General features: G+C 42.8%; 4 protein-coding genes across 10 annotated transcripts in view; 3 read left to right on the forward strand and 1 right to left on the reverse strand.

Annotated features, from left to right (window-relative positions):
- Positions 1-5002: 5002 nt before the first annotated feature.
- On the reverse strand, positions 5003-15026 carry eme1 (essential meiotic structure-specific endonuclease 1). 5 transcript variants are annotated; one of them, XM_030754379.1, is made up of 10 exons: positions 14892-15001; positions 13507-14246; positions 13213-13340; positions 12878-12967; positions 9855-9976; positions 9056-9188; positions 8659-8774; positions 8369-8558; positions 6778-6989; positions 5003-5110 (listed from the first exon to the last, which is right to left on the reverse strand). In XM_030754379.1, exons 2-9 carry the CDS (start codon positions 14222-14224, stop codon positions 6813-6815), a joined length of 1674 nt encoding a protein of 557 aa, XP_030610239.1. In that variant the 5' UTR covers positions 14225-14246; positions 14892-15001; the 3' UTR covers positions 5003-5110; positions 6778-6812. The 5 variants fall into 5 exon arrangements, 4 of the variants coding, with proteins under 4 accessions (XP_030610239.1, XP_030610242.1, XP_030610241.1 ...); XM_030754382.1 differs by lacking the exon at positions 5003-5110 and having other exon boundaries at positions 6684-6989; positions 14892-15026; XM_030754381.1 differs by lacking the exon at positions 5003-5110 and having other exon boundaries at positions 6684-6989; positions 9056-9181; positions 9855-9959.
- Positions 15027-15385: 359 nt separating this feature from the next.
- mrpl27 (mitochondrial ribosomal protein L27) lies at positions 15386-17767 on the forward strand. Of its 2 annotated transcripts, none has more exons than XM_030754384.1 (4): positions 15386-15462; positions 16024-16152; positions 16964-17031; positions 17173-17766. In XM_030754384.1, exons 1-4 carry the CDS (start codon positions 15423-15425, stop codon positions 17377-17379), a joined length of 444 nt encoding a protein of 147 aa, XP_030610244.1. In that variant the 5' UTR covers positions 15386-15422; the 3' UTR covers positions 17380-17766. The 2 variants fall into 2 exon arrangements, with proteins under 2 accessions (XP_030610244.1, XP_030610243.1); XM_030754383.1 differs by having other exon boundaries at positions 15391-15465; positions 17173-17767.
- A 6967-nt stretch (positions 17768-24734) lies between these two features.
- LOC115798341 (ras-related protein Rab-37-like) lies at positions 24735-38054 on the forward strand. Its single transcript, XM_030755162.1, has 9 exons — positions 24735-24940; positions 32016-32126; positions 33211-33252; positions 33405-33471; positions 33580-33632; positions 33719-33784; positions 34322-34378; positions 34460-34536; positions 35479-38054. Exons 1-9 carry the CDS (start codon positions 24785-24787, stop codon positions 35582-35584), a joined length of 735 nt encoding a protein of 244 aa, XP_030611022.1. The 5' UTR covers positions 24735-24784; the 3' UTR covers positions 35585-38054.
- A 3805-nt stretch (positions 38055-41859) lies between these two features.
- nherf1a (NHERF family PDZ scaffold protein 1a) overlaps positions 41860-58178 on the forward strand; it is a 22082-nt gene continuing 5763 nt past the window's right edge. Inside the window, exons 1-5 of one of the 2 annotated variants that reach the window (XM_030755127.1) lie at positions 41860-42124; positions 42164-42528; positions 54698-54868; positions 56980-57133; positions 57262-57305. In XM_030755127.1, the coding sequence (XP_030610987.1) occupies positions 42067-42124; positions 42164-42528; positions 54698-54868; positions 56980-57133; positions 57262-57305 (792 nt within the window). In that variant the 5' untranslated portion in view covers positions 41860-42066. Of the gene's footprint in view, positions 42529-54697; positions 54869-56979; positions 57134-57261; positions 57306-58178 lie in introns of both variants that reach the window. The other variant, XM_030755126.1, reaches the window with a different exon arrangement.

Consider the following 58178-nt stretch of genomic DNA (forward strand, 5'->3'; position numbering starts at 1 on the left):
ATACTGATGTTTTTCTATCCCCCCATCTGACTAGTCTAAGCCAGATGGGTTTGTATGTAGCACAAGTCTGCCCCCTGGTGACTACAAACTATTATGTCTGCCTGTGGTTCCACAACTATGAGCACAGTGCAGTTAATTATTAGTCAGAGCAAATTCTAAGTATATGAAATTAAAGTTTTATCTTATTACTGACTGTGTTTTTAAATAACACACAGAACATTAGATTGGACAGCCTAATTTAAAACAACATGGTGTATAAATACATGGAGAGTGAAAATACATGAGTGAAGGACACACTCAGTGTATCATGGGAACCCCCCAGCAGCCTAGGCCTATAGCAGCATAACTAAGGGATGGAAAGTTTTAAGCCTAATCTTAAAAATAGAGAAGGTGTCTGTCTCCTGAATCCAAGCTGGGAGCTGGTTCCACAGAAGAGGGGCCTGAAAGCTGAAGGCTCTGCCTCCCATTCTACTCTTAGGACAGCCTGATAATAATGATAGTCCACCCTAGAAGTAATAAATGCCTGAATTAGCTTTTCAGCATCACTCTGAGAAAGGATGTTTCTAATTTTAGAAATATTGTGCAAATGCAAAAAAGCGGTCCTACACATTTGTTTAATATGTGCATTGAAGGACATATCCTGGTCAAAAATGACTCCAAGATTTCTCACAGTGTTACTGGAGGCCAAAGTAATGCCATCCAGAGTAAGTATCTGGTTAGACACCATGTTTCTAAGATTTGTGGGGCCGAGAACAAGAATTTCAGTTTTATCTGAATTTAGAAGCAGGAAATTAGAGGTCATCCAGGCCTTAATATCTTTAAGACATTCCTGCAGTTTAACTCATTGATGTGTGTCATCTGGCTTCATGGATAGATAAAGCTGAGTATCATCTGCATAACAATGAAAATTGATGCAGTGCTTTCTAATAATACTGCCTAAGGGAAGCATGTATAATGTAAATAAAATTGGTCCTAGCACAGAACCCTGTGGAACTCCATAACTGACCTTAGTGTGTGAAGAAGACTCCCCATTTACATGAACAAATTGGAGTCTATTAGATAAATGAAGAATAAAGAGGAGAGGGGGCAGGGCTTTCTCTATTGCTGCTCTATTACCCCTTCAATGTCCAATTTTAAAGTTTGTCTTAACCCCCCCCCCCCCCCCCCCCCCCCCCCCCCTTGGCTTTCGACCCCAGCAAGACCTAATATTAAATTATGTTTTTAAGCTTGAAAGAGTTCCTTTTTGTACGTGTAAATGTACAGCACTTTGTGTCAGATGTGGTTGTTTTAAAGTGCTTTTATAAATAAAGCTGGTATGGTATGGTATGGTATGATATGGTATGGTATGGTATGGTTCAAACCACTGCAGTGCAGTACCTTTAATACCTATAGTATGCTCTAATCTCTGTAATAAAATGTTATGATCAACAGTATCAAAGCTGCACTGAGGTCCAACAGGACAAGAACAGAGATGAGTCCACTGTCAGAGGCTCTAAGAAGATCATTGGTAACCTTCACTAATGCTGTTTCTGTACTGTGATGAATTCTGAAACCTGACTGAAACTCTTCAAATAAACCGTTCCTCTGCAGATGATCAGTTAGCTGTTTTACAACTACTCTTTCAAGGATTTTTGTATGGGCAGCAAACTTTTTATAGAACTCATTCATTTGAATACTGCTAAGTCTTATAATTATAGGAGTAGCTGCTTTGATTGATGGTTGTACCAATCCAGGCAGCTGTAGCAGATAGCTGTATGCTAGGCCTCTGGCTAAATCAAGCCAATAAAACTGGTATTCAACCGTGTTTGTACTGTTGGTGCATTTGGAATTATCTGACAAATAATATAATTTCTTTGGAGGTTTCTGTAGAAAGATTCCCAGAGACAGTATTTGCTCACTGTGCCTTTCATGTATTTTTTTATTTTACATTTTATTGGTTTAATTATTCCTTTTTTACCTTGCGCAACCCTGCAGCGTTCTTTATGCATAGCTATCTAAGATATGAATAAGCTACACCTGACTCTCTATGCTGCATATTTCAGTATGAGTCAGTCTGAAACCTACCCCCCCATCCTCTAAGTTGTTACACCTCTCAGTGTCTCTCTCTGCACGCAGGACCTGGAGTGAGGAATGTTGCTCATCTCTTAAGCCCATTTAACAGCTCGTTACCCATCCATCTCTTCCTCCCTCTGTTCCAGACTGTCATCACTTCTTGGTCAGGTTCCATTCTTGCTAATGTGGCAGAAACGAGCCGTGTGCACGGCAAAGAGAAGTGGATCAGATTTGTTGCGGTTTTTTACCACTGCACACTATGACAACATAAACAAGACTGAACACAGGTAAAAGATGCAGGAGAGAGCAGTGACACAGAAAGCATAAGTGCTTCATTTGGACAAGAGTTACAACACACAAGGCATGAGGGATGTGACTTCACGTAATGACTAATTAAACCGGATTAGAAGGGAGCCACGCAGACTTCATTTAGCATCATTACCCTGACAGCCATTTTGACAAGCAAGGAAAACAAAAAGGGTGGAATTTGTTTTGTCTTATAGAAGAAAATCAAATCAAACATTCCTGATTCAAAGAATGTCTAGAAAACCCTGCAAAGGTGCCTCCACCTGATCTCCCAGTCTGAGGCACATTTCTCATCCTACTGAAATAACTCACGTCACAGCTTTATTATACTGACACCAGGGACAGAGAGACAGTGGCTGTCCAGACACACTAAATACAGTGTGGATTATATTTAAGAAAATGAATAGAACAGGCTGCAGTAATGCTCGTCTCTGTACGTGAAACTGATGATGTGTGGTCTCTTTAAAAAAAGAAATTAATTTCTATATCAATAATTTATATTTCTTTCCTGCTTTCATAGGCCGTATAAAACATGGATGTACTGCAGTTTCCAGATTGGAAAAATGAAGCCAATGCAGACGTGCCTTAAACCCAGATGGTCATCGCTTCGGCTCCTGCAGAAGTCTGTGGTAAGTGAAATGGTACTTTTCTCTGTTTGAGCACTCAAAGAGCCTCATCCACACACACACACACACAAAAGCATATTTTCTATCCCTTTGACATTCACACACTCAGGATACTTCAACATTCATACATTAATCCAACGTGCTGACATGGTCCCATTAATAGCTGCATTTTCACTTTTATTTGTCACAGATTCTATAGAGAGAAGTCACTCTGTGTGCACACTGCAGGGAAAAATGTTGGCACTGTGCTCAGAGCTTTGAGCCATCCAAAGTGCCACTTACACACTGGCTCTGATAACAGCCCCTTCACTGCAAATAAATAAAGACTCCTAGAAGCAACTGTGACAATCACAACAGGCATAAGACATGTCTTTTCCAGTGTTAGATTTAGCATAGTTTGCAGTAAATTGCATGCCACAAACATTAGTAAATGATGTTCGTATGACTCATTTCAATGTTTGGTTCCTGAAAGGGAAACTCCAGCAGAGTTCATTCAGCAGCTTTAAGTACAGGAAGGCTTTGAGCTGAGTTCCTCCCTCTCTAAAATTCAAACCTATGGATCATTTTCACAGGTTGCTTGAAACCACATGCTCATTGGCTAAAAAGCTGTCAATCCCAAGCCATTAGCCAATGAGTGAGCTGTTTCACATCATGTCAGTTTTTTGCACCCAGGCCTTCAGACACCAAGGGGTGGCATCCATCTTTAACCATGTTTACCTGGGTAAACACCTGCTATCCAATTCAGCACTCACCTGGTGTAAAGGTAATGTGTTAGAATAAATTTGAGACAAACATTTGAAACAAACGTCTGTGTGTAGAGAAGCGCTGTTAGCGCCCCGTACTATAAGCAGCACTAAGATGCCTTTGACGACACTTTTGTAACTGTATATTAAAAAAGTGTATATAGTTTATATTTTGGATATTTAGACATGTGATTTGATTAGAATTAGGTACCGTATTTTTCGGACTATACGTCGCTCCGGAGTATAGGTCGCACCAGCCAAAAAATGCATAATAAAGAAGAAAAAACATATATAGGTCGCACTGGACTATAAGTCGCACTTTTTGGGGGGGGGGGGGGGGTTGATAGAATCCGAGACCCAGAGCACAAATTCCATCTTGAACGGCAATTTAAAATAATAATGGATTAAAGAACAGGACGAACACGGTTACACCTACGTTATGCTAACGTAGCACATTCAGCTACATGACGCACAACGAACACGTGTTCGGTATTGTAACGTTGTAAACACACTTCCAAAGTCGGCGATATTCACAACAAAGGTCGTCTTTATTAACAGAAAAACGGCTGCTGTAGGCCACAGGCACACCAACCACAACTACAACAGCGGAACAGCAACACACACACAGGCAAGCTCTCGGTCTTTTTCTCTCTCCATGCTGCCTTCACGAACCTCCCGAACAGTCCGAAATCCCACAACATCAACACGCTCTCTAACTAAGAGAATCGCTACAGTATGTTAACGTAACATTAAGTTATTCAGATAACCATAGCATAAAGAACATACTAACAAGTTAACCAAACCATCAATCCATTGAATTCTTCATCCTCGGTGTCACTTCTAAACAATTCCGTACACTCCGTAGACGAAGCGCCGCTTCCTCTTCTGTGTCGCGTTAGTCAGACATGTCGTCAGCTGCAGTTCCAATTATTCCAGCCTTTCTGAATCCCAACAGGATGGTTTGTCACTGAAGCCCATGTTTTCTTGATCCATCCAATGACTTCCAGGAAAGTTGGGTGGTGCATTCTCCCAGTTGCCGTTAAGCTGTGCTCTCCATCCATCATCCACTGCGCCCACAGGTTACGCAAGACTGCCTTAAAGCTGCAGTTCACGGAGATGTCAAGTGGCTGGAGTATTTTGGTTCATGTGTTATAAATGTCACATATACGTCGCTCCGGAGTATAGGTCGCACCCCCAGCCAAACTATGAAAAAAAGTGCGACTTATACTCCGGAAAATACGGTAACTTGTTTAGCTGGCAAATTGTCCTAAAAGTTATATTGTTGCTAGCAGATCCTCCAGAGCTCATTTTTCTATTTTCACCTTTGAATTTCAATTGCAAACGAAGTCACTCGGCTGATCGTGGATCAGTCTGTCATCACACCTGAAATGACATGAACTAAGTTTAAGCTAATCGGTTTTCCCACAGCTCCAAAAATAAAAGTTCAAAATAACTGTTAAAGTAGACACATGAGAGATTATGAGAATTAAAACCAGGTGGAAAATGTGACTTCTTTGTAAGTATTCTTTTATCCGTCCTCTTCCCCTGTTCAGGGTCACTGGAGCCTATCCCAGCTGTCACAGGGTGAGAGGCAGGGTACACCTGTACAGGTCACCAGCCTGTCATAGGGCTAACACAGAGAGACAGACAAACATTCACACCTATGGGCAATTTAAAATCCCCGATTTAACCCCACTAACTGCATGTCTTTGGACTGCAGGAGGAAACCCACACAGGGAGAACATGCAGTTTATTATTATTATTTTGAGTGTGCTGTCATCCTGCAGGCAGCCCATTGCAGTTTTTGCTCCTTTTTTTTTTTTTTTTTTTTTTTAATTTCCAACTTTTCCCATTTTCCCATCTTTTACATTTCAAATATGTTGCTTGAGTTTTCGCCTTGTTTCTCGTAGTGGGAATACTTTTTTCTTTGGGACGACGGACCGCAGCACAACAACTTCATGCTGCTGCTGTTTACTCAGCTGATTGCCCTGATCAGCTGATTGCCAGCTGGAAATCTGGAGGAAAATCACACCAAGAATGCCGAGGTGGACCGAAGAAGAGGAAAGGAGCGCTGAGGTGAGTTTTCTGAGTTATGCGCCATGAACCTGTCCTCATACAGTCACTGTGGATATAATGCTGACAGCACGGCCCAAAGTCAGAGGGAGTACCAGGAGTGTTTTGAAGTCTCAAAACTCATGTATCAAATATGCTCCAGCTGGTGTTAAAGGGTTAATAACTGCTGATGCAGTCCTGCTCACATCTGCATCAAAGAGCATATTTGGTGCCCAGATATTGAACTGTGTGCTGTTGGACTGCAGCCATATTATTTACCTCAGGAGTTATACAGATGCTGTTTATGTCCCCCCTCCTGTTGACCCCACTGATGCAGAATCAAATCAAATCAAATACTTATTTCCTCGATGTAGACCCTGTCCTGCAGGACACGATTATCTACCTGCTCAAACACGTCTGCGCTCACCTGGACAAATAAGCGAGCACCATCGGGCCGGCTTTACTGGGTGATGAAGTGAGCGATGCAGGCGGATGCCTCTTTAGTGACCTGGATAGTTGACTACCTGACCACAGACCACAGCAGGTGCACCTGCAGCGCTGTTGCGAGCAGAACCATCAGCAGCTCAGCGTGGCAAAGACTGAGACTATCAGTGACCCCCAGTGTGGACACAAACGTGTTCACGATAAACAAAAACAGAAGGATCTGCTGGATGATACGTGTTTGGTGGCCAGTGCCGTCCTCGCTGCCGCGGTGTGCTGGGGCAGCTGATCGACTGAATAAATATATTTATTTATTTTAATTTAACGCTGCACTTTGGCTTTACTTATTTTTTTTAATAAAAACACGGGAGCCCCACAGATGGTAATCCTCTGGGGATTACTGCTGAAAGCAGTACTGTATGACTTCATGTGCATCCTACAGAGAAAATACAGTCTTCAAATCTGTTAGCTGAATAAAACTTTAATACATGAATAGAAATTGTTAAAAAAAAAAAAATCAGAATTTTAAAGAGATATTAAATTCAAAGAACGACAACCTGCCAGCAACAAGGTCAGAATCAGAGGTCAGAGGTCAAAGGCTGGAGTCCACGGTCTGCTCCGGATCACAGGAGCTCATTGTGAGGAAGATGCGTTTGGAAAGTTCTGGGCCGACTCTGCGGGAGGTTGAGGTGACGCCTTCTCCTCTGCGGATCAGCAGGTCAGACAGCAGAGAGAGCTTCTCCTGTTCGGTCCTGCACAGACTGTAAGCCTGCAGACACACAAGGAAAGATGAAATATTAAATCAGTTCAAATGTTTGTGACGTGTCGACCTGATATCTGCACATCCAAGATCTCTTAGAGGCTGCACTTTAAGTAATAAACTTTCCAGATCTCCAGAAGATGATGATGAGGTCTACAAAAGCAAAACAATTACAAACTCAATGAAAACGCACAAACGCACACAAATTCATGCCAGCTAAAGCAAATAGAGGTGATCATGTATCAGCACGAGCTCTGAACGTTTTAACTTGCTTCATGCTGTGAAGCCTGAGATGCTGCCATAAACTCTCCTGATGCCACCAACACTTAGAACTGGATAACAAGCATACGGTCGGTGTTTGTACACCTTTGCAGGTCCCAGTACAGCTGCTGCACTGGTCCCTGTGTGTGCCACTGGTGACGTAATCAGATTAGATTAAACTTTATTAATCCCTTTGGGAGGGTTGTGTCAGGGAAACATTTATGCCCGCCATAATGGTGCAGGTACCCGCTGCAGCACTCTCCTGAGCTGAGTGCCACGCTTCAGAAGGTTCAACACTTTTCCAGGTTTTCTCCATTTATGGATAACTGGAGTCCCAAAGCCTTAGGAATGGCTCTGTAACCCTTTCAGACTGATGGATGTCAGCGACTTTGTGATGATGGGTTTGTTTCTGCTTCACTTTGTCACACGGCTTCTGTGTAAGTGATGGATTCATTGAGCAGGTCTGCTGTGGGGGACAAACTGAACTCAGCTTTCCAGAAAATAGTTCACGATTCAACAAAGAGCAGATTTTTTTTTTCCTTAATAAGTTAAATCATCATTTAAAAACTGCTTTTTGGATTTTCTCGGGTTATCTTTGTCTAATATTAAAATGTGTTTGATGACCTGAAATATGAGCAACAAATATGCAAAAATGAAGAAATCATGATGAGGAAAAATACTCTCTCACAGAAATGGTGATAAGAAGAAAAATCTGCACAAAATCATCGTTTAGACACAGCGATGAGCTCTTTGAGACAACGACTGATCACAGTAAAGACGTTCAGGACAATGAAAAAGGTCAAAGACCAGTTAAAGGACGTTACCTCCAGATAATGATTTCTGTGTTAATATACAGATTGTATATAAACCTCCACGTGTGACCTGTGCAGGTCCACTGAAGCTGCTCACAGCAGATCCTTTAACAGCATCTGTGAGGATCTGAGTTACAGCCCCGTGTTGGTGTTTTTCACATCAGAGGAGTCTGACTGAAATGTCCTCGTTATAAAGAGGAGAAAGACTAAGGAGGAGAGTTGAAATGTTCTTTGCCATCGAGGCGTCAGTAAGCTGATGTGAGGACGGTGAATTCTGCCTGCTCAGAGTCATCAGTGTGTCGGCCGTGTTTGTACCTGCTCGAGCAGCTGTGGGGAGGGATAAGCTGCCAGGATGGCAGCAGCCATGTCTGGGCTCACTCTGTTGAACTGCTGAATCTGTCTCTTCCACACTTGCAGCAGGCCCTTCCCAGCTCTATCCACCCGCTGGCCCCCTGCCCACTCACTCTCCAGGTGGAAGGAAAAGCCCGTCTTCTCCCGCTCTCTCCTGCAAACACACGGGGGAACCTGGGAAATGAATGTTTGATCTGGCAGAGGCCGTTTTCAGCTGAGCCGTGAAGAGAGGAAAAACAAATGGAGTTGCTCACTTGAAAGGAGCCTCTGCCACCGCTTTGGTTGTCATGGCGATGTGGTTCGAGAAGTCCCTCCAGGTACTGAAGAAGCGGACCGAGACACCGGCGTGAAGCTGGAGATGCACCAGTGCCTGAAAGGATGTCAGAAACAAACAGATGAATCACTTTATCCATAAGCAACATAGTAACCACGATTTGACTGAAAACACGCCACGGGCTTCAGTATAAATCAGAGTATCACTTTATTACAGTTTATTACATTAAAGAATAGCTCAGTCAGTACCTTAGTAAGAAAAATACCTTTAAGGCAAAAGCTGACTCAGATTAATGAGGCACGAACTGCAACAAATGCAGAGGTTGTTTGGTTTTTGTATTCTTCTCTAACCAGTTATAAATGACCAAACTGACCGACCTCCTCTACTTCGACTCGGGACACCTCCGGGAGCACAGCAGCTCCGCCGTTCTTCTCCCTCTTCTTGGCTTTACCTCCACCCGTCTTTGTGACGGCCTCTCGAAAATTCTTCTGATGTTGAGACTTCTGCGATCTTGGGACAAAAACTTTGGTCATGTTTGATGCACAGGACATTCGGTGGTGCGTTTCCTCTCTTCACACCTACTCACAGCATTATTTTGCCAGACTCCACAGTGATAGTTGACACGTGCTCACACGGTATCTGAGGGGCATTCCTTTTGGTTTTTAACATTTTACTGAGCACTTTTACACCAGGAGCCGTAGTTTCACCACCAAATCAGCCAGTCTGCAGCTGCTTCTAGCAGGACGTCTAAAAAGCACTGAATTAAGCCTGATTGATTTACCACTACCACCACTGCAACTGCAAAAATATCCAAAATACATGTTATGTGTGCAGACTTCACACCAAAAAGCAAATTATTTAATTTACTGTAATTAGTGTGGATGTAAGCAGAAACAGCACAGTTACCACAACACAAAGCCAACGATGGGGAGGTGCAGGAAGGCTTCCCCATGTTGCAGCTGTGAACTGTTTAGCAGTACCTGCAGATGGTTTAAGCCTTGGGATTTCTTCCAAAGAGAAAAAAATCCAGAAACACGTTAAATTTAAAAGTCACGATGGGGCGTACGTTCTGCTTTCATGCATGTGACCACTTCCATTGATGGAGGTGCTCAGTACAAGGTTAGCATGAGCTGTAGAGCAACAATAATCAAACTATCCTTTCCTTCATATTCCTACCTGAAGTATTTCTCCAGCTCCATCACTGCCAGGCTGAGGGTCCGGCCACGGTGGCGCCTTTGCTGCTCCTGGACCCAGGATGTCAGCGTGGGTCCACAGTCTGACCTGCCACGCCTCTGTTCCTGGATCAGGTGGGGGGGGGGTACAGATTAGGAAAAAAGAACTGTACAGATATGAATTATACTTTATAAATAAATGATGTAAATGCAGCGTTTGCATTTACATCTTACATGTAAATGAAATACAAATGAGGACAAAATTATAATTTAAAGTTGCCAAAATTTTCTGCAGTGCTTTTTTAACACAGTGAGGGATTTTCTTTGGAAAGCTTAAATTATTTCTATCTGCACACAATCACAGATTTATTATCAGCCCCCTGAAAAAACGACCTTTTTATTGAGCCACCGCACTAACTGCTGTGCAGTTATGGGGGTGTATTACGCTGTGGGGATGCTTCAATGTGTTGGGAACCGCTAATCTCAACAAGGTGGAAGGAATCATGACGTAAGAAGGAAACAAAGATTTTGAAAGATAACAGTCAGCTGCAAAACTGGTTCTGGGACACAACGTCATTCCTGACAAAGGAAATTCCAGATTTCCAAAGATTAGTGCCCCCTCTCCAGCCTAGAAAATATAAATATCTGGACTGGACACACTGGGAGAGGAGGTGGAATAATCCAGACTAGAGATGTTAGAAGCTGAACCTCTGATCAGCCCCTTTTTTTTGTGTGTGTGTGTGTTTTTGGCCACAGCGGCTTTTGCTAGCAGTGGAGAGAGACAGGAAATGGGGGAAAGATACAGGGGACGACACGCGGGCAAATTGGCAACAGGCCGGGACGCGAACCAGCGCCGCCTGCACCGCACCGCGGCATTTGTATGTGGTCACCGGCTTCACCACTAAGCCACCCAGGCGCCCTGATCAGCCACTTTAGAACATCTGTATGGAACAAAGAACATCAGGACTGAAGGCTCCTCTCTGCTGAGAATCATGTGTACCCACAGCCATCAAGCCTTCACTTCTCAGACCTGTGAATTTCCCTCTGAGATCAATAAAGTTATTCTTAAATCATATATTGTAATTTTGAATATGAGACATAAATTAGATCTATATATAATGTATGTATATATTAATATATATTCAAAGCCTGACACGTCTCTGTGCGGTGGAGCTCCAGCTATTTAAAACACATCAACATCTTTCATCTCAGCCCAGCACACAGCATCTCTGTGATTAGAATAAATGAGCACACCACCAAAAATATGAATCACTGCTGAGAACGGGTCCCACAAAGACAGACGTTTGAGAAATTTAGTAAACTTTTTACATATTTACATTTTCAGGGGGAACCAGTCCATTCATACAGCTTTAACATCATTTCCTGGTTCATGTAATATAACAATAATAATATTTGCTGGCAAGGTCATCTTACAACACAAATGAAGATGTTTTAGCTGATCAAACAGATGGTTCTGAGCTGTGATTTGAGTCAGAGTCTAGCAGACGAAGGTAATAAGTTCCAAAGACGCGGTGCTGAGCCTGTGAGGAGGTGTAACGATGATGGAGGCGACCAAGGCATGAACCAGGACTCGTGCGCTGTGGTGAGAACAAAAAGGCTGCAGTCTAGAAATGTTATGTAAGTGGAAGAAGGCTGAATGTGAAACAATACTGATGTGGGCGCTAAACGACAGTACTGTCCAAGATGACTCCAAGACTTCTGATAGTGGGGGACGTGTGGACCTGACAACCATCTATTAAGACAACAGAAGGGTGTATTTTAGAAAGTGGGTCCTTTGAGCTAAAGGATAACTTCACTTTTACTGCCAATGAGTTTGAGCTGACTGTCATCCAAGTGGTGCTGCCCTGCAGGTGAGGACAGGAGGGGGCAGAGAGGTTCTAGGATGTAGAGTTGTGTGTCGTTGGCATAAACGTGAACATGTATACCAAAATGGCAGAAGATAATATTTCTGAGAGGAGGGTTGTACAAAACACAGCATGCATCGGTATTTGGGCTGGTGTGAGCTCACACTGCACAAACAGCAGCGGTGCAGGTGTCACTGGGTTTGTGAGGCTTTAATCTTCAAATGTAAAAGCCCAACAGGGACAAGGCTCAGAAATCAGCAGCAGCTACAAACTATACAGTGGCTTGCAAAAGTATTCATAGCCCTTAAACTTTTCCATATTTTGTCACATTACAACCACAAACATCAAATTCAGTGGAATTTAATGTGAAAGACCAACACAAAGTGGAATACAATTGTGAAGTGGAAAGAAAATTATACATGATTCAAAACATTTTTTACAAATAAAAAAACTGAAAAGTGTGGTGTGCAAAAGTATTGAGCCCCCTTTTCTCAGAGTGCAACCAATTGCATGCAGAAGTTGCCTGGGGCTATGAATACTTTTGCAAGCCACTGTATGTGCAGCACATCAGTTTCATGCTCTGTATTGAACTGTGTCAAACTGCACTGACCCTTTTAAATAAATAATAGAGTTTCCCTCGTCCTTGTTGTTGTTGTATTGTTAGCACTATTTCCTCACAGCCAGAGATTTTATGGTTTGAACCATCTGCTCAGCTGGAGCTTCTACATTTCCTCCCTGTGCTGGTTCAGCCACACCTCGTCCCACAAACCTAAACTGGATCATCAATTTAAAAAAGAAAATGGATAAAAGGATGTTTTTGTACCTGAATGACCATAATTCACATTCATACATAACTCCTTTCCTATTACCTGATGTCATTGTCTGGCTCTTGCCTTATCTTTTTCTTCCTGTTATTCCTAAAGTCGCTCACCCCACCCACGTCCCCGTGTTGGCAGTATGACGTCTCTATGCACACAAAAGGCGGTGAAGGATTTTGCTATGCTAACATACCTGCTACCATATGCTAACAGAATTTCATTGTTCCGCATGACTTTTCTCCTGGGTCGTTTGTGCCCCACCTGTCATGACCCTGTGCCCCACCAGAGGGGCGTGCACCACAGTTTGAGAAACACTGAGTTTAACATCAGCACCCACAACAAACCTGAATGTAGCTGTGGATCAAAGTGATGAAGTCCTCCACCGTCATCTGCATCACGACGTAGGCCTCTGGTACAGACGCTCCTTCATCTGGCTTAAGTGTGTGTGTGTGTGTGTGTGTGTGTGTGTGTGTGTGTGTGTGTGTGTGTGTGTGTGTGTGTGTGAGAGTGATGGGGGGACAGAAAAGTGTGTTATTGCTAAATAAGCATTCATAAAACCTCTTCTCATTCATTTATGGCAATTACAGCAAGGGATCATAACAAATTTGACAATTTCACATTCATGCTTCACTTTTTATAAAACTACACAATGGGGAAAATATTGCATGTGTCTTATCACCTGCACACAGGGAGCTCTCCTCATCCAGCTCACACTGCGTGGGAGGGGTTGTTTCTCGATCGCACAGCTACAACCCAGAGCCTGCACCGAGGCCAGCAGAGTGCCGCCTCCTTCCAGCTGTAAGAGAGCTGCACACACACAAACACACTCCACACTATTACAGCCGCAATTAGCACATTTAACGACCTCAGTAGTTCTGCACATGAAAGACTGGCTGGATGTGCAGTTTAAAATAAAATTTGTGATGAATCTGTTATGCACATTGTCAAGACTAATTTAATGTTTCCTTCTTACCTGGATCCACCACCACCACCATGTGCTTGATACACTCCTCTGGCCTCAGGGCCTTAGCAGCCTCTGCCAGAGCTTTCCTCTCTGTTTTCTGTCTCTCCCGTTCCTCCCTGAGCACATCCTTATCCCGCTGCTGTCTCTCCCTGGCCTGCCTCCTCCTCAGAGCCTCCTCCCCGGAGGCCTGGATCTCCTCAACCACCCGCTTGCCAGGTCTCCTCTTGGCAGGAGAGGTGTCTATGCTCCTTGCTCTCTTCAGAGGCAGCTCTTCGAGGTCCTGTTCACGGCCCATTTTTCTCACCTGATATGAGCCAAGCAGGCACTCTGACTCTAAAAAGCCATTCTGGCACGAGAGCTGTGAGCTGGCCAGACCGGATGGCAGAAAGTGCTCAGCACCGTTCCCATTAGTGGCCACAGAGGAGGCGCTGATCACATTGTCTCGCTTTTGCTTGATTCTCTGTGCCAAAGGGACATAAGGCTCATCATCATCATCAGAACTGCTGCTAATTATCGTTACATCAGCTGTTCCCGTGCACACACCACGGCTACCCCTCCCTGGGGAGGAGACGGCTGCTGCTGATGCATCAGAATCATCGAGGTCGACCAAGTGTGGTTTCTCAGCTTGTCTCTGGGAGGCCTGGCTTAAATGACGAGCTGGCTGGAGGAAGTCGAACACAGGCAGCTCCTCATCGGGGTCACTGCTGCAGTCGCTGTAGCTGCCCATGCTCACATGTCCAGGGAGGCTGCTGCGCATGTTGTGTGGCACAAGAATAACAGCATCGTCACTCAACAAGCATTTTCACACACCAGATTCACACTGGTGTCTCACAGCCTTATGTTTCTTAACTAATTCATACGTTACTATGTGACCTTGCAGATTAAAGATAAAGGTCTTCTCGGAAATTCGGCATGAACACAGTGCACCCAGCAGGCCTTATTTCAGTGACATTATGATTTGAATAAAAAGGTGCGCAGCGCTTGTTACCGCCCACCGTTGTGTTTTCTGGCGTTAGAAGATAAGCAGGACCAATTACAGGACTCGCTCGGTGTAACGTTATTGGCTTCTCCGACTTAATTGAATATATAACTTCCAGCTACGCGGTGTCTAACCGAACAGGACCTGGCGATAAAGAAATTACTTTTTAAATTGAGTTTGGCACCGCATTAATGTTCTCTTAGAGAGGATCACAAAGGACAACCCGAGCACATTTTACCCGACTGCAGACCTCTGAAGCTGCAGGTTAGCAGATTAGCCTGATGGTGCGTTACTTACTGCGCTTCGCACACTTCTTTGAAATCTTAGGCCGTAGAGTTAATAAAGAAACAGTATAAATAAGAAAAAAATATACTTGCTCTGACTTCAAACCACAGGGTGAAAATTGTTTATTTACCTGAAGACGAGGCTGAACTCTGCGCGAGACACTGTTTGATTTGCCCGGGTAATGGTGCGTTCACGGGCTCTCGGAGGCCAAGGATTTTCCCCGCTTCTACTGGCGCTGACGCAGGCTGGTTCTGGATGGACCGACGATGCGGCCAAATGTTTTAGGACTGTGTTCAGGAAGTATCACCGCTCGACGGCCATCATAAAATCCCTCCGGGAACTTATTTGGGTAATTAGTTTAAATTAACTAAAATTTCAGCGGTCTCAGGGATATAAAAACTGCCAGTTTAAAAAATTACCATCAAAAGTGATTAAAAAAAAAATCAAAAACGTTTAAAAGTTTAATAATTTTACCAGCGATCTTTGGTTATTGGTTATTATTATTGTTGTTATATTATCATCATCATCATTATTACGCTGACAGTAGTAGTACATGTTGTTTTCTGTTTGAGACTTTTGTGGAACATTTCTTGAGAAATTTGAATGTAGCAAATGTAAACGGATGTGACGTGTGGGAATGACGTAGGCGACATTCCTCAAGATGGCTGCGCTGGTGTCGTTGATGCTCAAGTCCAGAGCAGGTATTAAGTATTTAAATGAGTATTTGAAACGTATTAACGGGAATTCCTGCTGACAGGAACGTCGCGAGGCTTTGTTTTTTGAGCACGCGCTTCCGTTTAAGTTTACCTTGATGACTGTGTGCTAACCTGGCTGTATGTGAGGTAGCGCTGAATGTCACGCTGCAGCTGAAAAGAACAAATTGAATTTGTTTAAAATGTTGATTAACATTAATTGGTTCTGCTAGTTTAGGACTCAGTAACGGTAATGTGGGTCGTGTCCACTTAAGCTAAGCCTAATGATGGAATAATAAGAGCTCACACCGGCAGGTAACAGTCATGTTTGGGTGCAGCGCAGAGGTAAACGGAGCGTGTCACGGGCTGGAGATGGTTTTAAACTGAAAAACTTGAATACTTTCCGCGTCCGCTTGGGCCCCGGTGACGTAAATTTCGTCATCAGATGGTTAGCCCGAGGGTCCGTGCGGACGCTGTGACCCCTCCGCAGAGAATTTACATTACCTCTCGGCCGGCGGTCTCCAGCTGTCACTGCGCTTCATATGAGCACGTTTGCTCTGCTGGTTTCAGGTCTGTTGGTACCTGGGCAGCCCTCTCTGCTGGACTCGCTGAGGTTTGCGTCTAAGAAGGCCGGTGGCAGCAGCAAGAACCTCGGAGGAAAGAGCCCCGGGAAAAGATACGGCTTCAAGAAACGGGATGGTAACACAATCATTACTTCATGTATTTCTAAATCCAGTAGGCACCTGTTCTGGTCTGCAGGACGGAGCCTGGACATGAGAGCAGCTGACAGTAACCTGCCAGTTAGTGACCCCTGCTGACATGACTGCATTTATACCTGAAGCCTGACACAGATGAGCAGAATGACCACAGTCCTGTGATTAAAGCACATCATATAAAGATAACAATTCAGCACCACCGCATGTAGTTGAAACGTGACCCACACGGACAGTGGCAGGCTTTCTCTCTGCCCTGCACACATTTAAAATGCAAATTCAAATAAAATCGCAGTGCGTGTAACAGAAGTGACAACGTCCACCCAAAACCACAGTCAGTGAGCTTCTGTTATTACAACACGTGTTTGCTCAGCCATGCAGAAAGACTCAGTCCTGTCCTCACTGTGTTTGTATCCCTGCACATTAGAACAGAGTTATTGTATTTTTGTGTTTTGCATTAATGGATGTTTGTTCTTTAGTTTCCAGGCTGTTCAGTTTTTACTGGTTTCACTTTATTGTGATATGAGCAGGATTTGTCAGATTCGCGCAGTCCCAGTAAACAAACTGCACCGATGGCTTCTGAAACTGGTGGTGTTGCTGCATTTGTCCAAATTGACACTTCCTGTTTATTCTTATACTATTTTAGTTTGTAAATTTTAGTTGACTAAATGTTTGGCCTAGTTTAGTCTGCTGTGCCCCCCCAATCAGAAGTTAGACTCAGAGCTCATATGTTTTAGATTCTTGGATGTAATAATATGTTGGGGCTGGAGCTGATCGTTTTTTCTTCCGTTTGATAGGAAACTTTGTCCATGCTGGTAACATCCTGGCAACACAGAGGCTGATGCGGTATCACCCAGGAGCTCATGTAAGTTGCACTCGATCCAGGAATTTTGGTGTGATGGAATTTTGAAGTTAATTCCATGTTGCACTGGAGTGGAGAGAGTGAAGAGCTGGTGTAATTGGTTTCCTCTTGTTTCTCTCCCGGTCCTCTTTCCCTGTCCTGAAGGTTGGGATGGGAACCAACAAGACGCTCTTTGCTCTGGAAGATGGCTATGTCCGGTTCACCAAGGAGGTCTACATCCCACCACCACGCAGCCCAGAGGCCACCAAGGTTATCACCAAGCTGCCGAGAGGAGCCGTCCTTTACAAGACTTTCATCAGCGTCCTGCCAGTCAAGCAGGAGGGCAAATTCCAGCTGGTGGACATGGTCTAATACACAGCACTGAGATGTCAGTGGTGATGGTGGCATTCATGTGCTGGCTGGGGTTGATGAGGACTCGCTCTGACTGACTCTTGGTTTCCAGAGATCTGAGAGGAAACCTGCTGACCTCAAAGATCTTTGCTGGGATTCTTGTCTCCAAGCTGGAGTGACGCGACCCTCCGGCAGCATTTTAGGTTATTTATACAAAAACATCTGCGGTTTCATTTAGTGTGGCTTTTTAATGAGCTCCGAGTTAAAAATGGTCTAAATCCAAGATTTCATGATGTTGTTCCATGAGACTGGAAGTGTGAGCAAAGTAAAGGCAGCGGTTCAATGTGAAGCACTGAGCTCAGGTCACAGGAATGACATCATACGACGTGTCATACGCACGCTGTAATAAAGTTTTCTATGTGAAAATCTTTGAGTTGGGTGTTGTCTCAGGAGTATTATCGGGGGGGGGGGGGGGGGTAGTGTAGAGAGTGCAGAAGTGCCCTCTAAGGACCAGTCCATTCCCCGTGTAAGTGCTTAAACAGAAAACTGTAGACTTCACACTTAATACGTCTGAATTTGTTGGCTTCTCTTTGATGTCTGTTTTCTGAGATTTAAGGGGCTGTGGATCTGTTACTATTGTTACAGGGGCACCCACAGAGGTCTTATACACACTTTTCCTCCAACTGCAGGCCTCATCTAGAAGCAGGTAAATGTATTTCCTTTGAAAGAAAGACAGACCCCACATACAGTTAGTCCAGAGGTGGAACTACTGATGTCAGGCTTTTCAGAGGTGATCCACAGAGTCTGTCTGCCTGTGGAGTTTAACCTCTGCTGTGTGAAGGCAGTCTGTGTGGCCTACTTCTCTGAAAATGGCCGGGCAGCAGTGGGAAAAGAGTGAATTCCAGCCTGTGAGTGGGCACTGCTGTGTGACAGCAGGTTGGACTGGGGCTCATCAGATTGACTCAGACCTCATCAAAATGTTTTTCACCCTCGCTGTGAAGGAGTGTTCATTAGCTTAAAATATGCAGTCTTAATAGTAAGTAGTTCAAACCAAACATGCACTCCAATACCCATAAAGCCACACAAATACCATCATGTCCTACCACATGTGGTCAAGCCAGCGTGCTTTTCTGACCCAGAATCCTTTGCACAGCTGCACAATCTTAATTCGCACATCTCAGTTTTATGCAAACTGCATGAAACTGTGTGTAGTGCTTGATGGGAAAACGTGATTTGAAATGAAGGGTCAACTTTTCTCGTGCTTCATTTTTATGTCTAAGTGTAATACCAAAAACCAGCCACAAGATGGCGTATAACCACCTGCTGAAATTCCTCAAATCACTAGAAACCAGTAATCTCATCAACCTTTGATGGTCTAGAGAAAGCTGTTCTTGTGTTTTTACCTTTATGGGAAGCCTTTGTTTTGTTTTGGATGAATGAATGAATAAATGATTTGCTTAATAAGTGAAGATAAAGCTCTTATTAGCGTTAACCTCACATAAGGAACCTCCCAGGTTGTAACCTCCTGGTTAACTGGAGCCTTTCTGTGCAGAGTTTGCATGTTTCCACTTTGGGAGACTTTTAATTGGTGATTCTAAGTTGGTCCTATTGTGTATGCTCCCTCACTTGTTGGCACTGAATCTTATACTGTTGGAGCCACGGCTGTAAGGGAAGTTTGTGGGTTGAGCAGCAGAGTTGAGTCTGAGGTTGTACCCATGAGCAACTTGCCAGATCTTCTCTGCCAATGCCAAACAGCTGATTCTTTGAGTACTGTCCTGTACTTCCTCATTCCACCGCTAAGTCTCCCTGTTCTCTTTCCTCAGTCCAGAGGATGCACCAAACACATTCTTGGCACTTTTCCTCAGCACTCCAGCTCCTCCCTCTCAACTCCTTCCTCAACTCTCTGCAACACTGAACTTGCCTCTGCCTTCAGTCTCTTCTGCTCCTTGGTATCCAAAACCACCCTACAGATTACCATCCAATGCTGCTCAGCTACACACTCCCCTCCCACCATCTTGCACTCTCCTGTCGCTTTCAGATTGCACCTTCTGCATGAGATGTAGTCCATCTGTGTGCACCTTCCTCCACTCTTATACGTCATTCAGCATCAGGACTTCGATTTCCAGCTTCAAATTCATGATCCTGTCTGATGCTGTCTTCATCTCCACAACACTATTCACGTTCTCTTCCTTCAAGATTAGCCCTACTCCATTTCTCTTCCTATCTACACCATGGAGGAGCAGCCTGAATCCTCTTCCTGGCTTTTCTTCCCCTCCACCTGGTCTCCTGCACACAATATATCTACCTTCCTTCTCTCCATCATTTCAGCCTGGACCAATAATAGTCCTTACATTTACAGTCCCTACTCTCCCCTCCCTACTCCTGCCTTTCCTTCTCTCTTGCTGCCTCCTAGCATGCCTTCCCCATCTCTTCTTCTTTTGTCTTCGGCCAACAATCACACAGTTTGGCCGACAGCACCTGAGGTGGTTTTTATTTACCCGGGCCTCAGTTGATCCGGTATGGTCATCTCATTCTTTGTGATCCACATGTTTAATTTGGCCAAGATTTTCCATATGATACAAAGTGTCGCATCCATGTTTGAACAGCCTGTGAATATCCTTACTCAGAGTGTCTGATTTCTTAGTTCAGATAAAATAATTATAGTGGGTGATTTTAACATCCGTGTAGATGCTGAGAATGACAGCCTCAACACTGCATTTAATCTATTATTAGATTCAATTGGCTTCTCTCAAAATGTAAAGGAGCCCACCCACCACTTTAATCATGCCTGTCCTGACATATGGCATAGAAACTGAAGCTTTAACAGTATGAAAGCCCCTTCTTTCCGGTCATTCCATAATAACATTTACATTTGCATTAATGGATTTCTCATCAGTGTGTAAATATCATTACAGTAGAAGTTTTTCTGATTATCATCCATTATCATCTTCTTCTGTAGTTAATGTCTGATCTGGGTTAAAGAGCAACACAGTGCTCTCAGCCCGCACTTTCAAATGCAACTAAGAGTCACTGATGACTGAACAGTTACTGTTTAAGCAAAGCCAAATTTACCTAAAAGACTTTTGATGTTAAAATAACGGAAACTTCAGAGGTCAGCATGTGGCATCACTGAGCTTCGAGGCTTAGAAGTAATTTGTCTGTTCATGTGAAATGTGTTGCAGATATTCATGTACCCACATGATGGCCTGTGGCTGTGGAGATTCTCCGACACCAGCAGGTCAAAGTTTTCACTAATCTGTTAAAGTTTCCACCTTTGCTGGATGGACTAGAATGAGATCTAGCAAAGACATGCTTGGTTCTGCTGGCTTTGGTGCCACCATGAGAACATTGATGCAACTATTGGTGATTGTCATGAAACTGCTCACAGACCTTCATATCTGCTAAATTTAAAATGGGCTTTTGGTTTTGAACTCTGTAGAGTTTCTGTGACTATATGAAAACTTTCTGACTCTTTTATTGTTTTTGTGTGTGATTATTAATCCTTAATGATACAGTCATTCTGTGGTGGTCAAGTTTCTACTCTTTGGGAAATGTTTGGATTTAAAATCTGTCACATTTGAATGAGAGCAGAATATTTGAGAAAGCTTATTGTATATCCTTGAAAAACACAATGTGGAATCTGACAGTAAATGAATAGACAATCCTGACAATGACACTTTCATTGCCCATCATTAAGGAATGTACTGCTTGAGTCACGGTCATTACCATAAGAATACTCCAGAATCAAAGAGATCAATCAACAGCCTCAAAGCATAAGCACTCCCGTCCCACAATTCCTTTCTCTAATGGCTCTGATGTCAATCTGCCGGCTGCAAAGAAATGGAAAGTGCCTTCATGTTGTGGTTTGACAAAGAGCAGAATCCTGGAAGTCTGTGCAGGACCGAGTGGAAGCTGGAGCCTTGCTGGCTGCAGCTGTTTGTGTCTTCACAGGTTTCAGTCATGGTGGATCAACAGGTGAACATCCAGCAGTTGCTCATCTGTGAGTGAAATGCCAGTGGACTCAGTACAGCTTTCTTCATACATGCCAGCAATAGACATAAATTTGAAGAGGATTGTTAGAGCTATAGCAGATCCCTGTAACTACAACACCCCCAAAACTCAGTTATAATTCATATCTTGTAAGCATGTAAAAAAATACTGAAACCAAAACTATAATTCACAATATCTTACCACAGTTATATTTTCCCATGCTATGATAACCATCTGAAGCTCTCAAAGTCCAGCAAAATTATCATCCAGGTAATTAGTGAACTGGAAAAACATCAGAATAATTTCTCAAGCCTGTGGGAAAAAGATCTATAGCAGGGATGCAGCTCTTATCAATACTTGATCCTCGGATCCTCGACGCACAGACTCACGTTTGCTCTGCACATTTGTGAAATCTCTCAAAGCAGGAATGCTATGAACTATATCAGTACACAAGGGGACGATCTATGAAATATTCAGTGGTTAGTACACCAGACTGCAGCTTTGAAAATGAAACTGCCAGGTTTGAGATATTCCTCAGACCTGTATTAACTTGCTTTATTTGTCAGGCGTCACAGAAAGGGCGGACAGGTGCATAAACCTTTTTCATCAAGAAAATGTAGAAACAAAATCAGTGTGACTTTGTGTTGACACAAAATAGTTGGTGTGCAACAGCAGGTCAGAACTGCTCAGAATGTTTGAAGGAATTTTATAAGTTAACATTTCATTACTTAGACTCCAGTTATTAGATTAGTCCACATTTATGCATAAATTCATGTAATGCTGACTCCTTTGTGTCTGCTCTATCCTGGATATACAGTTCATGCCTCTGAAACTCAGATGGCTGATAGATATCAATATTCTAATAATCCATAATCATTAAATTAAAAGCATGTCTGAAGTTCTGAGAAGAAAATGAAACATTACTGGAGCCAAAATGAGTCAGGAGATCAGGTCGGTGACAGCAGCTGACCCCCCCTCCCTGAGCCTGGTTCTGCTGGAGGTTTCTTCCTGTTAAAGGGAGTTTTTCCTTCCCACTGTCACCAAGTGCTGCTCATAGGGGGTCGTTTTGACTGTTGGGTTTTCTCTGTATTATTGTAGGGTTCCTGTTCACCTTGCTCACACCTTACAGTATAAAGCACCTCAAGGCAACTGTTGTGATTTGGTGATTATATAAATAAAATCGAACTGAAATTGAAAATGAATGTCTCTTGAAGTGGGAGGTGAAAAAAAATGATTAAACTCCTTTTTATTCATATCTTCAGTCAGTTTCCCCGATATGCGTTATGTACAGGCTTCACACTTGAGCTACAGTAGAAGAAAGAAGCTGACTCGTTTTATTTTTCTCCTCCCAGACTTCTTGAAAACATTCATAAGACCACAAAGACACTCGATCCTCTTGAATTAAGGAGCAGGTAAATATTAACACTGTGTCAGTAGAAAGTCTAATTTTCCATCAACCCTCATTCAGAGGAAAAAGGAAGAAATGCAGGTAAGGCTGATCCTTGTTCAAAGACTGCTGAATAGTAATAGACATGCAAGCAAAACAACCTGGAATTCATAACAGATTTGTCTATGTTTTGACAGGATATGAAGGATTTGTGTCATCTCATAAATTCAGAGGTGTGTAAGCAGCATTTCATTAGATTTGAAACAAGAAGAAGCACTCACAGTCTTACATATAAATACATCATTGTAAAAATACTTGTTTTAAATTCTAATCTAAAATAAATGAGAGCATTAAAAGGAAGCATCAAATCAGATAAAATGGTCGCAAAGAGCTTTATATTGTAGGTAAAGACCCTACAATAATACAGAGAAAACTTCAACAATCAGATGACCCCCTATGAGCAGCGCTTGGTGACAGTGGGAAGGAAAAACTCCCACAGTCTGTTTTTTTAATGCTATAAAGTTTGGCCTTTTAACATGGGAGTTGGATAAGGATGGTATAATTTTAAAGGTCAAACCAGTGTATCATTATAATTCACATGATAAAAATAAGGGCTATATTTTTCATTTTTTAAAGAAGATAACAGTATAGCTATAAAATAGACTAAGCTGATTTTGACAAGAATGTTTTTTGTAGATAGATCCCAATTTGATATTTCACTATCCCGGGAGAGGAGAAGAAGAAGAAGCCATGCTGTTAGTGACTCAGCTCAGAGCTAAGCTAATAGCTACACTAGTGAATCCCTACAGACCTAATAAGTGAATACTATGAATTTAATTTCAGCAGATTACACTAAGAAATAAGTCGTTATTTAAAGATTTGTAATTAATCGCGCTGCACAAAACACCACAGTGCTCTGTAACAGGAAGTGATATACAGATGTAAATTGTTGGTATCCTTCCGTTAAAGAAAAAACCCACATGGTCACGGAAATAACTTGAAACTGAAAAAAGTAATAATGAATATATATGTACTGAAAATGAAAACCAGGCATTGCTTTGGAATTATGGTTCAACAGAATTCTTTTTAAAAACTAATGAAACTGGCCAGGACTAAAATGATGGTACCCCTAGAAAAGACTGAAAGTAAGCTGACCATAGGGACATGTTAAACAGGTGTGTCCTGTGATTAGCATCACAGGTGTCTTCTAACCTGTAATCAGTCAGTCTGCCTATTTAACGTGTGAAAAACAGTAGCTGTGCTGTTGGTGTTGTTGGTGTGTCCTGTTGTATCATTGGGTTCCCTTAAGTTTTATGTGATGCTCCTCACATGGAATCCTATGGTTTAAAACTACCTCCTATTTATGTCCTGACACGGAGATAAAAAGCAGTCTGGTAATCCCATGTGATTCAAATTTGGTGTGTTGTATGAGAAAAGATTTAAAAGAACTCTGATGTCATGGTTTTGAATAACTGAGGGATAAATTTAATGTGAGTAGGAACCTTCAGCTGAGAAGTTTTGTAAAAGTACATCAAGATAATTCACTCACTGAACTGGAGCTGATTGGATGCGGATGCTGTTCGTTTTCTTTCTGTTTCCATTTTACTGTTGAAAATATTAATTAAAACAAAAATATTGTTGGGAGAAAAACCACAACAAACAAGTGACAGACTGCAAGGACCCCAAAGCTAGCCGGAGAGAAAGCAGAGAACATCGGGCAGTGCTCGACTGCAGCCTCCTCACCCTCACAACCTCACATCCTCTCCTGCTTTTATTCAATACCTCCCCGTCCATCCTCCCTCCGCTAATGCAGTGTGATGTGCGTGAACGATCACGACATAACATCATGTGAAGTGATGTGGGCAGAATCCCACAGACTGTGAATCACTCCAAAGGAGGAGCTTATTAAGCAGCTAGGAGTGCTCGGAGGAGAGGAGAGGCTGAGGGCTGCGGGAGGACTGGTCGGCTGAAGAGAGCCTGCGAGGTTTGAAAGCTTTTTTATTCCGTAATCCTCGACGAAAGAAGCGCGCAAAGTGAAGGACTCTCAGGATGGAGCGGATGGAGTCAATGGAGCCGATCTCGGCGTACTACACCACGGCTTACCCGGAGATCCATCCTGACACTGGTTACGAATCCAGAGAGACCGCTGAGAGCCAGGCAAAGACTCCACCGGCTCCGACATATGACGAGGAGTTGGTACACAAGGTATGACCATATGGTTATCACGTGACAACAGTTTTTATAGCCAGGAACACTTTTATGTAGTCACTTGTGTTATTTATTCCTGGTGGGGTTTTTATTTTAATTTTCACATTATGTTACTTCCTGTTTATTCAGTGGGTAGTGATGAGGAAATGCTCCTAAACCCTGCAGACCCCGGCCCTGCGCTCTCCGTGGTGCTGATCTTCACTTGGCTGCAGTTTAGTTGGTCCGTTTCCAGGCCTAATGTGTGTGTGTGTGTGTGTGTGTGTGTGTGTGTGTGTGTGTGTGTGTGTGTGTGTGTGTGTGTGTGTGCGCGCGCGCGCGCGCGCGCGCGCGTGTCAAATCACAAAATTCCTCATGTGATGAGTTGTCAGCTTATTTCTTGCTGCTGCTGAGGCGAGGGAAGCTTTAAAAGAGACTGAAAAAGCTCTTTAACAAGAAGTTCCTCCGAGTCCTGCTCATGTGTTCCTCATCTGTTCACTGCAATCTACACTTTAAAATTATGTTTTTAATTGTGTAGTTAAAATACCTCTGTAGACTGGGGTGAGATTGTGTCTCTCTTTAAGATTTAGGTGTTCACCATAAATTGGCGCAGAAAAATTACTCAAAATTTACTGGGAGATTACGTTCACACTTTCCCCTCACTGTGACCTCCAAAGCTCAAAGAAAACCCATAAACACAAAAGCAAACACACATATTAAAAGAAGCATAAAAGACAACCACATATAAAAATATGAATCCTAAAGTTTTAGAGCTCTCATGGTCAAACAAGCAGTTAAGACTACACCAGCTACATTAATGTAGCTGACTTAAGTAATCCACAGAATCCCTCCCAGTGCTGCAATCTGACCTCACAGTAGATGGAACATAGATAAAAGAGGAGCTCCCTTTAGGCTTCAATGAAATGTCACATTATATTTCAATGCTGTGTTGCAGGCACTGCTTCCCCTCGAGTCTGACGGAGTCATGCAATTCAAACTGCGCATCCTTCTTCTCATATATGTCTGGCCTTCAGTCTGCAATGCTCTAATTTCTCTTTAAATATAGTCACTGAACATACACTTTACTGCCAACAGTATTCACTTGTCTGCCTTCACACACATATGAACCTGAGTAACATCCATTCTTAATCCAGAGGCTTTAATATGATGTGGGCCCACCCTCTGCAGCTATAACAGCTTCAACTCTTCTGGGAAGTCTTTCCACAGGTTTAGGAGTGTTTATGGGAATTTCTGACCATTCTTCCAGAAGCACATCTGTGAGGTCAGACACTGATGTTGGAGAGAAGGCCTGGCTCACAGTCTCCGCTCTAATCCATCCCAAAGGTGTTCTATCAGGCTGAGGTCAGGACTCTGTGCAGGCCAGTCAGGTTCTTCCACACCAAACTGGCTCATCCATGTCTTTATGGAGCTGCTTTGTGCACTGGTGTGCAGTCATGTTGGAACAGGAAGGGGCCATCCCCAAACTGTTCCCACAAAGTTGGGAGCATCAAACTGTCCCAAATATCTTGGTATGCTGAAGCATTAAGAGTTCCTACACTTGCTTTATGATATACACTAATAATGTTTAAGGTTAGGGTGAGTCTATGGGAAATGAACGTACTCCAATATAATGCCCTCTGAAGTAAACAGCGTGTCATGTTAGTGTGGAGTGTGCAGGAAGGCAGGAAGAACTAAACACAGAGGAAACCTTTATTCAGACTGATGACAGAATCTCAAGAAAACTAAATCCATTAAATTCAGAAACAACAACAAAAGACACTCTGACAGCAACTGAGGCCAAAGCCTGGGCGTGAGTACACCACACTGAAGGAATCAAGGGAAGTGGACACAGCAGGATGATGAGACAGCTGAAACAAATGAAAACAACAAGGCAAGGACGTGAAACCAAATACAAAACACAGGAAACAACCGAAATAAAACCAGTGGGGAACAGAGACGGAGATTTAACAGCATACAAAGGACACAAAGAACCACTGGATCTTCTTCATTGTGATCTTTGTGTTCTTGTGTCTGACCAAGGCTCTGAGGTCTTGACAAGTGTTAGAGATAAACTTTAGAAGGATGGAGGTCAGAGTGCTCTTTAGCAGTTTCAGTGATACAGATTTTTTTGATTTTGTTTTCTAGATGTGTGCTCTGACTCAATTGCCTCAGCATCCTGGGTCACATGGAGCATCCATAAACTGTAAATAAAAGATGTATGTAGCCACCATGGCATCACCTATAGGTCAGTGAAGTTTTGTCTAGAGTACAGAGTTTTGACCATCATGATCTTAGCTTTTTCCAGCCGTACATGACACTTATGACTCCAATCTCATTGTACATCCTGTATAATGACAATAAAGGCATTCTATTCTATTCTATTATGTTCTTATCCCGACACCGTATGACAAAAGTGATGTCATAAATGCTGCCGTCGCTTTGGTGTCGTGCACCTCTTGATTTTTATAACCTCACATGCCGTGCCGCTGCCACCGCAGCTGGGCTGAAAACACAAGTGTTTACCGCCGTGTGTACAGAGTTTACAGAGAGTGGCAACGGTTTGAAAAGACCGAACAAAACTCTGCGATTTCTCCCATATCAGCGCTGATGTGGAGGTTTGTCTGAGTGGCGACACCTATTGTTCAGGAGAATACAGCATCCTAAGCACTGGTATAATTGACACAGAGCTGTGGTGATGTCACCATCAGCACAAGAAGGAACCGATGCATGATGGGGCCCTGAGAAATTGAGGAAACTGCGCTCATACAGTAGTGACCTGTCAATCAAATGGTCACCCTGCTTTCTCATTGTTTTTGACACTGAGGCCATAATGTGCTAAACAAATTAAATAAGACAAGCAGACGAGCCAGAATGCAGGTTTAATAGTTTAATATGCCGACTTTTCAGACACTAAAGCTACATCCATCTTTCATATACAATACAGTGTCTCTACAGTGTGCCTCTTTTGAAGGTGAGTTGCCACTAACTGGTGAGTCCCCGCCCTTCTTGTTTGGTGTTTTGCTACAGGCAGCTGATCAGGTTGCTCCTGCGGTGGTCCTTGATGTCATTCAGCTGTCTTAAGTCTTCTACAGTGAGAGCAACTCCAACATTATTGTCTCGAACGGTAGCTGAATATTTGAGCTGACGGTCCCCGACATGCTGAGCTGAGCGAGGCTGCAGAGCAGAATAAGGACCGTCAGCAGCTGTAGCAGAGAGGCAGCTGATTATTCAAACAATAAAAATATGCTTTGTGAATTTTTTTATTTCACAAATCATGTTCAGTATTTTTCTTTCTCGTAAAGGCTGGATTACTGCTTATCTGTTCTCATGCAAATGCATGTGTCCTAACTCGCTGCACACATACAGTCTATAGAAGCACTACCAGCTGTAAGACCTTATGCAGAAACTTTTGTGCTTTTCCTAATAATTTACAATGAATTCACTTGTAAGTGCTCAGGAATTCATTATAAGACAGAGGCAGTGCTAACACATGACTGCTCACACGTGCACACACCACTCACAGACTTGTAGTGCAAGGGAAGCAGGTGCACTGTGAAGGAGCAAATTCTAATAATACAATAATAATAATAATGTATATAATAATGTAATATAATGTTCTTTGTGTCTGAATGAAGAACAACAGCTTCATGAAGAAGTCCTCCTGCTCTCGTTGCCCTTCAGTTGCAGCTCTGCGTTTGGACTCACTGACTTTTCTCAGACTGTCACTCTGCCGCTTCATAATTACACAACAAAAAGAGGCTTTTTAGTGCTCTTTGCTGAGGCCAATAGTTACTCATGAAGCTGAAATGAGTGTAATTAGTTTGTGGATTCTGCTTAATTCCCCCTTCATTACCCATGATTGAGACACTGAGTCCTGACATTTTTAATAAAATCAACCCAGTGCTGCTTCTGTCATATATAAATAATGTTGTGGGTGGATTTGGTTACATTTGATATTTCACAAGTCTTTAAAGACAGAGTGGTTGTGTAGTTTTCTTACTGCCAATAAATCCTGTTGACACCCACAAAAACATCTCTCAGTGCTTTCTCCATTCTCTCTGTGGCATCATCTCAAAGCCACATTTTTACAACTCGTGTCCAAAGCACATAGTTTCAGGGTGAACCTGTGCTAGCTACCTGTCCAGCAGTTAAAAGTAGCAGCTGGATCAAAACAGAGCTACAAAGATGGACTACAGGACTTTAATTTGTCTGGAGACCACACACTCAACTGTACACAGAGCAGTGTGCATACTGGAAACAGTAACTTTATCTGCTGCTGTTTCAAATCCCAGCTGTGCAGCATATCAAAGTCTAACTCAGAGGCAATATGGAAAATGTCAAATTAAATTACATCCTAGACAATACTGCACATGCTGCAGGAAGATAAAAGTGACATTTCTCAGGCTGATCACCAGAACTGTATCCCTCTAAATTCTCTCCATCCCATAATGCCGGTGCTCTAATGTCTTGTACAGTAAAATGACATCCCATACTTATTACCACAATAACCTCCGCAGAAGCTCATCATGAGGCTGAAACAGCAAGAAGGGAAATTCACAGGCACTTAACAAGCTGCTTATGAGCCATAGAGATGAGTAAAATCTAATTGTTGCTTTCTCTCCCGCTCTCTGTAACACATACACACAACATACATCATCAGTGTGTAATTCCCAAACATCTGTGGTGCAGTCGCCTAATTACCTCCAGTCTCAGAGGGATTTCATGAGACAGCCTCACTTCCCAGCTCACTACAGTCCAGCATCATCGTCACGTGTACACGTGGTGAGTTATTTCTCAGCTCTGAGTCCAGCCTCACATGTACACATGCTCTCAGTGATGTCCACTAAACAGGAAACAGATGCCACTGAGCCACAGAAGGACCCTGAGCCTTTACCTCTCTGGTCATGTGTTCCATTTTAGATGATGTCTTTATTTGTCACCTCTTATGGTCCCACTGTGTAAAATGTTCTGTGATTATTTCACTCAGACAGGCAGCAAGAGTCCATCCTGCCTTCTAAATATGAACCACAGTGATTGAGACTAAGATGCAATCACTGCCTTATAATACACAACCATATGTGTATAAAAGACAGAAGTATCGACCTGGTGTGAAAATGACACTGATGCCAAGAATTGTTATTTTCAGCTGTAAGAATAATTTCTGCTCAGAAATTTAAAATCTTGTTTTGTTTAGTCAGAGATTCAAACTTATGATTTTTTTGGTTGTTTACGTAGTAAATGTCTGATTGTTATGACGGTGAGACTCTGACAGATGTGGCCGTCTCTTCTTCTGTGCTTCCTGTCACTTTGAGCTGCCCGTCGCCTTTCAGTATTCCAGCAACACAGCACAGACAGACGACGTCTAACCAGCTTTCTGCAGAGGGTATTTCAAAGGAAGAATAATGGAGCGAGTTTGCTGGTGATGTCAGAGTAAAGCTGATATGAAAATTCATTGGATGACTGTTGAGGCAGTATCCATATTTAATCCAACCCGCTGAGATGGGCCTCTTTTCTAAAATTCCTCCATATGCAGAGATCAAATGAGGCTACAAAACCTTGGATTGTGAGAAAAGCTGATTCAGCTTCTCAGCTCTAATCCCCCCCCCACACACACACACACACACATCTTTTATCCCCGATCATTCAGAAAGCCTTAAAGCAAAACTGAGTTCAGCCACTGCCTGGTTTAACTGCCATGTCTTCACTTTTCTCGTGTGTGTGCCAAACGCTCATCATCACAGGAACACGTCTGCATTTTATTCCAGTTTAGGAACCAGAATGTGAACAAGGCAACTTGACTTCTGACTTTATATTAATGCAGTGTGATGACATCCAACAAAAGTAACCAGAAGCATTGTTTCAAAATCAGCACTTTAATCCATGCGCCACCAGGATGCCCCAACATTTGTCATTCTGTGCAAATTTAAGGCAGGTCTACCTAAGTAAGTAGGTACTAAGTAATAAAGTATGAAGGAGGAAACTGAAGATCACAGTTCTGCCATGAGAGTTAATGAATGGCAGCCTGTGTTTTACTCTATGTCTAATTTGGACCCTCTGGATTCAGCTTCTCACTGTACAAACATGCAGACTTACATGTTACTGAGGCGTAAATAAAGATCTATACTGGAGGAAAGTGTGGCTCTGGCAAAGAGGAAAGATCAGTTTTCTTGATGTCATTTCTTTGTCATTCACAGTTTTTTTAGTTGAAACCCCATTTCAGCCTCGACATAGCCAGTATACTCCAACCCCATCCTTCAGTGGTTGAGGTTTAACAAACTTAGGCCTTCTTGCTCTTTCTACAGCTTTCAAGAATAATCTTTCAAGGCCTTTCAAGTCTTTGCTTATCCTAAAAAATCTTAAATCCTGATTTTCGTAGCCACATTTCAGCTTCTGGCTCAAATAATGATTGAAGAAAACCTTCCTTCTGCTGGCCTCCTGAATTATTTACAGTGTTTGTCTTGTGGTGATTTTGGACTTTCACTACAGAATCAAAATTTAGTCAATTGGCTGTCACGAGATAAGAGCCACTTAGCCTGGATCACAGCAGAGAACAGCTCGGCTCTGTCTCACTTACTGTATCTGCCACACTGTGTGTGTGTGTGTGTGTGTGTGTGTGTGTGTGTGTGTGTGTGTGTGTGTGTGTGTGTGTGTGTGTGTGTGTGTGTGTGTGTGTGTGTGGAGGTGGGTACCCTGGTGTGACTGAAATTAAAGCCCAGTAGTGACTGATGGCCCTGATGACTAACTTGGACGCCTTTCATTGGTTTCATTGTCTTGAAGGTTATGTGCTCTGGCTCATGAGTCATGCGGTAATAGTGGTACACTGCCAAGCTGTTATGAAAGAAAATAATTGTGCTGCTTGGAAACAGAGATGTCCACCGTGATACAGATGTTGACTCACACTGAAAATTATGAAATGATTGCAAGGATTCAATCCTAGAAGCATTTTCAGGGCTGGATCAGATTCCTGTGTACTCCAAGCAGCCAGGCTTTCAGCTGCTCCTTTATCACATACATACTGCTCATATTTCATCCTCCATGTACACCAATGTTTAGAGACAAGAAACCTAACTGTGTATTTGTATGTGTTTTCCTGCAGACCATCCTGGTTGGGGACAGCGGTGTGGGGAAGACATCTCTGCTGGTGCAGTTTGATCAGGGAAAGTTCATCCCTGGCTCCTTCTCTGCCACCGTGGGCATTGGATTCACGGTGTGTCTGAGTGCACGGATTAAAAAATGTTAAAATGAAGTAGGACAGGCTTTTATTTGTCCATGTTTTGAGATATGTCTCTGAGATTTTTGACATCAGCAGGGTCCTCCTTCCATACTGGTCAGGAGGCTTTCCCAGATGTCATAGGGCGAGAGGCAGGGTACCTGCACAGGTCACCAGTCTATCTCAGATTTTTTATATATAATCTGTAAATTAATATTTTTATCCTCTTTAGAGTTGGCTCATTTAGATAAACAGCTCATGGCTCTAATTTTCCACCTGATGCCATTAAAATCACTGCAGAAAAACAGGTTATAATGACCACATGAAAGATGGATGTGGCCACTGAGATGTCACCATTGTTCTGTGGAGTCCATTATCAGGCCTGAAGATCAGCATTGTTATCTTGGTGTTTTGAAACCAGATGTGATGATCTGCCTGTGAAACATCAGGCTCATGAATTCAGTGGATTTCCTTCATTGTGACACTTAGAATGATGAAACTTTACAAACTGGGGTAAAGTTTTTATTCAGTATGACCCCAAATGAGTGAGTGTGAGTCTAAAATCATCAGTGTTTACAGGTCAGGGCCACAGACAGGACCCGAGGTCTCTTTGTGCCCACAGGTATCGCCCCTGCTGTTTGAGACACTTGACCTGAAAGTCACGTCCGTCTTTTATGCTGTCCACGGTAATGACACGAGGATGTAATTCAAAGCCAATCTTAGACTGTAACTGAAACCTCCACTGCCAAAGTATCCTTGGGCAAGATACTGAACCCTAGTTCCTCTCTGATGCACCCGTCAGAGTGTGAATGTGTGTGAATGGGGGAACGTAGAGTAGTAAAGCGCCCTATAAGAACCAGTCCATTTAAAAAGAATGGAGGTTTAAGGTGCTTTTAAATCTTTGAGCTGCACCATTTCAGGCTGCTGGTCTTGAGGCAAAACTCTCATAAAACATACATTTCAAAACTGGAATAAATAAAGCCAAAACTATCTGGATGCACAGATCCAACTGAACATTTTTGTTTTGTCTTCATGCTTTGAGTGTTTAATCTTGCCAGTATTCTGTTTGTGCCTCTCTCAGAATAAAGTGGTGACTGTGGATAACGTAAAGGTCAAACTTCAGGTCAGTAAGTAAATCAGCTGCAGTGCAAAGTTGATGTGCTTTCACAATAGCGCTCTATTTTTAGGACACTGGCTGATCTCCTCTTGGGCATCAGCATTATAATAAAATAATAGGTATCCAAGTGGAACCAGGCCAGTTCCTTTCTGTTTCAGATTTGGGACACAGCGGGACAGGAACGGTTCCGAAGTGTGACACATGCGTATTACAGAGACGCACACGGTGAGGCGATATAAACCCTCATCCATCCCATAGCACCACCGGTGTTATGCAGAGATATACTTCATTAAACATGTAAATTCATCATTTCTGTTGGTTCTCTTTCCAAAGCTTTGCTGCTGCTGTATGACATCACCAACAAAGCATCCTTCGACAATATCAGGGTGAGTCTGTGTCTGCAACCTGCAAAAATATGAACATTTGTTAGAATGAACTATTTATGCTTGTGTTTGTATCTCTCTTGCTTCAGGCATGGTTAACAGAGATCCATGAATATGCACAGAGCAATGTAGTCATTATGTTGCTGGGCAACAAGGTAAGAGGGAACTGTTTGAGAAGCTCAGCGTGTGGAGAAAAAAGTGCAAAAGAAGCATCTTTGGTGAAGAAAGAGCAGTTTCTGCATCAATGTAAACTGAGCCAACAAAAAGAAAATGTGGAGTTTCAGAACAACAAAGTGCACATCCTTCATCAAACTGTAACGAAACTCACAAAAGCTAAAAGTCATATATATAACATAATGTTATCTATAACATATACAATGCCAGCCCACACTAACAGTACTTCAATCAGTACCCGACATAAAACACTGGAAATCCCACAGGACAGATTTACAGTAAAAATAGTCTGATTCATTATCTTGTGTTGTATTATAAAGTCTAAAAAAATGTACTTTTTATACTCATGATGTTGTTCAACTTTAAAAATCTGCAGGATCCAGATGTAATTTGTTGTATGCAACAAGGTATCGGTGGATTTTTCTAAGGCCCTCTGCTGTTTGTGTGCAGAGGTGTGCTGCACGTCCTTCGGTGCACCTCGTCTCTCCTAAAGTCCTAATCTAACTGTTCTTCATCAGGCCGACATGAGCGGCGACCGAGCGATCAGGAGAGATGAAGGAGAGCGGCTGGCCAGAGTCAGTATTTTATTTAGCGCTGTACAAACAGCTGAGCTCGTTTACTCTGCTGCTCACTGTGCTGTGTGTCTGTGTCTGCAGGAGTATTCAGTTCCTTTCATGGAGACGAGCGCCAAGACAGGAGTCAATGTAGACCTGGCCTTCACTGCTGTGGCCAAGTATGACAGACAGCTCACACAGCAGCTGCTTTTACATCTGTTCAGCACAACTGAATATTGTTCTCATTGATTTCATTGATGATGGAAACTCACCAGTGAACTACTTACTGCACAAATGGTCCTGCTTCAGCCAGCAAGGATGTAATGGAACAAGACAAAGATGAATTATCATCATTTGCTTTGTCTTTGCTTTTTCTTCTTCTGAATCCACCTGCCACTAGTTTTCGAAAGTTTTGAAAACCAAGCATGTCATATTCAAGGAAGGCCACAAAATGATGTGAGATTGTTGTAAACTGTGTTGCATCATATTTTCAAGAATTCTGTGTTATTGGAACAGGTTCAATAATATTAATTGCTGTGGTTCATGGTTCTAATACAGGTATAAATACACTAAGTTACAGTCTTCTATCAGGTAAAAATGCTGAGTTTGGTCTCTCAGACTCAATCAGTGCGTCTGACCTACAGAAGCACTGAGTACTTTGACTCTGCAGCTGCAAAGCTGTTTAATTAAGGCTGTTTTTCATGTGGACATTTGATTTCACAAGGCTGCCGAACGCACCACGTCCAGCAGTTCTTCTGTTTTACTTTAAATTTCCAGGGTTTATTTTACAGGAATATTTCAATCTTTTATGAAACCCCAAAATATAATATAATATAATATAATATAATATAATATAATATAATATAATATAATATAATATAATATAATAACTTACTGAATTTACATTCACAGAGTCAAATTACTAAATAATAGTTAATAACACATTTACTTGTTTATTGTAAGCGGTTCGGTCCTCATAATGATAAACTACGAGTGTTCAGTGCTTACCATTTAAGGTTTTTTATTTATTTTTGCCATAATATAGAATCCTTCACAACAGAGCAAAATTAAAACAGTGTTCTGGCATCATTTTCTAAACTACGTCTGGTTCTGTTCTTCAGGGAACTGAAGCACCGGGCCATCCAGCACCCCAGCGAACCCACGTTCCAGATTCATGAGTACATCGAGGCACAGAAGGAGAAGTCAGGATGCTGCAGCTACTTTTAAAACTGGTCTCCCTGCTCCACCTCCCATCGCTCCGGGCCAACAGACTGTCAGAGACGCACTGCTGAGTGGGAGGAAGCCCTGTATCTCACTGCTGCTCACAAAATGTTACACTGCCATTCACTCAAGACTAAAAGCCAAAAATACATCCATCAGTGGATCAGCTGCAGACCCACACACCCATCGTTTCCTTTAGACTTCAGTGTACACCACTGATGGCTTGTAAAGGACATTCTAGCAAAGAGTAATTATTTATTTAAGATGGATCAGAACATACCCTTTTTTATATTAGAAGCTCATAAATCCTAACCCTGTTAGTCTGTATTTGTTTTAAGTATGCAGCTGGATTCAAGAGTTAGCAGGTGTGGACGCAGGAGCAAACAGCTAGCTTCAACCTGAACAGAAGTACAACATGTTAGCGGCTTTGTGAGCATGCAAGCTAACTGCTAACACCAGCTAGCACGCTCACAACGACAACACTAATGTGTACACATTCATGAAAACGGTACACACTGATGAGTACACTTCTGTTTATTAATGGATAACATGAATGATTTTCAGCGTTCATCATGTTTGCTAATAGACCGATACCAGACCCAGCGATGCTGGTTAAGGTGAAGCTCTGACTCTGATGCAGGTTATTCCTGGTCAGCTGGCCTTAGCCTGTTAGCATGAGAGCTTTCACTAATTTGCATTAAATGCGTACAACTGATGTTAAAGGAGCTGTGAAAGATATTTGGTCATAAACCAAAGTAAAGACCTTTTTCATAACAGAAAGTTTATGTGCATCTTCTATTTTTTTTAATTAATTAGTTTATTTATTTTTCTTAGCATCCTAAACATTGTGAATATGGCACCATGCTAAATATACAGACATAAAACTGATATTCATTGTAATTAGGTAATTAGCATATTTTTGGTGAAGTTATAAAATTCATATTTCTTTTAAACAGTTATTTTTTGGTTGTTTGCTCATATGTGGATGGCGAGGTGCTAGAGTGGTTAGCACCGTCTCCTCACCAGCACCAAGGTTCCTGGTTCCATCCCCGGCATGTTCTGCATGTTCTCCTGTGTGGGTTTCCTCGTGCTCGTTGAGTTAACTGGTGTTACTAAACTGACTGCAGACAGTATGTATAGAATAAAGTGTCAACATGCAGAGGAATGCATCTGTGAAATATAGTAGGAAGAGCTGCTTAAGCTGTCTGCTGTTTAGAGAAGATTTATGCACACGCAGCATGAGGTGAATTTTTTAACGTGGTGTCTTATATATAACTGTGCAAAAGTCTTGAGTTGCCTTGCAGTGGCTCTGGGGAGGCCAATCCCTGACTGATGGTGTTCCAGTGATGCTTTTACTGCACTGGCAGTGTGTTTGAGATCATTGCCATGCTGAAAAATTAAGCCATTGCCAATTAGATGCTTTCCAAATGTATTGAATGATGGATCGAATTCTTACCATGCCTTTCTGCATTCATAATTCCATCATGTTTTGGCAAGATCCCCAACATCGTCTTACAGATAGATGTGAACACTCACTGTTGGATCTCTCCTGAACTCCGCTGTACAAACTGATGAGGATTTAAGTCAAAAATTTCAAACCTGGAGTCATCATTCCATCAGACCTGTTACCACTGGTTTCAGTCCAGGTCTTGTTTAAGTTGGCACACATCAGCCCCTTAAGACAGACACCCTTCCACTGAGAACTTTTCTGATGAAGCTTCAGCAAACAGTAAATGGATCAGCTGAAGGGCCAGGTGCATCTCCCAGGTGCTTTGTCTTTGCTGGATTTTTCTTATTAAGAAATGCTGTTCACCTGCTGTAAATAGTTTTTGTCCTCTACCTGTCCAGTTTCCTCACAGTTCTCTGCACAGCATGCCAGGTTTTTGGCTCAAAGCACTTTGGGAACTCTTTGACATTTTATAGCTTCAAATAAATGGAAACAAATTATTATATTTTTGTGACAGGCTGCTCTTAACAAAGTACCTAAAGGTAAAATTTATCTTTATGTGTAGTCACAACACTGGTTTACCCCACAAATGAGGTAACTTTTTATTGTTTGAATGGGTCACAGGTCTGTGATAAACAAAATAATTTTTAAAAAGACCTTCCTCTGAAAATGTTCAGGTATAAGGACTGGACTGAAATGAGTGAAAAAGTAGCCAATGTCCAAAAAAAGAAACTTTGGAAGACCTTCAGAAACATTAGAACTGCTGAGATGAAGACCACTTTAAAAATGGCTTTAAAATATAAAGAAATAAGGGGTGACTCAAAAGTTTTGCACTTGTTGTGTGGGTGATGTGTTAGGAATGAAAACATACCACAGCATTTAATGGAAATTAAAATTATCAACCTACAGAGTGCAGAATTCAAAGACAGCACAGAAATCAAAGTGAACACACTATGCAGCAGGTGGCAGTAATTTAAAATGGTACTCAGTCGGTGGTGCAGTGGTTAGCACTGCTGCCTCACAGTTAGAATACCATCTGGAAGGCCTGGGTTCGATTCCACCTTGGCCCAGGCCTCTCCCTTTCTCTGTGTGGAGTTTGCATGTTCTCCCTGTGCTTGTGTGGGTTTCCTCCGGGTACTCTGGTTTCCTCCCACATTCCAAAGACATGCACTTACTGGGGTTAGGTTCATTGGCTACACTCAATTGCCCATAGGTGTGAATGAGAGAAAGGTGAAAGGTTGTTTGTCTCTTTGTGTTGGCCCTGCAACAGGCTGGCGACCTGTTCAGGGTGTGCCCTGTGACAGCTGGGATAGTGGTGGACCTGCCAGTTCTGGTATTCTATGGTAAATGCCAGTCAGGCTCCATGGTGCAGGGTAGTGACCACAGCGCCCACTAGAGGATGTTGGGCCCTCAGGCCACCCTCATGAAGTCTGTTTCTGATTGTTTGCTCAGAGACATTCACACCAGTGGCTGCTGGAGGTCATTTTGTAGCTCTGCAGTGCTCATCCTGTTCCTCCTGCACAAAGGAGCAGATCCTGGTCCTGCTGATGGGTTAAGGACCTTCTCCGGTCCTGTCCAGCTCTCCTACAGTAACTGTCTGTCTCCTGGAGTCTCCTCCATGCTCTGAGACTGTGCTGGGAGGCACAGCAAACCTTCTGCCAATTGCACGTATTGATGTGCCATCCAGGAGGAGTTGGACTACCTGTGCAGCCGCTGTAGGGTCCAGGTATGGCCTCATGCTACCAGCAGTGACTCTGACCCTAGCCAAATGCAGAACTAAAGATGAGGAGGAAAAAATGTGAGTGTCCTCCACCTGTAAACCATTCCTGTTTTGGGGGGGGGGTCTCATTGTTGCCCCTCTAGTGCACCTGTTGGTAATTTGATGAACACCAAAGCAGCTGAAACTGATGAACACCCCCTCTGATACTTACTGACCTCATCAGTATCACAGAGGTTTACTGACTGATGCTGAACTCTGATTAAAAACTGTTCCTTTAATGTTTTAATAGTTTGTTTTTTTGCTCCAAAGGCCAATTTAAAGCTCTGCTACATGCATGCTGCATGTGCATTTACATATTGCTGAGCAGTGCCTCTTTTTTATATTTGTATAAGAAAAATATGAACCACTAATTTGCATAGTCACATTTTCCTCAGTGCTCAGGGTTAAATAAAAGATATTTTCACTGAATCAACACTCACATCAAAGTTTTGTCACCATCTCTTGGCAGAGTGATAACAGCTAGTAGCTCTATAGAGAATATACAGAGGTCTCACCACAATCTTTGAACCTTTGAATTAAAAAAGTAAAACAAAAACAACAATAACAAAAAGAAAACCAAAACACGCTGAAACATACGACCACATAAAGAGAAGGGGAATAAAGATATTTGTCTGTGGGTCTGTCCCTCCATGTGACACCTTTTAAAGAACAGGTTCATGTGATCACATTTATGTGAAACCACTGAGTTGTGCGGTTTTGAGGGGATGTTGCTATTGTGACATTTCTGTTGGACAGCAGTACTCAGTGCTCCTCTGCAGACATGTCATATTTGGTTGATGAGTGTATGTTTGCTGTGTTGCTAAGTTTGGACAGTTCAGGTTTGATATTGTTATAAATTATTCAGATTGTGGTCAGCAGACTTTGTGTTCATTGCACAGTTGTTTTATGTCGACCACGCTGCTGCCAGAAGCAGTGTTTGATGTGTTGTATGCTGCATAAAAATAAATAAATTATTTTTACCTGCAGGGTTTCTCTCTTCCCCCCATACACACCCGCCATATGGTTTTCATCTGTAGCCACAATGGTGTGTGTGTGTGTGTGTGTGTGTGTGTGTGAGAGAGAGAGAGAGAGAGAGAGTGTGTGTGTGTGTGTGTGTGAGACAGTGTGTGTGTGTGTGTGTGTGTGTGTGTGAGAGAGAGAGAGAGAGAGAGAGAGAGAGTGTGTGTGTGTGAGTGTGTGTGTGTGTGTGTGTGTGTGTGTGTGTGTGTGTGTGTGTGTGACAGTGTGTGTGTCTGTGTGATGGATTGAACAATCCACCCAATCTGCACAAATTGTACAGCAGCGTCATTACTTTGATCAGTTTGTCAGAATCAGGTCTGTACTGTGTAGTGCAGGTGTACAGTTGTAAGATACCACCAGACTAAAGAAGAACAAAACTTCCTGTTTGTAGGCGCGGCCTTCAACATAAAAGCATGAGATGACAGCTAGCTGTTCCAGTCCAGCTAAAGTGATATATTGACAATAAATTGAGTCCATATCCACCTAAACATGAACTCCATCTGTGAAGCAGTCTAATGTTCTGGTTAGGGAGGAAGACCTTTCTTGAGAAGGTGGGATACTTACCTTAAAACCTCTTGTGCATGTACTGAAACAATCCTTATCCAGATAATTTCACTCTCACAGTACTTTATTACTAATTTTAGGCTGTCCCATTTTATCTCATATTGCAAATTTTCATATTGCTTTTAATTCAGTTTTCTTAAAATTTGATTGGACTTTATGCAAGTTTTAGCAAGACATTAACAGATTAGACTTTATAATGTTTAATATTTAAATATCAGGGCTTTGTGTTCATCTCTTGTGAATGTCTGTTGGCTCTCAAACAGTAAACTTATCCAATCGAGCTGATTTATCCTAAACATTTAAGATTTTCAAACTGTATATGCAAATACAACAGCTTCATAACTCATATATATATATATATATATATATATATATATATATATATATATATATATATATATATATATATATATATATATATATATATATATATATATATTTAAGATTTAAGATAGTGTTTATTTGTCACATGCACAGTTATAGACAGTACAATGCACAGTAAAATGTATTTTGTACCTGCAACCATATATACACACACATATAAATAAGAAGAATAAAAATAAAAAAGTAATTCACACTATACACTATACTCTATATACTATACACTATACACACTTTTACGTGGAATTATAGATTATAAATTATAATATTTACACTGTGCAATAATGGTCCAGTTAGGGCTCAGAGTTGAGCAGACGGATGGCTTGTGGGTAAAAACTCTTCTTCAACCTTTCAGTCTTAGCCCTCAGGCAGCGGTAACGCCGGCCTGATGGGAGCAGGGAGAAGAGAGAGTGTCCGGGGTGGCTGGGCTGTTTTAGGATCTTCATGGCCCTCAGCCTGCACTGCTTGGTGTAAATGTCCTGCAGGTTGGGGAGGGTGGTTCTGATGGTCCGTTCAGCTGAACGAACCACCCTTTTTAGGGCCATGAAGTCCTGCTTGGTGCAGTTTCCCATCCAGGTGGTGATGCTCCCACGCATGATGCTCTCGATGGTGCAGGTGTAAAAGTTCCTGAGCACCTTGAGTGGGAGCTTGAAGTCTCTCAGCCGCCTGAGGAGGTAGAGACGCTGTCTGGCCTTCTTCACAGTGATGTTTATGTGATGAGTCCAGGACAGGTCCTGTGAGATGGTCACTCCCAGGTATTTGAAGGTGTCCACTCTTTCCACCTCAGCACCACTGATGACAAGTGGATGGTAGTCCCTCTGCTGCTTCCTGCTGAAGTCCACGATCAGTTATATATATATATATATATATATATATATATATATATATATATATATATATATATATATATATATATATATATATATATATATATATATATATATATATATATATATAATTGAATTTATAGAGAGACACGTTTACGCTGTCGTGGATATGGCAGCCGCTTTTATTTTGAAGGTCTGATGACACACGTTGATTGAGTGCGTTAACTTGAGGTGGTTGCACCTCCGCTCAGGACGGGACGGTGTCGAGTTGGAGGCGAAAAAACAGGCGATTGCAACACAGAGCTCAGGGGTGGATCTGAGAGGCGAGTGAAGGCAACATTAGCAGCGGAAATCTCACTCGGACTCAGTTCAGCGGAAGTAGAACTGCAGCAGCAGGTGTCCGCGCTCTCGCATGGTCGTTGTTTGAAGGTTCTTAAGTAGTTTTAATAGTGGGCTAAAAGTTTTGTCGGTTAGAAAAAAAAGCAGCAAGATGTCAAAACTTCGACCCAGGCTGTGTGTGCTGGAGAAACGATCCAGCGGCTATGGGTTCCACCTGCACGGAGAGAAGGGCAAGATCGGGCAGTTCATCAGGCTCGTGGAGCCCGACACTCCCGCCTCCGAGGCCGGGCTCCTCGCTGGAGACCGATTGATGTTCGTGAATGGGGAGAGCGTGGAGGGGGACAGTCATCAGCAGGTGGTCGCCAAGATACGGGCAACCTCCGGGGCTTTAGAGCTTATCGTGGTGGACCCCGAGACGGCGGAGCTGCTGACAAAACACGACCTGCGCTGCCGGAAAGAGTTCGTCACAGAAGGAATTCCCATCCCAGGGGGGGACAGCGACTCAGACACACAGAGCAACGGCACCCCGAGGGAGCACACCCCTGCCCCGCTGGAGAACGGGGATTCTTCCTCGGAGAGATCCGGGAGGCTGAGTATCAGCTCCAGCACCAAGGTACAGTAAAGCCCGGCCGCTCTGCAGCCTTTCCTTATAGTTTTATAGTTAAACCCAGTAAGGTAGATGTGATGGGATTGTAAGGTGAGAATGGGTCGGCCTTATGACTTCTCAGGTATTTTTTTAATAGGAAACAAACAGACTGAATCTTAAAAGTTTCTTTTTTTTTGGCTTAAATCCATTTTAATTAGTTAAAATAAATAAAAATATCATTTATGTGTTTATTCATTTGTTATTTTTATGTTTTTTTTCCTATAATTTTGTGGCTGTTTTCAGCATAAAACAAAATAAATAAACAGAAATAAATAAAACTAAATGATGTAATGATGCCAGGCATGAAAATAATATTTCCACGAAGCATTCTTGATCATTGATTTGCAGTATCATTTAAAATGATGCATCCAGGGATACCAGAGAGATAGCTACCATGGTATTAGCAACATGTCAACATATTTCTATATTTCTGAAATATTTGAGTCAGACCCATGAGCTCAAACAGCCGTGCTTCTGTATCGGTGTGTGATCTAAGGCCTGCCTGCTGCAGAGGGCATGGAGAGCACTAACACTGCAGTAATACGTGCCAGCAGAGCCTTCGTCCTCCAGTCTGTCTGAATTCCTGGTCTGGTTTATCTTGTTGGACCAGGAAATTCATCCCATGTTGATGTGTTTTGGTGAGAATGAGTCTTTTGTTTTTGTTTTTAATATTATCTGAAAGGATTTCACTGAGATGACACGTGAGGATTATTGCTCTCATACTCTGGATATTAAGGTGTGTCGGAGTTTTGGTTGCTAGATGTGCATCAACAGTAATAGAGACACATTAATCCCACCTCTTTGAAAGGCAAAGCCTTTGCTGTCAGTTCTGAAACATTTTACAACATTATTCTTAAACATAAACATGTAAACGTGGTCGTAAACATGGCAGGATCTTGTTTGCTGTGTTTAGTCAGTGCAAAGTCTGCAGCCAGATTTAAATGTTGTGTAAGAGCCTAACTGTGCAGAGGTTTGTATTCAAGTCTGGAACAAGTGGATTTTGTGCATTCCTGTTTTGGGGGTGTGAAGAAGTTGGAATGGTGTTTGTTTTACTCACTGGGTGAGGTAAAAGTCATAAAGAGAAAATAAAGTAATAAAACAAGTGTGACTTCCTGTTATGTGCCACTCAAATAAATAAATGTTACCATCCATCCGTCCACACCAAGTCCTCATCGAAGGCCTTATGAAGACCTGTCCTCAGTAGCAGCACAGTGTGACTGTAGAGGGTGGGTCAGCAGATTATCGTGACAGCACAGAGTTTTCTTACCTGTGAGGTGAGTGACTGAAGCGAGTGGAAACAAAGCATATTCCTGACTGCTGTTTAATCTGGTGGGAAATACCTGGAATACCCGCTGTGAGCTGCACATGTGGACAAGGTTTAAGGATTTCACAGAGCGAGGACAGCTTTGCTCTTCTGCCTTTTTACATGCAGCAATGCAGCAGTTGCAGTGTTAGCTAACCTCAGTGCTGCCCTGTAACAGTAATGAAGAGCTAATGTTACCCAGTGGATCGGCTGCCCAAACTTTTCTGCTGTGACTGCTGTTTGCAAAGCAGCTCCTGAGCTGCGTAACTTTAAGTTACGAGCTGGATGTTTAATCAGTGGCAGAAACTCTGTGATAATCTTATGTAAGGTAGCACCTGGTGCCTGTTTGGTAAAGTGGTCTTTCACATGTACTTTTACCTTTTGCTTGTGTTATCTGTTATCACAAAAGTCTAAATTACGCCATGTTTTATAACATAATTTCTAATCTTTAGACTTACTTTGCCCTACAAATCTCTAATGTGCCTCATTAGCAGATATGTGCCATTTCTACATGTCCTGTGAACCGAGGTCCCACCTGGAAGTGTAAAGCCGGTATTAGTTGGCAGGATGCAGCAGACCTCCAGTGAAATTCCTGCCTGATGGGAAACTTGGCAGAGGTTGACTGTGTGATACTGCCCACTGATACCAGCCTCTCGGTGGGATACTCTTGTGTAACCTTGCTCATGGTACAACTGTAGTTCCTTTTTCATGATTTCACTGTTTACATGAAATCCTCCAACATACGTGCATATCTTATTGTACAAATATTTTTTTTCTTGTGCCATAAAAGCACAAACTGAGTGAGCATGATGTCATCACGTAAGTTCCTCAGAGTCTTTTCACTGCACTGAGGTCGTCTGCTGGTCACCATAGAGATCCCCAGCAGCAGAAAGAGGCTTTGTCCTCATCAAGGGTGACTCTGAAAGGCATACACCCTCACTTAAAGGCAGGGTTAGGGTTAGCATGCATCTCCACTAGTGCTGGAGTGAGAAGAGAAAATCGGTGGGGTGGTGGGGGCTGGTCTGAGGATAAAACAGCAATTTCTTCAGTATTTGTAGATGTGAAAATGTCAAACAAATGGCAGGTAGGGAACTGCAGCATCCGGGAGTTTTACTTCCGGGTAAGAACACTTCTCCTTTCTTCTTAGTTGCTGTTTGTTTCTCCACCATTACTATCCTGAAAGGGGGGGGTGTACAGAGAATTCAGCCTTTCCTGGGAGATGGAAAACTGAACTGAAGAAGCAGCAGAATCCTTCTGGAAAAACCGGGCATGTCCTACTGGGAGGAGGCCCTGGGGCAGAGATTATATCTCCTGGCTGGCCTGGGAGCACCTCGGTGGCTGGGAGGAGAGAGGTCTGGGTTCCTCTGCTTAGGCTGCTCCTAAACCAGCTGGAATAATGAGCTGGCCACAGGAGGAGATAGATGCCACTGATGTCAAGGTATGAAAACTCGTCCTTCACCCTGAGACTCTGAGCAACAGATTTCACAACTGCATTTCATTGCACTGTACTTTATGCAGTAACAATAAACTGAATCTAATCTAATCTAATCAACAGAAAGAGGGGAGGGGGGGGGGGGGGGGGGGGGGGGGGTAGGATTAGTGAGTGTCAGAGCCACAATCCAGGAAGAAACCCAGAGCATCTGTGAATACTTCAGGAAGATGACACCCCCCCCCCCCCTCCCCCCCGAGATTAGCTTCTCCAAGAGTGCCCCAGTCAGCTGAAGACAGACAGTGATGAGGGACAGGAGATGAACCAGTGACAGAGGAAGTGGCTGACACCAAGAAATCCCACCAGTAGATAGAAAGAGCCGGTCTAAAGGACAGCACCAGGTACCACAAGAACAGGTCAAAGCAGCAGATCCACAGAGGAAGCCATCTTTGACAGTCAAGAGGGTCCAAGTTGCAGGCTGTGCAAAGGTACCATGGAGACTGTCCACCACGTAGTAACGGCTGGGATAGTGCACAGGAACATCTGTGCTGCATACTGGGGACTAGAAGTGTCCAAGCTGCTGACCAACCAATCAGACGTAGTGGATGACAAGGAGCAGAAGGCTGCAGCTGTGATAGATGTGATGTTTCTGTCCCTGTCAGGAAGAGGGAGCGTGACAAAACAGAGAAGTACTGGGAGCTGAAGGAACAGGTGTCTCCAGTACAAACTACTGTAGCCACATGGGGACTAAAACGAAGGGAGTGCAGGAGAATTGCATCATGGGAAGTCCCCCAGCAGCCTGAAGGCCCCAGTGTACCCGCCACGTTGGTTATTTTGTGCACCACCAGTAACGTCATCACACAGCCACATTTATGCTCACTGTTACGGCACAGGTAGCTGCTGCAGTATTCTCCTGAACAGTAGGTGTCCCCACTCAGACAGTACGTCCACATCAGCCCTGAGTTAGGAGGAAAAGAAGCCAAAACTGGCAACAAAGAAACTGTCTTTTTCTTTTCTTTTCCCCCCACAAAGGCTGATCTTCTCTCTGTATGATTGTGAGTCTCTGAGCTGCTGCACTGATGTATCATTGACACTCGCCTCTTCAACCTCATTCTGCTGCAGGTAGAACCTTACAGGTGATACTGAGGTCCTGCCCAAATGTGTGTTACCCACCCACCACACTGACTGTCTTGTTGTGGAGGCTCACTGCACACTTATTATTATTATTATCTAGTTAAAAGTGATTGATAACTGCTGATAGCCTAGCTGCTTATCTGCTGGGTTTTAGATTGTTGTGCTCTGAGCTCAGTTAGTAGGGAAGGGCAGGAGGCAGGGCATTTATACCCAGCTACTGCTGGAACTGCACATAATAAATGACCGTTTCTATTATCTAAGTTGGGGGTGGGCAACTCCAGGCCTCGAGGGCCGGTGTCCTGCAGGTTTTAGATGTGTCTCTGCTTCAACACACCTGAGTCAAATATAGAAGTCATTAGCAGGACTCTGGAGAACTTGACTGCATACTGAGGAGATAATTCAGCCATTTGATTCAGGTGTGTTGGAGCAGAGACACATCTAAAACCTGCAGGACACCGGCCCTCGAGGCCTGGAGCTGCTCACCCCTGATCTAAGTACATATTTGAGGGTTTCTCAGTCTGGAGGGTGGGCAGTGTACAGCAGGGTTAGCGTAGATGTGCTGAAAGGCTGTTTGTGTGCTTGGATGGTGCAGGTAGAAAGGCAGTCAAATGCATCCACATTGTTTTAATAATAGCTGATATGCAGAACCTTAGTTAAGTTATGCATTGATAATTGCATAACTTTAATACATTCCCTTGGGGGGGCATTTCCTTTGTATAGGCTGCCATCCAGAACAACCTCCATGAAAGTGATGTTGGCATCATCTGACTGAGCTCGCCGTTTTCTTGGTGACTCAGTCTAAAGAAACACGTGCAGAGATACAGAAGCTTCACTTTGAGTCCTTTATTCTTAACATTAAATAACATTCATTTTTTAGGCTTCCAAAGCAGAGGAGACTTTTAGCGATCACCTCTGTCATCTTTTTGTTGCCTCGGGTTCTGACTGAACTCTATAGTTAAGCTGTCCAGAGAAAGCCTTTATATCCATTGGTCAGGATCTTTGGTATTATAGAGATTATAATTACATTTGTTGCAACCAATTAGGAAAGTGTCTTTGAAGCCTGAGCTGTTCTGCTCTGAATGCATTTATTCTTTGCAGCATATGGGCCCCTGTGTGCCCGAGCTGTGGGCTCAGCCCGCAGTAGCTAAATCAGGCTTTCAGCATGACCAGACAGACTGCGATGCCTGTATGCACGCAGACCAAAACATGTTGGAAAATATAAGTGAATATGTTGCTACTGCTTATCTGTAACTGGCTGATGGTGACATGTGGTTTAGCAAAGGAGCACTTTTTCCCAGCCATGTCCATCAGCTCCTGATAGGATGTCCTGCGCCAGCGCCGCCTCACACCCCTTTGGTCCCTCCATGATAGGCCCCAGTCACACAGGCTTAAAACCAGTTGTGACTTCTCAGCAAGCACTGGTTGTTAGGGGAAAATTAGTAATCCATGACCAGTTGCATGACTAGCAGACGATACAAAATCAATTACTAAGCCGCTAATGAGCTTTTTTGAGGATGTAACATTAACAGAATTTTTGTCTTTTCATTTAAATTGAATTATTCCGAATGCTTGCATCTTTAAAAAAAATCAGTATTTGCTCTCAAGAAGTTCGACATAAAAGAGATTCTAATGGTTTACTGGCTGAAAACAGTTCATTATACAGTCCCCTGAAAATCTAAGGACACCCTTTTTGCTTCTACAGGAAGTATCTTTCAGTCACTGAGGAGATGAAGATGAACTTTGAGCTCCTCTGTGTACGAGAGTATCCAAATGTGAGGCCGTCTGTCTGAGTGCCAACGCTTGGCCCAAATCGGGGACAATGATCCCAAGCACAGCAGCAAATCTACAGCAGAATGGCTGAAAAAGAAAAGAACGAAGGTGTTGCAATGGCCCAGAGTCCACAAATCAACCCGAATGACATGCTGTGGCAGGACTTTCAGGAAGTAGTACATAAACAAACGCCTCAAACCTCAAGTGAGCCAAAACGTCTCCACAAAAAGGTGGTTTTAAATGCTATTGAGGTGAATTTTTTTATTTAGAGTGCAGTGAAAACTTTCTTTTTCACACAATTGCATATTTTATTTTATTTGATCTTTTTTCCCCTGTTAAATTCCACTGAGCTCATAGTAACTGATTAAGCTCTAAGTTTGCTCAGTAGCTACAAGAGAAAATAAGTGAGGCTCAGAGACAGTTGAAATGTTTCAGTAGCAGATTTTCTAACTGCAGACATCCACCCAGCACAACTGTGTGTTCATACACACAGAGACATACAGCAGGTTCCTGTGTCAGCAGAGTCGTACGGGTGTTGGGGTGGAACCAGTGAGGAAACCACTTCCTGCCCTTTTAGCTTGTTGCTATAGCGCTGAAACGTCACTCTTTGTTTTTATCTCAGTTAATGATAACCATAAATATGTGTGCACCATAAAGCTGTGTGCACCATAAAGCTGTGTGCACAGCCATCCAGCACCAGCCAAAAGTTTGGATAGACTCGTGTGTGTATTGTTGGTTATGAAGTGAATAAGCTAAAGTATGTGTATATCAGGCTGGTCATCAGGCACTAAAATGCAGCAACAAGGTCTGTAGTTACAGTCCAGTGTTATGGAAGGGTAAGTAAATGCCTTATTGCAACAAGTGATTATAGGGATGCTATTTTCAGTTATTCCCCTGTCAGAATCTGCTCTCTGTTACTTTAATTGTGAGTCGTAAAAGCCCATCTTGAGACTTTATAACCAGCCCCGGATTTGTGAGGAGTGTTTTAAGTTAGTTGCTTCACTCCTGCTGTCCTGCGCTCTGCTTCAGCTGATTATTTTCAAGAGAGCGCTCAGAGGAGCTGCTGGCTGCAGCACACTGACAGACCTGTTGAGAGTGGTTCTGCAGTTCGATGCAGTACAGACTTCCCATTTACAGCCTGTTCAGGGAGCAGCTTTTATCTGTGTGGAATTGTGCCCAGATGGTCATAAAGTTTTCACCTCACTCGCTCCCTCAGTACAAGGTCCTCCCTGCGCTCATTATGAGGGACCAGGTTGAAGCACAGGACCTGATGTTTAACTGTAGTGAGCTGTAAAAACCATTAACCTTTGATACTGAACAGGCTTGGGGAATGTTTGCAGTGGCTGCCTGCTGCCTCTTGTACCATCGCACCAAAACTGGACCAATCCTACATTTACACTTCGGCTTCTTGTGGCAGATCACAAACCTGTTGTTTCTATGCAGGTCCAAAGCAGATTTGTTTCTGCTGCTTCCCCTCCAGGCTGCAGGTTTGTCAGTGTAGCTGACAATGGAAGTGCATTTACGACAAAGACAAGATTATTGTTCATTAAGCACTGTGTCATCAATTTGTAAAAAGAAGCGTGCTTTGAAAAACTAATATCAGTATACAAAGTAAGAGCAAACTCTGGTCGTGTTTTGTTTCGGCTCTCCTGTAAAGCTGGTGAATCGTCAGCGACTCTGAGCCCTCGAGCAGCAGCGTGCTGTGAGGAGTTGTTGTCTCAGTACTTCCTGACTTCTCATTCAGACTCAGTTTAAAAGGTTAAAAGAGTTCATCTGTTCTTGCTGGGACGTCATGTTGCTGTGGAAACATTTTAGATGAGCAGGAAGACATTAACATGTAAAGAATATTTTAATGGTAATATTTTCACCATTTTCTCTTATTTTACAGGGTTTCCTTTGGTGTTTTCTGAGATTGAGGGTTGGCATGGATTACATTTCTTTAAATCTTAAGCATTTATTTATGCTGTCTTTGACCAATATGCAAAAGTAAGCTGGTTAAGAGCGCACTTAAAGTCCAAAGTTTGCCCATCATATAATATGTTTAATGAATGGATGACCTAATCTTGCTGGAACAGAAGGAATAAAGAAAGAGGCAAATGTTTTATCTGTTCAGCTCATATCCTTCCACTGAATTACAGATGATAGTAGGCTGATCAGTCTTAGACACATGTGACCAACGCTCACTCTGATTCAGTGCTCTGTGAAGAGGCTGAAGAGCGGCTCCACTGTTCCCTCTGTGCCCCACAGCTGGTATTATAGTAGGCTGGTAGTAAATAGAAGCCCGAGTGCAGTGTTAGGTTAGCCCCCACCACCACACCCCTGTGCCGGTCGCAGCCTCCAGTGCTAACAGTAATATAAACCCTGTTTGTTTCCCAGCATTAACATTAGCTCTGATCTGTAGACGGTTTCATATGTGAACACAGGCTCCATTCGTTTGGTTTTTCGCTTTTGATGTGAACAAATTGCAAAACCTGTCAGAGGGAAACACGTGGCAGAAACACCGGGGGTGCTGTGAGCCCCTGTTTGTCCAAATGATTCATTAATTGGTTGCAAAAATAACTGGTCACTTAATCAGTAATGAAAATGCAGCCTGAGTTGGCTTAGCAGCAGAGTCTGTTAAAGGGACACTGCAGGACTTTATTATCACACAGACCTCACTGACACTGCAGTGTGTGTGTGTGTGTGTGTGTGTGTGTGTGTGTGTGTGTGTGTGTGTGTGGATACTCTTGGATGCACTAAAGAATGGTGTTCTCAGACAGAAGCTGTGGGAGTTCAGACGTTCTCGCTGCTTCTCATATACTTTCTGTCTGTATTTACTCAGCTCTCTCTGCTTTAGCACACAGCTCTGCAGCCTGTTCACATGAGGGGGGGGGGCAGCTGACTGTAATTAGCCACAGAGACACCTGCTGACCTGCTTGCTAAAGGGGTCAGAGGTGAATTATAGATTTCAAGTCTGCAGACAATGAAATTGATGAGAATTTCATGTCCAGTTTGGAGTCTAATCTAAAGCAAAGTTCGCCTGGCTTTGAGTTTCTGCTCCAGCTCCCTGCTGAGTGCTGTCACCATGCCCAGACTGTGGGCCTTTAGGCCTCTTAGAGCCCAGCTCGGCAGAAGCAGCAGAGCACGATTGAACATTCAGGGATAAAAAGTGTTCTGACCACCAACAGATGCCTGGCTGTGGAAGTGGAAGCTTGTGTGTCTTTTTGTGTAGATTCACTCATACTGACAGAGAGACTAAAGACTGAGGCCTGGCGCTCTGTTCCTGGTCACCTCCTGTGCACTGTGACATACAGTAGGCTGATTCCTGCTCCCCTGTGGTGCAGTAAATGAATTAAATTGTGCACTATGTTGATCAGCTGGTCCACTGCCTGCTAGCTACCTGCAGTCGCCTGCTGCTGGAAATGAGACTGATGTGAGGTGTGAGTGAATCAACAGTAAAATTGTGGGCAGTAAAATCCACACACTGTTGGCTTGTTGACTGTTGTGTGGCTGACACTTAGCTCTTGTTAGTTTTGTGCTCACAGAATATTCACAATATTAATATTATAATTATAATATATTATATTTTATATTATAATTAATATTATAATATAAAATATAATATATTATAATTATAATATATTATATTTTATATTATAATTAATATTATAATATTCATCTCTGTGACGGCACTGCAACAATCTAATGATTGCCATTTCCCCTTGAAGAATGAACTAAAATAATTATCTGAAGATCAAACCAGTTGCCAGTTTAGTTGGCGGTTTCTGATTTGTCAGCTAATTGTTGCAGCTGCAGCGGGATCCTCATACCCAGAGGGAAGAGTGTGAGTCTGCCTTGAGCTGATACACTGTAACTGTTACGTAACAACATTCTTATGGTGGAACTTTCCACTTTAGCTGTTCTGTCATCCTTATCATCATCATTACAGGCTTTGTCATAAATGTGTAATTCCATCCAAAGGTTGATCCAACTATCACATCAACTCAAGCTCTCACCCACCAAGTTTCAGCAATCATCAACCTGCCTGATTTCATATAAACTCCTGCTTTGCTGTGTTAGCCACAGTATCAGGAGGGGGTGGGGTGGGGGTGCCTTGAGTCAATGCTGAGGCTGCAGTGGTTGATCACTAGTCAGGAAATCATTTACAGATGGCTGCTGATAGCTGAGCATGCTGCACAGATAGCAGGTGGTGGAAGTGCAACAGGTGGATTTTTTTTTTTTAAGAAAAGTTCATGATAAGATTGAACTATTTATTATGCACAGATCCATCTGCCTGTCACAGCCACTTCAGTGGTTACACTTTGCTCATACTGGGTTGGCCTGCTTTAATTCTTTGTTTCATAGATTCAGCAAGATGCTAGAAACATTCCTCAGAGGTCTTGGTCCATATCTGGGAAAGATCTGTGGGTATCCCAAAGGTGTGCAGCGATCTCATTGTCATGTTCAAGAAACTAGTTTGAGATGACTTGAGCACTGTGACATGATATGTTATCATGCTGGAAAAGGTCATCAGAAGATCACTGCACTGTGGTCACAAAGGGCTGGACGTGGTCAGCAGCAATACTCAGGATGACTGAGGATATTAAAGTTGGTGCTGAGGAGCCAGGAAAATATCTGACCGAGATATCACCCCGACCAGCAGCCTGAAACATTTATACAAGGCAGTAGATCCAGGCTTTTAATGTTGTTTACGCCAGTTTACTATTTTTAGCTGACAGGAGCATCACGGTGTGCTCTTCTGCTACATTCAGAAATGCTCTTCTGCATACCTCGGTTGTAACAAGAGGTTATTGGGTTTATCTCTCAGAAGATGCCCGGCCGGTCTCTTCTGCCGCTCACTGGATATTTTCTTTTCCAGACCGTTCTCTGTAAACTTATTTGTCATGTTTGTTTCCTTTTTTCCTTTGGTGATAATGGCCCATACCCACTGGATCATCTATCACTTGTCCACAGTGACATTTAGGACAGGGTTGTTTATTCATTATGTTTATTCACAGTGAATGTTTAAAAGAGACAAACTGAGGGAAAATCCACAATCATTTCCAAGAGCCTTGTAATAAAGATAAAGTTTGTGATGTCAGCACAGCAGCACATGTGTGATTACAGTATTAAATGGACATATGCGGGATTAGACACTTAACCAGGCACAGGTCACTGCAGGATTATCCTCAGAGACGCTGCTGCTTCACTCAGTTACCCATCTCACCTCTTTATGCATGAACATTTAATCTGACGATGTTATTTGTTCAAAGCTGCACGTGTGCAGTATTTCAAGGGGGAAGTTGATGACGTTCAAACCCTGCAGTGTGGAGCAAACATGTAGTGATTGTTGCTGCGTCACTCGTTGAATCAGAAATGGATGTTTTTCTTTTTCTGCCTCTCACTGATTCGGTCGCCTGTGTGTTCGGCTGATGTAGTTTTTAAGTCTGAATTCTAAAGGTTTATATTAGCATTAACTGTTATAATAATCAGTAAACAGAGAGCCAGCCATGGCATCGTGCTGAATGTTAGAATGTGATAATGTGAGGCAGGGATGTCACAGCACTAGAACTGAGCCTCACTTCAGCATAATTACAACGTCTCACTTTTCATTGTGCCCCTTTTTTTAATCTGCTGATCAGCCAACATGAACCTCATACCACAAACTGCATCTTTTTGTAGCTGACAGCTGCTGTGAGACATTCAAGTTTAGGAACGGTGGAAGTCAAAATAGTGGAAACGTCCACTGAGATATGGCCCGGTGAGTTTGGACTCGGTGTCAGTGTTAGCATTTGGCTCTGCCCTGTTTTGGAGATAGAAGTGACTGAAGGACAAACTTCTTGGACAGTCGGTACTTCACAGTGGGCCATATTTATCAAATAATGCCATTAAAAGGATCTAACAGCAGACAGATCTCAGCTACAGCACATCTGAATATTAGTGGATCGAAGTGGCTGCGACTTTAGGAAACTTCTCATAGTGGAGCTGCAGTTTCCAGAGGTTGCTGCTTTCAGCTGAATGATTGTTCAGACTTTTAAAGACAGTCTCTGTAACAGAGACTTTGTCCACAGCAGTACATCCAGATTTCAGTGTTTTTGTCTTTGAGCTCATTCACAGATTTTTAGTGACTTTTAAAACTGCAGCTCAGGAGGTAGAGCAGGTCATCCACCAATCAGAAGGTCGGCACTGAACTGCTCCCACTTGTGTCATAGTTTTTTTTTGGCCTTTTGTTTGATAGTCAGCAGTGAAGAGAGAAATCGGGAGGAGAGCGATGGGGGAAGACACGCAGTAAATGGTGACAGCATGCGTGGTCACCTGCTCATCCGCTGAGCCACCCTGGCTGGGTTATCTTCATGTCTGTGATTGGCTTAAGTTTCAGAGTCTAGTTCATCAAGCAGTTATGTGTATGAATATGTATAAAGGTTACACTTTAGACTGAACTTTCACACTGGTGTGTGTGTGTGTGTGTGTGTGTGTGTGTGTGTGTGTGTGTGTGTGTGTGTGTGTGTGTGTGTGTGTAGGAGCAGAGAGATGGGCTCCGACCTCGTCTGTGCCACCTGAAGAAGGGTCCCAGTGGTTATGGATTTAACCTGCACAGTGAGAAGTCCAGACCAGGCCAGTTCATCAGAGCTGTGGATGACGACTCTCCAGCTCAGAGAGCCGGCCTCAGGCCGCAGGACAAGATCATTCAGGCACGTGCACTCTCACACACACTTGCTTTTTCACATTGTGTGTGTGTTTAGATGTGTATCAGCTGTAATTACATCAGTGTGCAGATGAGAAACTGAAATAAGAAGAGTAGTAATACTTCCTGTGTGTTATTGTGGAAACATCTATATTTATGTGTGATGTAAAGAAGAAATGCTCTGCCTCACTAACTGTGAGAGAAACAACAAGCCTGACAGTTAATCCACTTAACATGTCTGTCGGCTGAATTACAGTAATCTGTCCCATCCATGGGAGATGTGAAGGTTTCTCCATGCTGTGAGAGAGGCTGCGTCTGGGATATTGTAAAGGTTTAAAAGCTGGAATGTTAGGATTTTGGTGAATTGTGTGTGTAGACCTGGAAGTTCACATAAAGGGTCAGAAACAGAGTGCGCACCACCTGCTGATGTGTGGGAGCTGGTGATACTGATTACTGATCGTATTCCCTCCTCCGATCTTCCTCCCACAGAAATTCCTCAGTGACTTATCTCCTTGGGTGCTTGATTAGTTTCAGCTCTGGGAGTATCTTGTACAGCACTCCCTGTAATAACAGCGTGACCCAACATTTTCCATGACCACCATTAATCTCCTTTAGGGTGTCATTCCTTTGTCATGATAATTCTCCGACCTGATACGCAGTCCTCTGTGTGAAAGGGGAGTGATACTAAACATCCTGTAGCTCAATAAAATCCAAGTGGATTCAGGTATGTCCAGGTGTGCCAGCAAACCATTTGCAGAGCATTTCTCAGTACAGGTTTGAGGAAATTAGCTGGACAACACAGAAGATCTTTTTTTTATGCAATAATGTCAGTTTTGATGATAGTGGGCTCGTCCTCAGCCCCCTCCCCTCCATCTTTTAGCCGTTCTCCTTTTTCCAACTTTCTCCAACATCCATCTAACTTCCTGTTAGATGGATGTAACAAAAAAGAATGCTGCTCCAGCATATAGTGTACTCTTTAACTGCTCTAACATGTGCCAAAGTATAATAGTTCATTTCAGTTCAGTGTTATTTATATGGTTCAAGTTTGCAATGATCTCAATCATCTGTGAGATAAAGTCCTACAATCTTAGAGAGAGAGTGTCCTGTTCGCGTGCACTCTTTTAACAGGAAGAGACCTCCAGCAGTGCTGAGGTCATCAGGGGGATACACAAAGTAAAGCTCTGCATGAAAAGATGAACAAAAATGATTTATTTGAGTGTTTTTAAGATACTCAGTGATGGCTGACAAAAAGAGAGCATTTAGTTATCTGTAGTATGCACACTATGTTCTACCAACACCCCCACAATGGAAGCTGTCACTTCATTGATTTTGAGGTATCAGTAATGACAGAATACTAGTTACTAACAATTATGGTTTTTGAATGAAATTAACCTTCTAGTTTTAACACTCAGCTTTGATAGCAGACAGCGAGGTAACCAGGTGGGTTTGGTTAGCTGCTAAACAAGCAACAGTTTTTCATTCTGACTAAGTTGAGGAAACGAGTGTACAAGGAGAAGCTTTTAGATTGAATTAACTAACCAGCTGCTTTGTTAATATTAGCATTTAGCTTTGATAGAAGAAAAGAACTGAAACTCACTCACAGTCACAGTAAAGAAGGTTTATTTAACTAGCTAAGCTAAAGGAAAGGGTTAGTTTACATGCAGCTGTAGTTTAAATGTATTTTGCATTTGTTGCTGTGGTCAAAGGAACTAGCTGCCTAAATGTTGTCAGATAAGCAGAAACCTTCTGACCTGTTATTAAAAGTGAAAGTGGTGTTAATAACATTCAGGAGTAAAAATCAGATACTGAAATTAAAGGAGCCAAATGGAATTCATATTTCAGTATTTTACTCTTTGGCTTTTACTGCTGTGATGTGTAACAAGGCTGTGAACGATATTTTTGGGCCCTTACAAAACAAAGAAAATTATTGTTAATAATTTCAAAGCAGTGGATGTAACAACATCAGCGTGTTCTCAAAGATGTCCGAACCATTTAGTGCTGAAGTAATCAGCAGGTCGCCGGTGCAGCTTTAGTAGAAAAGGAGAAAGGATCCAGGTGACAGCGGCAGTGAAGATGGATGATTCCAGAGTATAACAACACTTTCTGTCCTCTCCTCAGGTTAACGGCGTGTCAGTGGCTGGGATGCAGCACTCAGAGGTGGTGGCAGCAGTAAAGGCCGGAGGAGACGAGACCAGGCTGCTGGTGGTCGACAGCGAGGCCGAGGAATTCTTCCAGAGATGCAATGTGACGCCCACGGAGGAACACATCAGCGGTAACACTTTTTTTTTACTGTTACCTTAATGTTCAGAAGTAGAAAATATAAAATATTATGAGGAAGATGGTGTGAAACAGTCAGAGCTGAATGAAGTGAGGCTGTCGTGTCTTCTGTTGTTCTTGAAGGACCTCTGCCAGAGCCAGTGTCAGAAAGAGCATCAGAAGAGGAGGTAAAATCACACACACACACACACACACACACACACACACACACACACACACACACACACACACACACACACACACATGGGAAAAACCCCACTGATCCTCTGTGGAGATTCCTAGCAGCAGATTAGGCGTGCTGGACTGTGTGTGTGTGTTGTGTGATGCACTGTGGCCTTTATGTCACCCCTGTATTATAAACCGTGGGACACTCACGCACTGACAGACGTGAGGTCAGGTGCGTTTGGCAGGTCAGGTAAGCACAGTAATTATTATCTCTACACAAGTTCCAGCCGACTGTTTTAAATCAGCATTCAAATATTTTTTCAAATATTCAAAACATTCACAATATCAAATCATCAGATCCTCATACAGAGGGATTATTAGATGTTTTCTCTCCTGTGTTTGTGATTGGAAACAGGTGGAAAAATGATTGGACCGAGCTAATATTATGCTAATCTGCACACTGCATGAAAATGGGAAACCATTAACAAAGCAAACATTTATTTACTGACAAATCCCTTTAAAAGGATTTCCTACAATTAACAACAAAGAACAAATCATTATTCCTGTTAATGGAAACTGATTAAAACAAACAGTAAAAAAATAAAAACATGTTGACCACAAAATGATGACTGACTCCAGGGAGGTTGTGACTGATGAATGATGATGATTCCAAATTAATCCAGTCACACCCCCAGGATGCTCTCTCTGATATCTGCTTAATGCTGGAATTATTTTGAAAATGATCATCAGCACACACATCATAAAGAGCAAACTTAAAAACTCATAAAAATATATCAAAAAATGTATTGACTTTGTATTTCATGACAGTGGTTCCATGGTGTAGCACTTTTATGTTTGCTTGGCAAGCAAAAGGT

Source organism: Archocentrus centrarchus, chromosome 19, assembly GCF_007364275.1.
Source record: "Archocentrus centrarchus isolate MPI-CPG fArcCen1 chromosome 19, fArcCen1, whole genome shotgun sequence".
Taxonomy (NCBI): domain Eukaryota; kingdom Metazoa; phylum Chordata; class Actinopteri; order Cichliformes; family Cichlidae; genus Archocentrus; species Archocentrus centrarchus.

Coding starts and splice junctions, on each gene's coding strand:
- eme1 (XM_030754379.1), bottom strand. CDS start 14,224: ATGGGCAGCTACAGCGACTGCAGCAGTGACCCCGATGAGGAGCTGCCT. Junction 9,189..9,854: donor GAGCTGGAGAAATACTTCAG/GTAGGAATATGA, acceptor TTTTGTCCCAAG/ATCGCAGAAGTCTCAACATC. Junction 6,990..8,368: donor CCCCACAGCTGCTCGAGCAG/GTACAAACACGG, acceptor GTGTGTCTGCAG/GCTTACAGTCTGTGCAGGAC.
- mrpl27 (XM_030754383.1), top strand. CDS start 15,423: ATGGCTGCGCTGGTGTCGTTGATGCTCAAGTCCAGAGCAGGTA. Junction 15,466..16,023: donor GCTCAAGTCCAGAGCAGGTA/TTAAGTATTTAA, acceptor TGCTGGTTTCAG/GTCTGTTGGTACCTGGGCAG. Junction 16,153..16,963: donor CGGCTTCAAGAAACGGGATG/GTAACACAATCA, acceptor TCCGTTTGATAG/GAAACTTTGTCCATGCTGGT.
- LOC115798341 (XM_030755162.1), top strand. CDS start 24,785: ATGGAGCGGATGGAGTCAATGGAGCCGATCTCGGCGTACTACACCACG. Junction 24,941..32,015: donor ACGAGGAGTTGGTACACAAG/GTATGACCATAT, acceptor GTTTTCCTGCAG/ACCATCCTGGTTGGGGACAG. Junction 33,785..34,321: donor TTATGTTGCTGGGCAACAAG/GTAAGAGGGAAC, acceptor GTTCTTCATCAG/GCCGACATGAGCGGCGACCG.